Below are 72,089 nucleotides of genomic sequence, written 5' to 3' on the forward strand. Positions count from 1 at the left end.
GTAAGTTGTAACCGGAAAGTGAGAGTTGATTAAAGTGTGCATTTCACTGTCGTATTATTAATTTTTGTGTTTGTGAAAGTTATTCTATTCCTCATAAAGTAAAAAAAAAAATAAAAAAAATAGTGATAGCATACACAAAAAAGGAAAATAAATCTGAATAAAAAAAAAAAAAGTAAAAGGTAACAGCGATATCCCGATGGCGTGTGGCGCTTATGAGAGGAGTGTGCAGTTTGGGGGCTTCAGAGTTGAGAGCCCCTCCCACCCACGCACGCACGCTCGCACACAAAACAAAGGAAAGGGTTTCAAATCAAAATTCCCCCAATAGCATCGCATCATTCCTACACCGTCCGATTCAAACCCCACCCCTTTCCTTTCCTCTCCATTCCCCCCTCTCTATGCAGCCGTAACTGCAAACGGCGACGCCCCCAAACCCTAACCCTAACCCTAAGTAGCCTCCTCCTCCTCCTCTCCCCGCAAATCCCAAACCCATATTTATGTTCTCCCAAAACCTGATTCTGCCCCCCGAAAACCCTAGACCCGCGGCGTTCGCTTCCAAACCCATGAGCAATGAGATCGCAATCGCCGCGCAGAAGCCTCCTCCGTCGATTCTCGTTGGCCGCTTCAAGGCTCTCCTCAAGCAGCGCGACGACGAGCTCCGCCTCTCCACCGGCGTCCCCGTGCCGCCGCCCACCACCGACGAAATCGTCCAGATTTACGAGCTGCTCCTCTCCGAACTCACCTGCAATTTGAAACCTATCATCACCGATCTCACCATCATTGCCGAGCAGCAGAGGGAGCACGCCAAGGGCATCGCTGACGCAATTTGCGCTCGGATTCTCGAGGTCCGTCTCCGTTGCCGCCGAAACTTCTTCTCCTTCTACCTCTCGAGATTTGTAAAATGTCATGGAATCGTTTTATTTGTTCGGGTCAAAATTATCCCCCTCTTGTGTTGTTTCAATTTTTCGAATGTCACAATTCGGGTTCCACTTCTTCGGTTTTATTTTTTTTTTTATTTTTTTATTTTTAGTTCTGCGTTTTTTTTATGCTTTTGGCTTAATTAGAAAAATGAAGGTCACCAAAGAGTCAAAGACGGAGAGAACGATTGGATTATGCTCAAATTGACCTTGTATTATATTAAAGCGTAAAGCAAAAATAATTAGTTGGTACTGGTCGTTTAAAGAATGGGAAATAGTATACAATCTATAAGTGACTGGATCATATGGGGAGTTCCTCACGCATTGTGAAGATTAGGTGCGATTGTGTGCAACGTGTTTCAGTACTTTTTTCGATTTCAGGAAAGTCTAAGAAAGAAGGGTATACGAATTGATATTTGAAATACTACTTGTTCTGGAAAGCCTCAGGACTGCCATTAAAGGAAAGTTGTGCTTTCAGTTTTTGCTGAAATCAAGTAATTTCTGCAAAAATTAAAAAAGAAGTTGATGAATGAACAAGTGTTTAATTACGTTGGAAAATGTTTCTGTAATTTTTTAAAAAGTATCAGATCATGCAAAATGAGATAATTGTATACAACATGTAAAAAAATTAACGACTTGTTAAATGACCAAGTGCATTATGAGTTTTTTTTTTTTTTTTTTTAATGAACATTAGTTTTCCTACTTACTAGAATTAAAATCTCTCGTTGAATTATATATCTGGCTATGCCACTGTTCACATTGGAATTCAATTTTTTGGAGATATTCTTTTGCAGGTGCCAGCAGATCAAAAGCTTCCTTCACTCTATCTGTTAGACAGTATTGTAAAGAATTTTGGGCAGGAATACATTAGATACTTCTCTCTACGTCTGCCAGAAGTAGGTCAACTAGAGTTGCATTATTATTGTTTTAATTTTATCATTTTATTCTGCTATTGAAGTGTCTGCTTCGATTGTCTCCCCAGGTTTTCTGTGAGGCATACAGGCAGGTTCAGTCTAGTTTGCATCCTGCTATGCGCCATCTTTTTGGTACCTGGTCAAAAGTCTTTCCACCTGCTGTTCTACGCAAGATTGAAGCTGAGTTGCAATTTTCTCAATCATCCACCCTGAATTCTGTCAGGGCTTCTGAATCTCCTCGACCAAGTCATGGCATACATGTTAATCCGAAATACTTACGGCAGTTAGAGCGGTCGACTGTGGATAGTGTAAGCTTTTTTGTGTCATTTCTATCTTCCATACAAACTATACAGGGACTAGGCTGAGGCTTTATTAGCTGGTACCCTTATGTTGTATATCCCACTAATGGATTTTTTTATTGTTTACATGTAATCTTAACCAGATGTAATTTTTGTAGTAAATATCTTGTTTTATCTCCCATAGTAGGATTTCTCTGTATCCATCATTCCTTTCTTGCATGTCTGGCTGTGTCTGTCTTTCCAATAATGTTCCCCATTTCTTTTGCGGTAAATTATATTTTTCAAACCTTGTACATGCTGATGACTGGAATTTGATGTTAATTTTAGCTATTGTGGATGGAGACATCAATGTAGACGTGACTCATATGTTTTGATGGGTGGTAAGGGAGGCTTTGGAAAATGTATTGTTTTACCTTTCATGTCTGCTAATCCCTCTTCCCCTTCTTTCCTCTGAGTTTTTATGAATTATGACTAAGGGCCTGTATGTTTACCATCTAAAATCAATTTTACTCGGTGCAACATGTTCTAATGGAAAATCTTTGTTATCTGTTAAGATTAATTTGTACACACACATCCCATTGACGTTTAACTTTTCAAAATCAAAACTATCAACAATAAATTTTACCAAACTTTTAATCAAATGAACAACACCAAGACCTAGCACTACAGTCTTTTATTTATTTATTATGATTTATTGAGTTTCCTATCTCTAATAAGAATGGTTTATTTTTTCCTGATTCCTCTCCTCTATAAATTAATGGGCCTGTATGTTTCTTCTGTGTTGTCCTTTGAGAGCCTCCAATTTGCATGATGTTAATGACAATAAAATTCTGTTTGATCTATTAGTATGGCTTGCAACATGTCTGACAGACATAATTTATCTGTAATTTCTTATTATTTTTTACATCTTGGAAATTTTTTCACCCTGGTAAGTGATATTATTTTGCCTTTCCCTTCTCTAGACATATAGTTTTCTCTTATTATATGTTATGTCTGGGGGCCTTAGGAAGTATAATATTTATCCATTTGATTCTAGGAAGGGATTGCTGCTGAATATTTTAGTGTTCAATAGAGAAAATTTTCAATCCTTATTTGCGGAAAAATTCTTGCAAACACATGAAGAGTGGCATTGTGACAGTATTTGTTTTATCTTCACAGGTTGGTGGTGAAAAGTTGGATTCATCAGGAAATGCTAGTAATTTTGGCTTTGTAGCAAGTAAGACACAACAATTTTTATCTAGCAGTAGCAGGCTTGGAATATCCTCGTCCCCTTCAAGAATTGGACTTGATAGGCCTTTGTCTGCATCTATGGATGAATATGCAGTTGAGAATTCTGCTGGCAGGTTAATTGAGAGAGAGTCTCCTCATCCTGCCATTGATTATGGAGTAGCCAAAGCATTAGGTAGAGATGTGGAGTTGAGTGACTGGCAGCGAAAGCAGTATTCTGGTGATGGTCGTAATCGATTTCCAACTTCTATTTCATACAGCCTTAGTAATGGACACCAGCGTCAAAGTCCAAGAGCTTTAATTGATGCGTATGGTAGTGACAAAAGCCAAGAAACTTCAAGCAGTAAGCCTTCGGTAGTTGAACGTCTGGATAGAAATGGTATAGACAACAAGGTGTTGTCAACCTCATGGCAGAATACTGAAGAGGAGGAGTTTGATTGGGAAGATATGAGTCCAACATTAATGGACCATAGTAGGAATAACAGCTTATTGTCTTCAACTATTGGTTTCCCCAGGGAAAGGCCTGTCAGTGTAGCTAATACAACTTTGTCTGAGCAAGATACCAGGAAGAGTTGGTCTAGTGGATCTCAGCTTCCTCCACTAGATGATTCTTCTGCTGTAGCAGAAGATGCATTTGCCTCTTCGGCTGTATGTTTTCTCACTTCTATAATTTATTTTTTCTGCAATATATTATTTGTGTGGTTTATGATATTGCATTTCCCCGTTAACATATATACCTCTAGTCTGATGTCATTGATGCTTTGGGATCCAAATCCAATGATAATTTCTTGGTGATGAGGATCTTGTTATCTTAGTTTGGTAGGTTCATTCAAATGCCTGAAATTAATCCTACGTGTCTGGCAATTGGTCTCTAAATTAGTTTATAGATATTCATTAATGCCACATTTTTTACTGTAAACTACTGCCTTTATAATTTAGCCATTTTGGTAACAGCAAACAGACTTTATGTGGCAGCAGTCTTGATGTTTTCCTTTTAGTATTTTATGTTTGATTCTCAGCTTTTCGATGTCAACATGTATTTAATCTTTTTTGAGTTTCAATATAAAACCATTTCTTTTTATCTAATAAATAGCTTAAGGTTTCAAAATAGTTTGCCCATGATATGATTTTAGAACCTCTATAACCAAGTGTTATTGGGTTAATTGTTTAATCACGAGCAATAGTGATGATATTAGTGTTGTTGCAGAGCATCACATCCACCTGCTGCTCCTCTGCCCCTGTTGTGTCGTATATCACTGTTACAGCTAGAAAGATGCTAATTGTAGTTACTATTTTATGATTTCACTACTTTCTTGGTTGGGATTTTTCCATCAACCCTAATGCCTTCTTATCTCCTTGTTTGGTGCTGTTCAAAGGTGTTTTAGGGGGCAATCTTGGAATCTTGTCCTTGTTAAAATTTGACCTGTTTTGAGACCTTTTTTAGTCCTCATTTGTGTGCCTCCACTTGAAACTTTGCCTTTCACCATCTCTGATGAACCCCAACTCTCTTCGCCGAGATTCCTAGTGGCCTATGACCATTTCTGGCTAGAATTGGGTAGTTCACATTGTTTTCGGCCAGTTTTTGGTGGCACTCTCCATCTTTGGCGTAGATCTATCTTTGTTTTGGCTGTATTCCAGCATGCTCATCTTTGCTTTATTTTCTTCCTCCTTTAGTTAGCCCTTCAACTTCTCTAAAAGGTTGTAACAACAATGGTGTCATCCACTTAGCCACAAGGAGCATTGCCTCTACTTTTGTATCAATCTCCTTTTAGTGCATTTGTAAAGCCTACTGGTAATAAATTTGATATAGCTTGGCAGTGAAATAGCTTAATAGGCATCAATAGTAAAAAGCTTGTTACTTGTGACTTTTGTGGCAAAACCACCATATGTGGTACATAGTTATCAATAGCAATGGAGTAGAGCGGAGCGACTTAGTGCCGCTATAGAAAACTTGATGTAGAGCACTTTAAAGGAGTTGTCAAAGTGGTTGCAAAAGCAACGGAGATTGCAGGTTGGGCGGTGGGTTTCCCCTTGCTTCTTTCGATAAATCTCCTATAGATCTGTATTCTTCTCTAGTGGATCTCTGCATTTTTGTCTTCTTCGGTTGGCATTGGATCTGTCTTCTCGATGGCGGCGACGAGTCTATCTTCTCTGGTGGATTTGCATATCATCTTCTAAGAAGGGTGGGGGGCTATAGCTAATGTGTAGATGGTTATATTCAACTAATTAGGGTTGAAAAAGTTGGGCCAATGGGCCCATATTTATTTATTTATTTTCTCTTTTGGTTTGGTTGATGAGCCTAATTGAAGTAAAGTTTATTTTTACTTCTCTATTTTTTTAGACAATAAATTCTTTTTATTTTAAATTATAATTTAGACAATATTTTAAATAGTAAAAAATTTAATATAGGACTTTAAACATTTTGTTTTCTTAATTTTCTAATTTTTAATTTTATTTAACTACTGTAAATTTTTATTATAGAAAATAATTAATGTATAAATTGAGTTATTATTATTATTTTTTTGTTTTTATACGTATACTATTAATTATACATATTATAAATTAGAATAGTGGCATCTCGCTATCCGCTATTCGGGATTGACTACTGTGACGTTGTATTACTTGAGCAAAAAGAAATCAAATGAGAATGAGGTGAGAGTGAGACATTAGTAGTTGTACCAAGACTCCTTTTGAAGGGAAAATATACAAAAAGCCTTTATGAAGAAGTAAGTTGAGTTGGTAGGTATGCTTGATTGAGGTTCAAGAAAATGACGAGGACAAAGACTTACAACTTCCACTTAGCATCATGTGATCTACAATCTTAGAATGTCGGTTGAGTCTAACTCAACCCTACAAAATCGACTTGTATGGTGAGGGTTGTTCCTCACTTATAAATTATTTATTTGCATTGTTTGTATTCAATGTGGGACTTGACTTTTTTCTAATACACCCTCTCACATCTGATACCATTAGACTTTGTATGTGAATAAATGGTGAGTGACCCTTTTAAATGATCCAAGATAGGAAAGACTTGGATTTTTTCCAATACACCCCTTACTCCCAGTACTATTGGGTTTGGTGTGTGTATCAATGGGGGGTGGTTCTTTTAAAGTGGATTCATGATAACTCTGATACTATTTTAAGAAAGTGAGTTAAGAGACTTACTCAAACTTACAAAATCAGTTTGTAAGATGAAGATTACTCTCCACTTATATACACTATTATGGTTTCATCAATAGGTGATGTGAGATCTCCTATACACTCCCTCATGTTGAGGATTGGACATCTTGAGCGTGAAATTTGTAGGATTGGACATTTGTGGGTGGTCCGAGAACGAGTGACCTGATAAGCTTGATAATAATTGTCAGGATAGGATTTGATACCATCTTAGAATGAGTTATGCCCCTAACTCAACCTTACAAATTTAGCTTGTGAGATGCGAGTTGCCTTACTTGTAAACCATTTATTTGCCATATTTCTAGTTGATGTGAGACTTGGGTTTTTTTTCGGTACACTTCCTCATGTCTAATACTATTGGACTTGGTATGTAGATAAATGATCAATGGTCCTTTTAATGATCTAGGATAACGACTTGATAATGGATGGCCTAATAAGCCCAACAATATTATCAGAATAGGTTCCGATATCATCTTAAAATGTAGGTTATGGATTTAACTTAACTCTACAAAATCGACTTGTAACGCGAATATTGTTTTCTACTTATAAACTCTTTATTTGTCATATTTGTAGTCGATGTGAGATGTAAGTTTTTCTCAATACACTGCTACTGCCAATAAAGCCATAAAGACCTATGGATTTATCGTGGTTCTAAATCAAGAAACAACTATCACATTAGAAAAGACTTAGGGAAAAACATAAATTTTGAGACTTGTGACAATGAGGCAAGAGTAGGAACAATTTGGTACATAGGGTGATTCCTTTGTTGGAATAGGAATTGCTTTAAATGTCATGCTCAAGATGCTTAAAGTTAATGGTTGAAGCTTTTGGAAATTATGGCTCACATGTAAAGGTCCTAAGCTATCTTGATTGCAAGTGTCTCTCCTTAAAGAGGAGTTGGAATACATGACAAAACCAATGAATAATCATGAGGTTCACAAACATGTATAAATTGAGGATGGTTGCATATTTAAAAATACAACTTGAGGAAGATGTTCACTTCTATTGAGTGATTGAAGTCTAGAATAGCTAAATAAGATAAATGGAAAAGGGAAATCAACACTTGGGTTCTTGGTAAGTAGAAGAGATCCTTTTTTACCAATGTAGGTTGGGTCTAGATGAAGGGGCTATTCCTTGACAACTTGGCTAACCAAGATTCAAATCTTCACTAATAGAGATGTCCACATTTAGTTCCTAATCATATCTTTACCAGGATTGGCTTTGAAGGAGGATACTTGTTGGAAACTAGGGAAGAAAGGGATTATATGTGAGTAAATGTAAAATAATTTCATTTTAAGGAGTTTCATTTAATAATAGTGAAGTCAACTTTTTTAATTATAAAAAAGATTTATTCTAAAAGAAGCAAGATTCAACTTGGTTTTTTTAAATATGACCAAAGCTTTCCTAGATCCATTAAAAAGGATCACCTACTATTTATACACCCACTAAACTTATAGTACTAGGTGTGACTCAAGTCTCGCCTATCCTAAAATATTTAAAAAAAAGGGTCACCTATGGTTTACCTATGTACTAAGCCTAATAGTATTGGACGTAAGAGAATGTATTATTGAAAAAAATCCAAGCCTCTCATCAGCTATAGATAAGGTTAACATAAAGTATATAAGTGAAGGACAATTTCCACCTTATAAACCGATTTTGTATGGATGAGTTAAGCCGCTCTGAAAGAACATTTAAGTGTTGTGATATGATGGATCCTATTCTCCTAAATGATTTTGATGATAGTTATGAGTGGTTGATAGAGAAATGGGTGGGAGATGATGAAGAGGTGCTGAAGATGAGTTGGTGTTTGATGATAATACCTTGACTTAGGGAGCTGTTGCCAATGCGAATGGGCATGTTGATCCTTTAACATATACTAGATGACAAACAATATTAAGGAAGATAGTTGCAATTGCTTCAAGTTCTAGGCCATCTAGCTCTAAGGGAAAACGAAAGAGTTATATTGAAAGAAGAATGTGGTGATGAAGAAACTAAAGAGGAAGAAGTATGAAAGTTGTATTGAAAGCTAAAATAAGGAAGACATGACAGATCCTGGAGATAAAGATGTTGATACCTATTAAAAAGCTTTTATTTGAACTTGAAAAAAGTTGTTGCTTTAAGCCTTAGAAGCTTGTATGATTCCTTTATTATTTTTGTTATTGAGGTGTTTGCTCAGTTCTTAAACTAACATTTAATAGTTAATTATGATTGTCTTTCCTTCTAGGTATATTTTTTTAAAAATTTTATTTTCCAGTGCATATGTGTGGTATAATCTTATGTTAGTGTATCTTAAAACTTAAAAATAGTGGTCATCTTGCTACCCACTAAAGCGTGTCTGGGGTCGGACATTCTGTGTCACTATTTGGCATTGGCTACTAGTTACCACCCCTATTTTATAATAAAAAAGTTGAATGTAGTTCAAGATAAGTGGGCCTTATATTTTCCATGCTTTGATAAAAGTTCTTGCGTATGAGGGTTAGAGATGTATATAAAATAAAACCATTTGTTTTCATCTAACAGTTTAAACTTTAGTAGGGATAGTTTGTTCATGAAAATTTTAGTATAATTTGAAAGGGAACATGAATTACCAATAACTTGCTACTATAATTGAAAATTTATTTATTCTCTTTGCAGTTTCGCCGTGCACCCCTGGGTCATGTACCTGGATTCCAAAATCAAATCAACCATAATTTGGTCTCCTCTCAACCTCATGATGCTTGGAAGATTTCTCATCATCCGTCTAACTCGTCGCAACATATCTTTAGTAATAGGGGGCAAGCAAGGAGTCTTACGAGCCCTCCTATTGATAACATTCGGAATACAGATGTGAACTCCTATCGGATTCGACCTGCAGTGTCAAGGATGGTTTCTGGCCTTGTCTCTAATGTGGAAACCCGCCCATCGGTTTTGCCAGTGTCTTTTGATATAAGGCCTGCTGTAAATCTGAATGTCACTCGACCTCCTACTTTAAATCCAATATCTCCGTTGCAAAAACGTGTTAGGGGTCAGTTTGAAGCAATACATACTAGTAATGCTATTGTGCACCACGTTGTAAATAAATCTTCGTTTATGCCAGAACATTCATTTGATAGTGTTGAAAGCAAGGATTCTAGTATTTCAAAGATACATCAGTTGCCTAATCAGCTTCCTGGACTACTTTCGGCCAACCAGAAAAATCATGGGCAAGCACCACAACAGTTTTTTCCATCTCAGGATCCATCAACCTCACAATTTAATCATGGGAGTTCTTTGCAGGGGCATGGTGCTTCTATAAGTTCAGCCATATCAAATCCGTTACCTGTTATGCACTTCCCTTTACCAGTCCAAAGTATTGCAAACAACCCTTTACATTTACAGGGTGGAGCCCACCCACCTTTGCCTCCAGGTCGCCCTCCTGCTCCATCCCAAATGATTCCTCATTCAAATGCTAGTCCATTTATGGCAAGCCAACAGCCAGCTGTTGGATATACTAATTTAATTAGTTCTCTAATGTCTCAAGGCGTGATTTCATTGGCTAGCCAGCTGCCTGCACAGGTATCTAATATTAATATCTATCATATGTTCATTTCTTTTGTTTGTTCTCTCTGTTGATTTGACTGTCGCATCCAAGAGTTAATTAAGCATTTGTTTTTAGGATCCTGTTGGAACCGAGTTTAATCCAGATATTCTGAAGGTTCGTCATGAGTCTGCAGTAAATGCCTTATATGGTGATCTCCCTAGACAATGCACAACTTGTGGGCTCCGATTCAGATGCCAAGAGGAACACAGTAGTCATATGGATTGGCATGTGACCAAGAATCGGATGTCTAAAAGCCGTAAGCAGAAACCCTCTCGAAAGTGGTTTGTGAGTGACAGGATGTGGCTTAGTGGTGCAGAGGCATTGGGAACAGAATCAGTTCCAGGTTTTTTGCCAGCAGAAACCGTAGAAGAAAGGAAAGATGACGAAGAGTTGGCAGTGCCGGCAGAAGAGGACCAGAATACATGTGCATTATGCGGAGAGCCTTTCGATGAGTTTTACAGTGATGAAATGGAGGAATGGATGTATAGAGGAGCTGTATACCTCTATGCACCCACGGGAACAACAGCAGGCATGGACAGGTCACAGTTGGGCCCCATTATTCATGCTAAATGCAGATCAGAATCTAATATGGGCGCCTCTGAAGATCTTGGACTAGATGAAAAGGTATCTATTTCACTATATATTATTTATCCATGGCATTTGCCTCCTTTTTTTGTCACCCGTTCATCGCCAACCAGTTTCTTTGTTTCATTTTAATATTCCTTGGTCGTTAGTATTTTACCCATATGGTGATTATCTTGTCTGAATATACTTCAAGCAATCATCAGTAAATATTATTCGTTCTATTATTATTCTTTGTATGCAGGGTGCCGATGAAGAGGGTATCCAAAGGAAACGAATGCGGAGTTGACTAAAGTTGACCAGTTTTGTGCATTGTAACTTATGATTTTCCAATAGTGTATCTTAGAGTAGAGTTGATCTTGCAATACCATGGCCATTCTGCCAAAGTCATGTACATGTATAGTTGGACTGGTAACTCGCATATTTTCTTGCTGCCAAAGGTTACATTTCAATCGATAATTATCTCGTCCCTTGCATTTTTGTGTTCAAATAAAAAACTAGTACATTGTTATCTTTGGGATGGGGTGCAGAATATTGAACAAATGCATCTTTATGCTATCAGTTTGATCAGAAATTATTATACTTGCTACTATTTAGAGGGTAATTCACAGCATACTATCTGTATGCACTTTCTGTTTGTATTTTATCAAACTCGATCTTAAATGAGAGCAAACTGCAAAGACGATTTATATCAATTTCTTACTTCGAAAAAAATTTGCTAGCCATCTCTCCTTTGGCCTTATTCGTTTTTCATAATTGCTGTCATTTTAGGTTCTTGCTGACAGGGAATAAAAACACAGGCGGACGAAAAGGCAAATTCTTAATAACCTTCATTTTATTTGAAAGACTCAGATGTTCAAAAAATTTAAGATATCCTGTAAAATAAAAAAAGATATCAATTTTTTTTCGATCATTAGATATTAATATTGATGCTCTATAACTAGGGAAGCTTGACCTCAAGAGTGTTGTCCATATCAGTGCAACCAAGAATTATTATTGTTCACGCAAGTTTGTGCAAAAAAAATCAAATTGTGATTGATCTTATCAATGCAGCGACATTATTCAACGATTTTTCTATATTTACTAGGTACAAGGAGCAAAAGTGGGCATTTTAACCATTTCAATATTAGTGAGAAAATATATTATAGGAAAAACTATTTAAGATGGGTTAGATTATGTGACAAGGAAATAGTATCTGATGTCTATTTTTTGTGGAACTTTGTAAGGTGTGACATGAAGGATGAAAATCACCAGTTTCATATTTTTTGTCTTACTTTTTGTTCCATCATAGGTTTCTGTCATACCAATTAAAAATATACATAATTGTCAGATGCCTCTTTCCCTCATGTGAGAAAGGTGATTCCCCTTCTTTGCTGGCACTTTATTGCTGTCCAACAGCAAGTCGTGCAACATTGTCGACTTGTCATCTGGTGACTATGAGCACTTTAGTGCGTTGACGGGGACAATGGTGGGCTTTAGGGAGTCGAGCAATGACTGAAAGCAGTGGAGGGTGGCAACAACAGATTGGGCCTAGACGAGGTTAAAGTCGTTGACTTGTCTTGTGTTGATTCTTGATCATAAAGATTGTGTTTCTCTTGTAGTCTAATTGTGAGTGAAGGGCAGTGCGGTGGTGCTGGACATGCGAGTGAGTTGGAGAGGGAGAAGGCAGTGAAGAAAGGAGGGATGGGTAAGAAAGGGATACAATATTCAAATTAGGAAGGGAAAGAGGTACGTGACAATCATATGATGTGGAGCAGAAAGTGAGACAAATTATTTTCATCTTCACATGAACACGAACTAATTTCATCTTTTAACAAAGTGTGGCTATAATTTATATAGATAACTTAATTTTTTTATGCATATGCATTTGCAAAATGTAGAGATTCAATTTCGGAATTGTATGTTAAAAGTATTTGTTAGATGATCACATCTTTTAAATAAATTTTAATATTTGGATATATTAGTTCTTAGTTTTCGGTGAATAATCTGTTTTATATAATTAAATTTTTATATAAAATAAATAATATTCGCAACTACTATTTTCTTCCTTTTTTACAATATAGTTTAAATTATTATTAACACACACACATATATATATATATATATATATATATATATAATTTTTTTATAAATAATTTTATTCAAAAAGAATAAATGAATTTTTTTTATTTACTTATTTATTTATTACTATTATTGGAGTTTATTTTTTTTTTATAAATAAATTTATCTAAAAATAATAAATAAATTTTATTATTATTATTATATTTGTTTATAATTATTAAGAGTTTAATAATTTATAAATTTATTTAAAAAATATATAATTATTTTCATTATATATATATATATATATATTTATATAACACCTGTCCTTTCTTATTTTTATAAAATGTAATTTTTTTCAAAAATCTCCTTATTTTAGAAGGGAAGGTTTTTTTATTATTTATTTTTTATCCCACCCCATTTTCTTCACAATTCCTCATAATTCTTTTTTACCAAACAATATTAAAATTTTAATTTCTCTACACTTACCTTCTCATCCCTCCTCTTCTTCTCTATTTACCCTTTATCAAACAAGCCCTTAAACTCCTCCCTCAGATTAAATTCAACTCAATCGTGCAGATTCAGATATTCCGACTTTACAGCCCTAAATTTTAGGACCTCGTAAAATTATTGTTTTTCACGTGGAGTACCTCGTATTCTCTTACATTTGTCCCTACATTATATAATTACTTTTAGTTAAATATACATTATTTTTTATATATGAAATAAAAATAATATAATCATAATTTTAAACATCAATTCAACGAACTCAATAAAGAACTTAAATTCAATTCTAGCTAAAAATATAGATTCATTTTAAAGTTGACTCAAGTTTCTAGCTAAGTAAACCTTTTAAATCGAATCAGATTTGGTTTAACTTATTTCAAAAAGCCCTAATATGAGTGGACATACAAAAGAATGTAATCTTATAAAAAAAATTGTCTTGTAAAAATTATAAGTTTATTTGATACTTTATAAGAGAATGAGATATAAGAGACATAAATACAAGTATGATATATGGCATATGTGATAGAAAAAGATAAAAAAATTATGAGTTGACGATATGTTTAGAGTGGATGAGTGTTTATATATTATTCCTTAAAAAAATAACTCGTCTGATTTTAAGAATATATATATATATATATGTATATATATAGAAAGATTGTCGGTGTATTAATTTTTTTTTCAAATAAAATTACGTATTTTATAACAGCATATTTATTATATATAATACTATAATTACACATTATATATATATATATATATATATATATATATATTATGATTATATTAAATTGTACAAATTTAAATTATGGGTTATTAAACTTTTTTTTTTTTGAACGGCAAATATTAATTGTTAATTATTAGTTGTTAGTGGGGAGATTCGAACCTATACTCTCCTTGTCACTCAACCCATAATTTAACATAATTGAAATATGTTATACAACTTATACTGCAATCTTTATCTTTGTAGTGTAAAGTATAATTTTTGTAGTTTTTATTTTCGAAAGTTTGTTATTAGTGTGAAGTTGGTACCTGGTGGATACTTAGCAAAGTGGATGGAAAAGACAAACATTAATTAGAAGATAACATAACACGCAGATCACCAATTAGCCAAAGTGAGCAACAGTTTCATCATTTTTCTTAGATCCATTTGTATAGGTGGTCTTCGGCTTCCAACTCTCGTCAAACCATCAATGGATCATTAACTAACAATCCAAGTAAAAAGTATAAAGAACGACATAAAAATATATTTTTATTAAATTAAACTTAATTTCCAAAATATAGTATACACAATTATTTTAAAAAATCACACCATTTAACAACCAAATTAAGAGAGTTTATTATCTAAAAAAGTTATTTAAAATATGTGACAAATTGCTACTTACTACTTATCTTCAATATTAGTATATATACACTTACTTTCTCTTTTTATTTTATTTTTCTTTCCATTTTACATCTAGTTAATTTGTTTTGTACAGATTTATTTCTTTCTATAATATCGACCTTGCAGTGAAACGAAAAAGATGCAGAGCATATGTAAACTTAGCTAGTTATGACTCGTATTAATATCCACCAACGGCTTCTGCATATTCTGCACCTGCATCGCAACATCCATATTAATTTTTAACCTTGTTATTAATTATTTCTTTTCATCATTTTTTTGTTGCACGGTACGTACCACGCATTCTTTTATTTCGGTGAACTTTATCTACCACTCCTTTACGAGGGGTGAGATAATTAAGGAAAACAGAAAAAGAAAAAGAAAGTCACAAAATCTTAAATGTGATAGGTATAAAAAAAATGAAAAAAGATAAGGGGTTTACAAGGATTGATTTAACGAAAAAGAAAAAAAAAAGAGTGAGTGAGAAAATTAATTAAAACCCCTTTTCCTTTTCTTTTTATTCCATATATTTTAATTTTTTTCCTCCTCTATATCGTATTTGGTAGTGACGAAATAGCAGAGAAATAAGAGAGGAGGCGACGAAATAAGCGAAAAATAAAAAAATCTCGCTCATTTGGTAGAGAAGAGTTTTGTCAGTTCCACACTTTTTTTTTTTTTTTTTTACAAATCTGTACAAAAATAAACGGTAGACAATTTGAAACGTATTGTATTCAAATATATATTATTCGCATCCAAATAAGTATCACAATCAATTACAAAACTCTTATTTGAATAAATAAAACTTTTGTTTAAATACATTTATCTCATTCAATTAAATAATTTTTTTTATTCAATTACGTTTATTTTTAAAAAAATTATTCAATTACGAAAACTTTTTATTTAAATGATTAAAATAAAATAATATTATTTCAATAGAATCTTTTTCATTTTAATAGAATCCTATTTCATTCCAATAGAATTATGCTTGAATAGAATTTTATATACTTTTATTCAAATTATTACAAAATATTTATTTTTAGAAAAGATAAATATGCTAAGACATCACTATGTGAAAAATAAATCTTAATTAGGTTAGTATTTCAATTTACACCAATTATCTGCGACATATCAAAATTGATTAAAATATAAAAGAAAGTAAAAGTACAAGTTGGGAACAACCCAAACCCATCCAAAAAATACAAAAAAAAAAAAAGCAAAGAAAATTTGGAACAAGCTATAATAGTGTTAACAATACCAATCAAATGGCATAGTCCCCAAAATCACCAAAAACCATTAAGTTTAATGTGTTTGGATGAAGAATTTTACAAATTCAATGAATTTTAAATTCTTGGTATTTGAATTACTTTGATTTCAATTTCTATCATATTTTTAAAATATTTTGTTTGGTTAAGTCAATTCAAATTTTTCAAATTTTAAGTTGTTAGGTTAGATATGATAATTTGATTCCACCATGATAAAGTTGATTTTAAAAATATATTTATATGTTGAGATTTTTAAATTAAATTTTATAAAAATAAATATTAGCTATTTTTTAAATATTTAATAATTTTAAATTAATATTAGATAATAGTTAATAATTTTAAAAATATTTTTAAATATTCAATAATTAAAAACATGAAGAGATAAGAGATAAAATAAAATATATAAGTGAAATAAGAAGAAAAAAATATGAGAAATTTTAAATTCTTATTCTTTTGGGAGAATTTAAAATTCTACTATTTTAAATTTTTTAACAAATGTTTGAATTTAAATTCCTTATCAATTTTTCATCCAAACAAAATATTTCACCTCAAAAAATTTAAAATATTTTAAATAAATAAATTATTCTATTTAAGCATAATATAAATTCCTCATTCCTTGATATAGTTCTCGGCGGCTTACGGCGATAGGTACCATTCTGTTGGGCTTACAAAATATTTATTTGATTATGTAAATTTTCATTCGACTAGAATTCTGTTTATTTGAATGAATGTTTAAAATTTTATTTATTTGATTTAAATATATTATTTTAATTAATTTTTAATCTAAAAAAATATGATTTTAAAATGATTTATTTATTTCTAATTATTTATTTACTTATTTTATTATTTATTTATTCTTCCTTGTTTTTTATAAATTTTATTTTTTACTTATTTTTTTCTATCTTCATAAATATATATAATATTAATTTTCACTTATTTTTTAATTAAATAATTATATTTTATTTCTGTGCCTTCTTTTTTTGACGTATTTGTTTTCTTTATATCAAACACTGAAGCTAGGGCAATGAGAAAATGTGATGGCGGCGAAACTTTGTTGTAGGAGTAATTACTAATTAGTAGAGCTAACTAGTTGGGTTTGGTGGGTGTGGTACGATGATATTCTGACATCATTGTAAATTGTGCAGACTAGGCACGTACCCTCATCATGATTTATGAGAAAGAATATAATACTCTATTCATACGACAAGCTCATTAAGAAGAACTCAAGGGTAAGATATTGCACCAACTCCCCAATATTAAAATTAATTATACAAATGAAGTTGTTTGAAACTTTTTCCCACTTTCATGTAATTAATGTGAGTGCAGCTCAACAACACACCAAAATCTCACATAACTATTTTTTTAAATTCAATTCGAAGAAGACATGTGGTATCTAAATAATCATGTCGCAGTCACTATAGTGACATTTATTATTATTATTATTATTATTATTATTATTATTATTATTATTATTATTATTATTATTATTATTATTATTATTATTATTATTATTATTATTATTATTTATACATTTTATACAAGCATCCGATAAACATTATTTATTTTTATATTTTATTCAAGTGTAGTTATATCTGATATCATCAATTATTTTTATACAATTTATATAAGTGCAATTGAATCTTGGTAACATTATTTATTTTATATATTTTGTTCAAGTATAATCATATTCGATAACATCATTTATATATATATATATATATATATATATATATATATATATATATATATATATATATATATATATTGTACAAGTTTAGTTGTACTTTGATAACATTTTTTATACAAGTGTTATTGTTATTGTGCAATGGGTCGGTTACCATACATATATGCATGTCTCCATGTTGGTGAGTGTCCGCTTTGAATTTAAGTTCTCATGATTTTGTTTTTGGACATCACCCAAAAGGTCTCTCAACCAATAAAGATAATTATGTGTATATAAATCAATATCCATCATCTTGTCTAAATAATGTGAGATTTTGTTTGCATCTCAACAATTGTACCCGTGAACAAATGGTGTTATCGGATATTACTAACTTGAACAAAATATAAAAAATAAATAGTGTTATATTGGATACAACTCACTTATACAAAATATATAAAAAGCAAGTGTCAATGCAGTTGTCTGTGACAATATGATAATCTTTTTAGTGACGACTGTAACGAGACCTTTTGACATCACGTATTCTTTTTGAGCCAGATTTTTTTTTATAAGAAAATTACATAAAATTTTGCGTCGTTGTGTTGATCACTAACACTTATGTTGACTATCACAAGTGAATTTTTTTTTAAACAATCTCATTTATCTAATTAGTTTTAATATTAACCCTACTTAAGTCAAAAAGTCATATATATGTTATCTTTTTTTATTTTTTATTTTTATGGTTATGTTATCTCTCATGTGTGCTAAGCTATTCTTAGATTTTGTTTCCTTTGATATATGGGTTCAGAATTAGAGTTTATGGTAATGCATCACAATCTACCAAAATAAGTATATTTTGCAAAATAATGATCTTAGCTATTTAGGTTTGACTTATTTAAAAAAAACAAAAAAGAAAAAAAAATATAAACGTGTTCTATACAATAGAAAATCAATCAATAAAGATCGATTCTTTTGTACTCTTATTTAATTAACTTGTATAATTTAACAAAATAATTAATTAGTTTGATTAATAAATAAAGAAATATATTTTCTCTTATTGAAGTTGAAATTTATTCAAAATTACAAAATTTTTGGACTTCACATTTTATTTTATGAACCTCATGATTTTATAGTCCAACAGATTTTAAATCAATAAAAAAAATGTGTTGTTAAGTCTATTCTTATTTTAATGTGTTGTCCGTATTGTGTTATTGAGAGAGGTGAAAAATACTAAGGTCTCAATGTCGTCAGAATGATAGGAAAATAACTAAAAAAAAATATAAGTTCTCACATGCTTCCTTAATTGATAACATGGTGAACACTAGAGTTTTTGATAACCTTGTCGACACTAGAGTCTACTGACAAATTCATGTAGGAAATAAATATTATACAGTTCCACCAGGGATTTGCAAATAGTAGGAGATCGATGGAAACAAAATGGTAAATATTGTACTATCTAAAATCTACTTACAAAACAACGCAGCCCCTGTAGAACAAGCTGAAACATCTTTTACCGATACTTGTGGGGCATTCCTATTCCATTAAATGTTGTAATATTTGAGTGGAGGTGTCATTGGACAAAATACAAACCAAATTCAACCCTAGGAAGAGAAATATCACTCTACAGGAACATGACTACTCATGTCCTTTTTTCTACATTTGGAGGACGAAACTACAGCCCATATAATGTTTTTGCATATTTTCATTCATGGTTTGGACTTGGAGTTACTATTATAAGTGGATTAGAGTCCAACTAGATTTGCCGTTGGATCTCAAATGTCACTTTTTACAACATAATTGCATGCATGTTTTATCTGGTTTCCTTTCCTTTTGGTCACTTTAGCTACATAGGAATTGTGTCATTTTAAAAAATGAGGAGTCTAATAGTGAACAAATATTTTACTTGTTTAAATTTAGAGCTTCGTCTTGGCTACATATCCATCAAAATGAAAAAATTTTCTTTAATTTTATTTTTATGAATGATCAATTAATCCCATTAAGACAAAGTATGTCACTTATTATGAGGTAACTTGCCTAGTTATGTGGTTGAAGAGCTTGATTTTTTACTTCACACTATTAAGAGAAAATTGAATATATTATAATAATATTATTGTCGTGCATTTCTCATAAAATAATAAGAGTTGTTTTTATACAAAATCACTTTGATGAGGCATAAAAAAAAAAATCACTTTGATGTTTGTTAGAGAGAAATTTCCAATGTCTTGGACTTGAATTGAATACATTGTTGTAAAATGCATATTGGTAATCCGCTATAACCAAAGTGTTAATTATTGGAGTTTTTGAGAAATTTGTAGCTCATATTAGTTTAGTTAAACTTTCTAATGTTTAGGGTTAGTGGGAGTTTGAGATTGTGCATTTGCTTATTGATCTGTATAAGATATATAATTTGATAACATCATTTTTATCATCATATGTTTTATAACATTATTAAGATGCTCGAGCCATTTTGTATTGAAATTGTATATCATGTTTTCCTGTATGTATCCTTATTGTGTATGTATAGTTTTGATACGTGTGATCATTGGCCGGAGTCATAATTTTTTTTAGTGGGTACAAAAAAAAATCTATAATATTTTCACATAAAAAATATTCTTTCTACAAAATACATAATCTCAAGACAAAAGAGATCCAAAATAATTATAAAGCAACACTATTGTTTTATAAGCTTCTAAAATATTTTTAATTTTTTTATATAAAATTTTAAATTATTTCTTAAAAAAGCTTCTTATGAAAAAAAACACTTAATTTTTATGGGACAAATTCTTCTAATTATAAATATTAATAAAAAAAAGTCTTGTGGGGCCAACAACCCCCATTCATATATTTGTGGATCCCCACTAGTAATGTGTCTGATGTTTATCCCCATTGAATATAAAATTCTTCATAGTTAATAATTCACATATATATATATATATATAATTAATATTTTTATAATTATATTTTGTTTTCAATAATTAAACTAATGCCATTTAAGAAGGATATTATCGAAATTTTGTGAATCAATATTGTTTGGTTATTAGGTAGATTAAATTTTAGATTATTAATATTAAGTATGAAAATATAATTTATGATATTTCATTTTATATATAGATACTACTTTTGATCCTTATAGTATATATCAGCGTGTTTATGATGAGTTGGATCCTTGCTTGATATCTAAATGAAGGCTTTTTACTTTCATCTCTGGTTGTTACTTGTTATTGAAGTTGTGACTTCCGTAAGCAATTTTCTTTGATATAATAACATTGTGCGGAATATGAACAGCTAGGTTGGCCTATCACTAAATAGTGAAATATATAGTATACACAGTTTAGTTACTTTCATCTCTGGTTGTTACTTGTTATTAATATTAATTCTTCTGTTGGAATAAGTTTCTAGCAAAAACGTTCTCCCAAAACCATGAATACGCAATATGTAATTGGGACCAGAACCATTTGTCCTTTTTCAAATTATTACCTGAACTTTCTATGCAGTGTGCAGGGCATCTACATGTATTGACTGAAGAGCCATGCGACGACATTATTGAACATGTCAACCACAATTTGCCTTAAAAGGAATAGAAACACTGAAACAGCCAGCACTGCAATATCATTCGTGTGTTCTCCCAAAACGCCAACAGATGGACTAGCAAGTGACAAATTACCCAAACCTGTAACTAAATACAGCCTAGTTTCTTGTATGTATTCGTATGTATGGTAAATTACGATTTCATTATCTTTTGTAAAAGGGGTTCATATTCAATATTCTACCATGTTTTTGAGTAAAATTGCCTTTTGTAAAACTTATTTACGAGAAATATACAAAATAAAAAAGGATCATTTACTATTTATTACCATACCACACGTCCTTCCCACACTTTATAACCTAATAAACTAAGCGTTTGAGTTCATTAGTTTCTTTATCAGCAGACACCAGACAGCAGCTTTTCGAACCTTGTTTGGGTACCGCGGTTAAACATTTCATAAATGTTTGGAAAGAGAAAAGTCATTTGGGCAAGTAGCAGGAGGCCAGTGTAACTACTAACTACATTAATTTGTGTATCTTTTCTTGCAGTGGTAGGCCACATCTCAAATTAACACCACCCAACTTAAGGATGCTTTCTTTGCCTTTTATTTTTTATTATTTAAATTTATTTTGCATTGATTGGTGCACCAGCCCAAAGATATTACGTTTCAAAGTTTTTTTTTTTTTAAATCTCTCTCTTCATTTCATCAACCATCTTATCGGCCTTCTTTATTTTCTTCCTATTTCTTTAATGTATAAAAAAGTATATATAATTAAGAATAAATACATTAAATGCTCTTAAATTTAAAAAAGAAATTAGGTTGATTGTCGATATATTGTTACATGAGAATGAATATATTGAATATATAAGAGAACATCATGATCAAGAACGCAATTTGTTAAGATGTGGAATACAAGCTTTAACATTATAGAACTAATTTGAATAGTGTTTATAGATGTAATTGCTGGTGACTTCAAGTTAAACATAGATTCCACAAACTTACAAATATACATATTCAATAATGACAAGCATAATATAGATTGTCTCAAACCTTATCCCAACCAAAAAGTGGCCATTCTTAGTTTTCTAATAAACCCACCAAAGAGTGAATTATATAATCAAGTTTAAAATTTAAAAGATCTCATGCACGAAAGCGATTCTAACCCCCAAGCAACAATTATACCAATTTTTACTTTATTTATTTATGGGTTTTTGACTTGAAATAGAGTACAGGCCTATTGTACAGCCAACATGGCTGCTGAGGCAAATTCAAGAACTGTGGACCACAGTAAAAGCAATGCCATCCTAACATTTTCATTCCACAATTTCCCTTTTAAACAGTGTTTAAAACTAGACATTTCTTTTTACGAGTGTTTAAAACTAAATTACCTATTAACTATATTGAATTAAAAGTAGTTTATTTAAATTAAATTAAACTATAGAATAGATAAAAAAAATTAAACTAAACTAATTTTTAATTTAATGAACTATAGTTCTACAAGTTCAAATACATTATTTAAACTGAATTAACCTTTTTTTTACAATAAATTTAACTAAATTATATTATAAAAAATATTATTTTTATTTCAAATCCATTCTTATTCTCAAACTTATACTAATAAACTAAAATGTATCCAACATCAATTTCATTTGAAAAAACTAAAATCTTTCAAGTAATAAGTAAACTAAAATTTCTTGTCAAAAATTACTTACTAAAAATTAAAGTAAAATAGTTCAAATTCACATAAGTAATAATTTTGGAATCACTAATTGATGTTTTATCTATTGAACTATACTTTATAATAAATTAAAAAATTTTGTATTTTAAATCAATTTTTTTTCTTGTGATTTGAGTTGAATGGAATTAATTTTTGTAGTAATTTAGTTTTTAAATCAAACATAAATTTAATTTAATTTTTATAAAAAAAATAATTGAGTATTTTTTATAGTTTAGTTCAATTTACTTTTCTAGTAGTTTAGCTTGAAATAGTTTTTGAATAGTCCAATCAATTGGTAAGAAATTTATTTATACTCAATTAATTCTCTCGAGTTTGAGTTATATATAAATATGTAGTTGTATTAAATATTTAGAGGGAAAAACATGTGAACTCCAAAAAAATATTATTTTTCCTTTATATTTAACTAAAAATAGTAAAACAATAATAAAGATGAATCATACACAAACAAGAAAAATTAAAACAAAAAAACATAATTTAAAATTTTTGTAATAATTTTTTTAAAGTGTTAAATAATTTGATTTATAATCAATGTGTTTAAAAAATGTTTAATTTTAGTATATTATGTATAAAGTCAAATCAATAAAAAAATCATTGTAAATATAATTTTTCAAATAATTACTAAAAATAATATTTTAATTATTCATGTTAATATATAATTGGGTTACAGAATTTAAAAAAAAAAATATTTAAAATATGTAGTCTTATTTATAATAAAAATCATTATTTGTGTAGATTGAATACAACAATTATGCAAAAGTTATTGTAACTTTTAAAATTTTTTTATTTATAACTATAGTGCACCAAACTGCTTTCTTCATAGAAGTTTAGTTTTTTTTAACTGAACTTAAAATATAATTTAGTTTAACTTTTATAAAAAATAGTTAATTTTTTTTTATAATTTAGTTTAGTTTAGTTTTTAAAATATATTTTAGTTCAAAATAATTTTCTGAATATACCCTTATTCTTCGTTGACTTAAAACTGATTAATAATCTCCTTTTTCCACAAAGCGCGTATCTTGGCTTCCTCTAGGGTTTTTAGTTTTCACAATACCCCGCAGGAGTATCGCTAATAAACGCCTTAAGAGTAATGTTATATTTATGAGTGATATATATATAGGGATTTAGCAATCTGAGTAATATATTTTTCTACAATATTCTCTCATTAACTTTTTTTTTTTATATTTTTAATTTAGACTGCATACATCAAATATTGAATGAAAAAGTAATAAATATGTTTAATATCTTAGAATAATAAGCATTCAATGTATTTGTTCATTTAATAAAAAAGAGATTTAGTCATAAAATGAAGCTCTATCTATACACATGTGCAATTATGGTTAATTTGTAACGATTGTTTCAAAGACAAGAACGTTATAATGGAGAAGAAATTAGTTCAAGTCTAGAAGTCGACATTAGAAAAACTTGAAGAAAGTTTCTCCAAGTTACAGCACAATAATAAAAGGTATAGGCAAAGATTAAGATAGATATGGAGAGAAATCGAGAGTTTTATTATGTTTATATATATCAAGGACACAGATGGAACTACATTCGCATTCATTAGGGAAAGTCAATGCCCGAACCTAATATCATTCCTAGATGATGGATGAAGTAAGTTTCTGGTAGCTAAGGTGCCTAATAAGTTCTAACATTAGACCTAAGATACTTCAAGGTGCGATAATTGACTTGTTTCCCTTGAACTGAACACTTCAGTATGGACCACTTCCTTGCCTATCTGTCATCTTTCTCTATTTTTTTTATCTGCATGCAATACAAGAAAAATTAAAATTAGTGATGAAAAAAATTATATATACGTAACATTTAATTTAGTATAGATCGAAGGTCATCTATTTGCTTACTATTTGAGGGAACAGCACCTAATTAGGTGCTGCGGCACCCGTCACTGCAGCAGTGATTCGATCAACAGTGCACTTAATCAAATTGCTAACAGTGGTGACCGAACCAATAGACAGTTTTGCAGTTGGAGCCGAATCAACCAATATCTGAAATGCAACTGTCAGAAGACAGCCTCCAGACCCAGTCTCAATTATGGGCCCTGGCCCGTTTTTCATTCCAGACCCATCAGGGAGAACAGCAAAGCCCGAAGGGAGCAGGGCAACATAATCTGGATTGCCACCACCCAGCACAAGATTCATGGCAACTATATCAACAGGAGCATACACTACATATGATCCTGCAGCATCACTCCAACACTCTTGAAGTATGATCATGTTGCTTTGGGTGGTATTCGAACTCTACAATTTGCATTCACCAAACACCATTTTAATTAGGTTTTAATGATATATATACATAAACATGTGCCAATTGTACCTATTTAGCATGCTAACACAAACAACTTACATTCACACGAAGTAAAGAGACAGAGTTTCCAGGATCACGACCATTTCCTATGTGTGCTACTTCTTCAACAATAGCCCCATTCGAGAGAATGTCCCACTGTAAATTCAATAACATTATGCAAATTCGAAGAATGAGCAATAACTACCGATTAAGCTTCCATCCAAGGCCAAGCAAGGATCAATAATTATAATAAGGAAATGTTAATATATTCTTTAACACACTCTAAATCTAATTAAAATACCCCTCAATTTCTCAGAAAGAATTACCCGATTTCTCGCTTTTTCATCTCGAAGAAAATGAAAAACCCTCGTTGGAGGGACTGGGAGCCACAAAGAAGTTGCAGCACTGAGCACAATACCGGGAGGCCTGCCAGGATCATTCACACTCTTTCGGGTCATGACCCTCAAATCTTCACCACCAATTGTTAGTGGTGTCCAAACATGTGCGGTAGAAGCGCCAACACCATTACAAAAGCTCAACATCATCCTTTCAGCTAGATTCAGCATACTTTTCCTTCCTATAACGACTCAAAGTCATAATAATTAACTCACTTATTCTTGTAATTGAGTGTAATTAAGGATTTCTAGCTTTTTAACATAATCTTAAAAATGAATGGAACAACAATAGAAGAAATTAAGATCACGAAATGTGAAATATTTACCACAAAGATCCCCTGCTGGTATGTTGGTGGCGTTTACACTAGCAAAACGTTCGCATTGCCTATCTAATGATGCCACCCACCGAGTAGCTCCAAAGGCAAGGCAAGAATTAACAAAGTGTTTGTAAAGGTCATGCACTTCTCTACCATCTACTTCAACATGTTCAACCCAGATAACCTGAAGAAAACAATTGATAGGGGTTAGTTGCAATAAAGTTTTCTCGATTACAGAAGTTTATAAATGAAATATGACCTTAGAATATCCATTTGGCAATTCTTGAATTATGCAACCAGAAGGTCGCCTTTGGCATCCTCTGACAGCACCAGGTCGCAGATGATCCAATGATAAATCCACAACAACCCATGATTCATCCGAGTGCTTCTTACAGTACCTCACGAAATAGTGTTCGCGGGTAGGAACAAGAGGTGTAGGGACCTGGAACTCAGCTGCCATCTGAAACAACAAATTAAATTATAAATTTTAAGATATGACATTATTTTTCTCACGTTTAATCAAATTAATAAAACTTTGCATGCGTACCACTTGCAAGGCTCCATTGTAACTTCCGGCAATTCCAGTTGACAGAACTTCGAGTGTCACTGCTCTTGTAACGATGCCGCAAAACACGTTTGCCCATTGATCCTGAAAATCATATCATCAATATAGGTTAATGCATGTGCTTCTGAAAATTGTTCATTATATATGTATTTGTGGGTTCTATATATTTAAACTTCTTACCTTTGTGAAATCACTGTCATAACTTCAAAATAACATTTTTATTTTGACATAGTAATTGTATTATTTACTAATAAATACTATAAAAAAGTTAAAGGCTCACAATAAAGGTTAATTGTATTAAAACTTAAAAGACACTAAAAAATAAATTAGTAAAATATAAAAATAATTATACTTTATTTAATATATATGCTGTCATTTTCAATAATTAATCTTTGAAAAACATTGTAAAATTTACCTATAAATCTATTTTACTTAATATATTACATCAATAATGTCTTACCTTCCATATAAATGGATAAAATGAAGATAGATAAAAAACACAAACGAAAGTGAAAAACATAATAGATAGAGAGATATAAAATAAGTATGAATGAGTTTAGAAAATTAAAAACCATACTTTTACTGATGTTCCCATAATACAATTAGGAACGACAGTAACACTTACCACATCCATAAGCATCTCAACTATTCTAGCATGACTCATGATGACAACCGCGGATTGCCTTGAAGCTTCGGTTTTGAAGCCCAAATTTTGACCTATTGCCCTAGGGAAAGTCCTCTGGTATTCTTCTTCATTAAGAATCTCAGTGCCGTAGCTTCCAGCGACCCATAAAGGTTCTGCAGACAGAGCCAACCTTGTAACTTCATCCATAGCCATGAGAGCAAGCTCAACAATCATGAGTTTGTCAGCATCAGTAGGAAGTGGAAATGCCCTAAAAGGGTCATTGCCATCATACATTTCTCCCACCATGCCTGGCTGTGCTCCATAGTTACCACCAACTCCCAGATCAAGCGAGCGCGAAGGCATGTTATAGTAAGAACCCGGGGATTTTGGAGAAAACTTGGTCGCAATTGCAGAAACCCTATCGATCTGAAACATTAAAGTAAAGAAGAGAAAGAGATGGATCAAAAAATATGTTATAAATAATGAGATAAAGCTAATTGTTGTAATAAACAAACATGTTTAGTGGTTTAATTACTTCTTCTCTTAATCGCGCATTTTCGAGCCTCAATTCCTGCTCGTCAAAGGACATTTCACCAACAGCAGCTGGGCCTCCACAGGTAGGGCATGTAGCATTTCTTAGTAACTCCTTGTACCTAATGTTATCTGCTCGAAGCTTTTCATTCTCAGACTTCAGAAGATTGTTCTCATGGCGTTCATGTTGAGTCTGTATACATGATCAAAGAATATTATTAGATAATGATGCAACATGTATTCGATATGTTTAATTAAGACAAGCCAAGTTAGTGTTAGTGACATATCAAGGATTTCGTACGGGCAGATAGAGAAGGATAAATGCTCACTCTAAAATGGAGTCGAATTGGGGGTGAAAAGAAAAATGAAAAAAATTGAATACTCACAGTCAAATGCATGTTTTATGTCTGAGACAGATCTGAGTTAGTACCATCTTTAGGTAACCGTTTTGCTTAATTTGTTGACAGAAAATATGCTTAAAAAATTGCCTTTAAAAAACTAGATCATTCTCATTTGTGTTTTACTTAATTAAAAATAATACTTTATACTAAAGTATTGGTTTTTAATTGAATAATGTGTAACATCAATCCCATTTTGGGAGATGAGGTGGATCAAAGAGATAGAAAGAGAAAAGAAAAAAAATACTTTATTAAAAGAAATATAAAGTATTGTTGTTTTAATTGAAGACCGCGTAACATCTACCCGATTTTGGATAAATCCGGTGAATGCAAGAAAGAAAGGAAGGAAAAAAAAAAAAAACTTCATTAAAAAAAATACTTTTTTTGTTAAAGTATTGTTTTTTAATGGAATAATGATGAGAAAGCTCTACCCAATTTTGAAGTGAATAAAAGAGAAAGTGATACGTGTAATAAATTAATACGATGAAAGATAAAAAAGAAAGTGATACATGTAATAAATAAATTAATATGATAAAAGTATTAAAAAAAAAGTTTGAAGAAGGAGGAGAGAGAAAGTAAGTAAAGGATTTTTTATTTTTTATTTTTTTTAATTAGAAGAAGTAGGAAAGAGACGAATAAAGGTAATTATCCTTGGAAATGCAAAAGTCAAAGTGTTGTTTGTGTAACGTTGTCTCCTTTACCTTCACTTGAGTGCGTTTGTTTTGGAACCAGAACTTGATTTGCATAGGCTCCAGCCCAAGCTCTTGGCTCAGCTCTTTCCTCTGTTTGTCATCTGGGTGAGGGCATTCCTTGAAGAATCTGACAAGACCAAAGAGTTGGAGAAATTAATTAAGAAAATGAATTAATTAGATTAAAAAAAAAAAAGTGAATTGGAACATTGATCCTTACGATTCCATTTCTTGAATTTGATGTTGTGTGTGGCGATGATAACGCTTCCTCCTTGCTGCTTGGTCGAGATCTTGGTCGTCACCGGAAGGGGGAGCTTCCATTGTATCGATATCATTCGATATATCATCTCTGTTCCTTCCCAAAGGATCATTCTCCGAGGATGTCATGTTCAGCAACCCTTGCTGAGGATTGAAAGCATTCTGACTGTGATACATTGTCAAATCCTTGACCACGTTCTTATTCTTCAATCTGCATGCCAACATACAAAGTCAAAAATAGTCAACAATTATACAAGAGAGTAGGACCGACAAAAAAATGTTTATTTTTATTTTAACAATAAAAAACACACCATGCAGCCATGGTCTCTCATTCATGAGTGGTATCGGGAAAGACTAAAAAAAGAAAAAGTGGTTTGACAAAAAGCCTTTCTCACGAAAAAGCCAAGAAGCTTTCTTTTGGAAAACCATTTATTTTGCAAAATTGAGGTGAAAAAAAAAACCCTTTTATAATTGTCAACTAAATCATTGAGAACCAACCATTGATGTGTGTTCTCTGAGCAAAAATTTGGATAGAGAAATTAATAGAAAAATGTTCCAAATACAAAATGCTGTATTAAGGAAGAAATTAAAGGGCTTTGCCCAAAATCTTTTAAATAGTGTGAGGAATAATGTAAAAAATGTCAGTACAATAATGTACTTTATGTTATATTAAGAGAAAAAAAGGGTAAGAAATTAAAGAGAGGAAGAGGTCACCTAATCTTGATCAACCTTAGATGAGAGATAGAGGCATCTGTTTTCCGACCACACTTGAAAGCCTCTATCTGTGGTGAAGTTATGTGCTCTCTTCCTTCGTTTTATAGCTCTTGAGCTTTAGGTGTGGTTTCTAAATTGCCCTGAAATTCCTGCTGAAAGTGTGGCTTTGAAGAAAGAGTTGGTTTCAAAACCCTCTGTATCTGCCGAAGAACCATGAGCGAAGTTAATAAGGTTCTTTAAGGCTAGATAGTGGACATTGATGACTCTTGATTTGTGTTTATCGTGATACACTCTCTTATATGCAAAAAAACAATGTTTTAGAGGAGAGTTATGGAGAATTCAGAAAAGACAACCGAGAAAAGGGTGCAAGGTTGACAATGGCAAGAAAAACCAAAAAGGATTGAACGCACACTGAGATAGTGGGATGGAGGTGAGTGCATTGAACCGATGTCACACTCTCTCTCATACTCTGACGCCAAGTAACCGAAACATGGATTAATTATAATCAAGTCAAAAGCTGAGATATACATATACGTTAGCGAAGAAAAATAGGGAAAGCATAGAAAAAGGTAACTTGCAGGGTTCTAATGTTGTGGGGCTGCGGAGAAACCTATGCTATGGGTAAGACTTGTTTTAGGACACTAAGGGAGGAACTAAAGGGTGGGGCAAAAAATGAAAAAAAATAAAAATTTGGGGTGAAGATGATCAGATGAAGGAGAAGAGAGAAGAAGATGGTGTGTAGTTATTGCAGAGCGTAAAGAGCGGGTGTAACTGCATTAATGGAGAGACCAATGATATAAATGCTTAATGTAGAGGGAGAATAATGCAATTTCTTTTTTGTCTTCCTGACTTAATGACAATGTTTTCTCTCAAATTAATCTAATTTGATTTGAAAAAAAGTAAAGTCTGATAAAAATTATTTTAATTAAAAGTTAAATTTAAACATTGTCCGAATAATTTATCATTAAATTCATTAAAATTTAATTATACTTTTAGTATATCAAATTTGATGTATATATTATTATTATTTTGTTCTTAAAATTTAAATTTTTTATTTTTAGTTTTTAAAATATTAAAAATTTTATTTTAATCTTTTAAATTTTAAATTTATTATTTTGGTTTTCAATTTTAAAAAATATGATTTTAATCTTTATATTTTTGTTCTTCAAATTTAAAATGTGTATTTTTAATTTTTAAAATATAAAAATTATTATTTTCATCTCTATACTCAAATAGCGTTAGTAAATTTATCGCACAAAATTATTTTACTTATATTATTATCAGTAAAAATATCATAATAAACTTGTCTCAATTTTTCATTATCATTTATAATATTAGTAGTTATGAGAGATTAAAATAATATATTTTTTAAAAAAAATTATAGAGATTAAAAGGATAAACTTCAAATTTGAGATTAAAATAATAATTTTTATATTTTGGAGACTAAAAATATATTTTAAATTTGAGAGACAAAAAAAATACATACAAGTACTAAAACAATATTTTTTTAAAAAAATATAGAAATTAAAATATAAAATTTAAATTTAGAGGAAAAAAAATAATTATCCTAAAATTAAGGGACTAAATCATAATTAAACCTATAATAAAATAACATAAAAGAATATGTAAATATAATTTTAAATCTTTAATAAAAAAAATATTTTTAATTTCTTAAAAGTTATATCTAGACACTAGTACCTTTTTTTTCTTCTTTGATAACCAGTAACTGGAGTAAAAGTATCTCTCTTCTATATATATCAAACAATAAAGAAAATAAAGAAATTATATATAATAATTGGACTTTCAATTAAACATTTATTTTTTTTTTAAATATATACAATTTATCAATATATTCATACTGTAGATAAGACAAATCTTTTATGTAAAATCATGTGATAAATAAATAATGTACTTGAATTTATTAAATTGTGATTATACATGTAATGAATAATACCAAAGAACGATTCAAAAACTTATAAGTCATACTGTAGAGCCAAATTTCTAATGACTTAGGACAAATAAATTGGGATTTTAGGATATGAAGTACAGATGAAAATCAAATATAAAAATTAAATTGTTAGTTTATAAGAAAACTAATGTTGTTTAAATATAAATTCAAATGATTATTAAATTTAGTAAATAAACATATACTTTATATTTTGGAAAGTAAAACACCTATTTGTAAATGCATGTCTCACTTCTAATTTCACGCATATTTAAAAAATATATTTATTTAAAAAATCAAAGTTTTATACTTTAATCAACATAATTAATAGTTAAATTTCTCTAAGATTTTTAAGATTACAAAGAGAATGAGACATTCAAGCATATAAAATATATTTGATTATAATATCACATATTTTTGCAAATATATATTGTGAAATGATAAAATAACTATTTGTAAATAAAATAATTTTTATTAATTTTTTATATTTAAATTTTAATCTGTGACATCCATAAAACATATTTTTTTGTTATACAAATATAATTATTAATTAAAGAGACATTAAGTTTATATTTAAAAAATATCAATTTAAATAATTTTTCAAATTTAATATTAAAGAGATATTATGTAATTTAAAAAAATATATGATTTTAATATTTGTATATATGTTTCTTGTCCTTCAAATTTAAAATATGTATTTTTAGTTCTTCAAATATAAAATTATTGTTTTTATTTCTCTACTCAAATATTGTTAATAAATATGTCGCACAAAATTATTTTATCAATGTTATTATTAGTGAAAATATCATAATAAATCAATTGATATTATAAGATTGTCTTAATTTGTCATTGTTATTTATGATATTAATTTTTATTATGAAGGACTAAAACAACATATATATTTTTTAAATTATAGATACTAAAAAAGGTAAATTTAAATATGAGAGATTAAAATAATAATTTTTATATTTTAGAGATTAAAAATATATTTTAAATTTGAGAGACAAAAAAAATACATACAAATACTAAAATAATATTTTTTAAAAAAAAATTATAAGAATTAAAACACAAATTTTAAATTTAGAGGATAAAAAATAACTATCCTAAATTTAAAAGATTAAAACATAATTAAACCTACAATAAATAACATAAAAATATGTAAATATGTTTTTAAATATTTAATAAAACTTTCTATTTTTCATTTCTTAAAAACTATATGTAGATACTATTTAGTACCTTTTTTTTCCTTTAATATTATTTGTATGGTGTGGGTAACTCTACACGGTATTTGCATTGCTGGGGAGTGGGGTTTGCCAAGTAATTTCCTGATTTTTGTTTGTGTAAACGTTTTTCTTAAGTCAGATTATTTGTAAAATATGATATATAGTCAATAACTGGTTAACTTAGCTGTCAAAAAGGAAAAAAAATAACTGGTCAAATTAAATAATTAATGACAAGTAATTATTTTTATTTGATAATATTTTTTAATGAAAGGTTTTAAAAATAACCATTATTTAATATAAAGTTTTCTTTTTAAATTTTTTTTTTGGAAGAGAAATACCAATAATATATTTTTGATTAAATTGTACTTTTGGTCTCTCTATAATATTAAATCTACAAATTTTGTCTTCAATTTTTAAATTCACAAGTTCCAATTCCTTGATTTTTTAAAATATACAATTTTAATCCCCTTACTATATGTACATTCGTTAACGGTTAAAAGTATAACATTTGTTATGATCTAACGTTAGATAGATGACATGATAAGTAGTATTTAATAATATTCACATTAAAATATATTTTTAGTTCTCATTTTCATCATTTTACTATTTTTATGTAATAAAACTAAAAATAAAAGTTAAATTTAAGTTGAATATTATAAAATATTAATTGTCTTATTAATTATTTATACAACTATAGATGATGATTAATATTACAATTTTAATGATCAACGGATAAATATTTAACAAAAGAATCAAATTTTAAAATTTAATGAAATTTGAAAACTAAAATTATGAGAGAAAAATAAAGGATAAAAAAATTATAAATTTGATTTTATAAAAATATCAAAGTGTAATTTAATCCACTTTTTAACATTTTTTAACTCAAATTTATTAAAAATTATAATTTTTTTTTGTAAATATTACATTTTATTTAATGAATTTCCTTATAAATAATTTACAATAGTTTCTAATAAATTTTAACTAATAATTAACAAAAAATATATTATAAAATATTTTATTAACACTTCTTTTTTAACCATACATTTCATTTAAAATGCACTCTAATAATAATATTGGTTAAATTATAAAATTATAAAACGAGACTCAATAAATAAAAATTAAAATCTACTTTTTTATCAATTTTAATAAATTTAAATCAATAATTAGGAAAATATATTAAAAAAATTTGTGGCTAACATTTTTCTTGTTAATACGAAATTTCTCAAGAACATATATAACATGAAATTATTTTTTTTATTTATTGAAATTCTATGACAACAACATGTTTCAAACAAATAATCATACACATATTATATCAACTTTCATTGTTAGGTCAAATTTAGTGATTTTTATTAAATAAAATATATTTGGTAAAAACTTAAATCTATTTTTGATTTTTATAATTTTACGAATGAGAAAATTTATTTTTAAAATATTTTATTGTAAATTTAGTCATTTTAATTTTTAAAATTAAATAATGTTGATCTAATATTAATATTTCACCCAAAATTTATTATAATATAATGATGTATACCTTATAGTTACATATTATTAAAAAAATATTTTTACCCACATAATAAATATAATATTTATTAGTATATTATTAAAAAGTGTGTATATAAATTATAATGACATACAAAATATATTATTAAATCTTATTTAAAATTAACACTAAAATTATGTGTAGTTATATGTCAAATAGATATATACTAACATATATTGTATTTGTATATTTTTTTATATCACTATATATAATACTTTTTTATAATAATTAAATTAAAAAAATGATAACGTGTTTGCAAGTTATACTCTTTAACTGTTACTTAATCACGTTGACTTTTGATGTAAAGAACAATATTGATTTTTACAACCTATATGTTATGTTTCTTTTTTATTTTAATTAAAATTTATAATCATTTAAATAATTTTATTTCAGTTTTAATTTTAATTTTTAACAATATTTTTTTTTGTATAATTAATTGTTATGAAGTATCACTTAGAAACATATCAATTTTTTTAATTTGGAATAATATGTTAATAAAGGATCAATATTATTTAATTTTGAAAATTTAAGGAAAAAAATTTGTAATAAACTTTTTGGAAGAAAATAATTATATTTGTAGCACTAGACCAAAAGTAAATTTAAGTCCAAAAATAATTAAAATGAAAGAGTGTGAGTATGTGTGTCTGTGCGCAGGGACGATGGATGCATGCTTATAAGAGTGGGGGCACTCCACTAAAATTTTACTCTTTTACAAAAAAAATTGTTAAGTAATGACACATTTTATAGAGATATGATACTTATTATTAAAAATTATATATATATTATAGATACAATATATGTTGATATATTATTAAAAGATGTAAATATAAACTATAATAATACTTTTGGAAAGTGACTATATGTAATATTTTTTGTAATAATTTTTTTTATATATAATATGTTAAAATATATTAATATTTCATTTATATATTATTTTATTGTGTAATTTCTTTCACTTTATGACAAAATTGTCTTAATTTTTTATTTTTATTATTATAATATATTTTATTTTTTGACTGAAAGATTTATTACTTTATTTATTAAAGATGTCATAATTTAGTTTACAAATATATGTTATTTTTCAATTTTTATTTTAGTTATTAACCCTTTTAATCTTGTATATATATGTACATTATGTATTGGTAAGAGAAATCTAAATTAAGAGAAATGATAGTAATTGTCACACAAATTTTTTATTTATTTTTACTTAAATATATTTACTAAAAAAAATTACTCTTATAAAGGCATCGTTCTCATAAAATATTCTTGTTTTGATTGAACATAAAAATTTAGAAGAGATACAAGAGAAAACAGATAGTAATTATATGATCTTTATCTTAATAACTTATACCATTTTGTTCCTCTAAAATTAAACAAGTCACTAAAAATTACAATATCATACTTAAATATAATATCAAACAAAATTGAAAAAGAAGAGTTTGTCACTTTATTGATGAGAATATTTTAATTTATAAAAAATAGGTATATTAAATTTTTTATCACAAAAATATTTTTTTTATAAAAAATTAGATTTTTAATTATAAAATATTTTATTGTCCATACTTAACAAATTTTCTAGATCCGTTAGTGAGTAAGAGAAAAATATTAATGCATATTAATTTATAATAAAAAAAATTTAAAGAAAATATATAAAATATAATTATTTTATCTTACAACTATAAAATAAAGTTCAAAGCAAATTAAAAAATTAAATAGGCGTATTAATTTTTTTTAAGACGTATTAATTTGTTTCCTTTAAAAAAAGGTAAAAGTAATTCTTTATAATAAAAAAGTTGTAACAGATCGAGATAACTATACATGTACATACTTGTTATTAAAACATTATCCTAAGAAAAGAATAGCATTCAATAAATTAGTCAGAATATTATCTAAAGAAATATATTTCTATATTTGTTTTGAAAAAGTATTATCAAAAAAGGAATAAAATGGTTATTTATTCCGAAACTCAAATTGTGTAGTTCAATTAACTTGCTAGTGTGGTGGGGGTGGGAGTCACACCACAACCCTGTATTTATTACGTTTATTAATGTAATATATAAATGAAAATACATTATAAGTAAAAAAAAACTATTTATTAAATGAAGATATTAGTTTATAAGTTAGTGTAAATATGCCTACTAGGGTTAGTTGTATTGTAACTGTCTAATTTTTTTTTATAATTATTAAAAGGATGTTTTAATTAATTAAATGAAATTTAGAAAATAATTGAAAGATTTTTGAAATAATTATAAGTATTTTTAATTAATAAAGAAATATTTATGAAATTATTTTATTAAATAAGTATTTAAAAAAGATATGTGCTTTTATTATAATTATTTTTTATGTATTTTATTTTATTTATAATTGTTCTTTTTTTATTTGACATGAATTATGCTTGGATTGGATTACTTATAGAGTAGGTTGAAGATTGATGTTAATTGATAATCTTTGTGAAATTGTTGGATTTGAATAGTTGATAGTATAATAGAGTAGTTTTAGGTGTTAATAATGATTTTAATTGATTGGATTGGAGTTTTTGGTTTTGGTGTGAGTTGTGTTTGTTATATGAAATTTTTGTACGAATATATCTTAGTATTTTCATGATTTCTCTCCATGTGATTAATCAAATTAAGTTTCGTTTATTAAGTTGGAAAGTAGATATTTGAAACTATAGTTTAGACTTAAAAATCACATAAAAATGTTAAATGATTGGATTATGTAAGCTAGAAGATGAGTCTCATGTTTTACGCGTGAAAATTAGCGCTTTTACCTAGTAAGGCTTACGAGGATATTTAAATGACCAAATTATGTTTCTATAATATTCATTAGAGTTGTAACCTTGGGTTTTAGATTTTCAATAGCATTAGAATCACCTTAAAAGGATGTTTAGAACTAGATATATGATTAAATTAATGAGCGAAGGTTAAACTATCCAATTTAGGCTTAAATGGTACGATTTTATAATTTTTTTAAAAATAGTAGACTGCAAGACTAAATCTTAAGGTCAACATAAGAGTTATAGATAATTGTCTTATATTTTTAAAAAAATCAAGATCAACTTGATCGCATGTATATAACTCTAGATATCATGTTTAAACCACGTGAGGTCATAAAAAATTAAGGTATGAAAAGATTGTTTGTGAGTAGTGATAGTGAATTGTCTTACACTTTAAGTGTTTAACCTTAGAAATGATTTTAGATACTTATAGGTTAAGAAAGAGAAAGTATAAGATGAGATATTTGTAAATAAGTTGTGAGTGGGTTATGATGAAGGTATTAAACTATGTTTAATTATAAGACCTTATGCTTGAGTCTTTGTGTTTGTGTGAGATATGACATGTTTATGCATGACATGAGAACTTTATATGTGATATGAGATGACTATGTGTAATGTAATATGAAATATTGATGTTTAACTTGAGAATGCTTTATGCAATGTTTTAAGTATTGATGAATGATGACATGTGAGATGGTGATAATGTGTGATATGAGAATCAAATTATGATATGGTATGTGAGTGACTTGAGCTTATGATAAAGCTATTTGAAGTGTACTTATGATGATGATATGATGAGAGTTGTGTAGAGTCTTATTTGTGAAACATGCATCACGAACACGATTCACTTTTGGGCCATGAGATTTTGCCTTCAAGCCATGAGTAATCGCCTGAGTCATGATAATTCGTCTTTGGGGCATGAGTATTAGCCTTCAGGCCACATGTTATGAGTCCTTTGGTGCCACATGAATATAGTATAATGAAGTTTGTGTCCATTACAATTGTGTGATCTTTAGTATCGTGGCTATGTTGATGTTCGTCATGTTACTTCTTTAAGGTATAATTGTGATGAATATTGTATTAAACTGTTATATGAATACTTATATATATTATGTTGTAGTTTGTGTGTGGCTATGAATATATCTCACATTGGTAGTTAAAGTGAAACATTTCTCACTCCCTTGTTATTTGTTGTGTTCTATAGACGAGGATCATCATTATAATGATGTTGGTGATGAGGCATGAGAGCCTTGTGATATGTTATAGGTTGAGTTATGATAGAATGTGACATTAGAGTTCTTAGATTAGGATCTTTATTTCTTAAGGTTCTTCATTATGTTTATGGATCATGTAGTTACTTTGGAACTATAGTAGTTTCTTATTAATCATAGAGTTATTTTGTTAAATTTTGTATTTCTTTTGTTAAAGCATTTGTCTAAAAGATTTGTTATTAAAGTATTTTTCTTTTATGTTAAAGTTTCTTCAAATCCATCAAAGATTTGTTAGTATTTATTTATGAGTATTGGTGTATAGGATAAAGGGTGTCACACATGTGGTTAGAGAGAAAGGATTGATATAGTAGAAACATGAAGACCTAAGCTCGATATCCATTGTGATCATCTTGTAATTTTTATTATCCTTACCAAAAGAAAATAAAAATATGTTGGTGTAACCATGGAAGAAGTTATTGCTTAACCCATTTTCACAAAAAAAATTTAGTTTAATCCATAATCATAATATATATATATATATAGGAGGGTTCAAACGACATTAGTGTAACTTTTACCAATTATTATATCGTTTAATAATTTTCAATTAAATGTGAATTTTTTTAAAACTTACCTTTATTGAAACTTCTTTACTCCTAGATCATATATACAAAATTTTATATTTATACAAGATAATTTGATACTTCATCCTTATAAACATAATTGACATAGTATATAAATTTCAAAATATACCAAAATATAAACATTTTCATTACCTTCAAATTGTTATTTAGTTTTAACAAAATTTAATATAAATATACAAGTTAATATAAAGTTATAATTTAATAGTTAGATCGATAAAATTCTCATTTAATTCCAAGTTATTGAACAATATAATAATTAGTAAAAATTACACTGGTATCATTTGAACCTTCTTTATCTCCCTCTCTCTATCATTTGAATTTAAAATTCTTAATACATAGATTAAGCATGCAAATTTTAAAAAAATTTAAAAATTATTTGATATTTCGTTTCATTAATTCAAATCAATGTAAAATAATTTTATGATTATTCGTCAATTTAAATTAATGAAATGAAGTATCAAATGAATTAGACGTACTTTGAAAATAAACAAATCTCTCCTCATATATATATATATAAACAAAAATTATTTGATTATCTTCTTATTCTTATTATTCAAAATTTACAACATGTTATGAATAATTTGGATAATATGTTTTTTAGGTCATAATCTTATTAATGTAAAATATTTATCAATTTTATTAATAATTAATTTTTATTAAATAATTTGACTAATTGTCATTAATAGTGTCTCTCATTCTCAACTACATTTTTTTTTCATATAAATATAAAACTTTACTTAAAGATAGGAGATCAACTCCACTCAAACCAATAACATAGTAGTTAGATAACTATTATTCAATGGTTAGTTTACGAAAATTGTATTTTATATAAGGTAATTCATGATCATGTGACTTAATATAAACTATTCATTCCTTGATTTATTATTTTTATCATAATTAAATTGCTTTATTATTCTTTACACACACAAAAAACAAGTGTTTTTTTTTTTTTGTTATGAGAGAAAAAAATTACGAAAGAAAGCAAAACAAAGAAAGGATTAAGAACGCGAGAACGAAACCCCACGGCGTTAGCCAACAATAAAGAATATATCCATACCCTTTGGAGCTTTCACAAGCACAATCAACATCTCATCTTTGATTTGTAGTTTGAACAATGATTTCCTTCCTTGATAATTGCTATTTTGTTTTCATATTGATGATGATGGACAGGTAGGTCTTCCCTAATCTAGCTTCATGTTCATGGAGTAAGAGTAATAAACTACTTGTCTAAAGTTTTATTAATTCACAACATATCTACATGCCATAAAATAAGGCCATGACTTTAGCATGTAGAATGTGTTTGAAATACATACATGAAGCAGTAACCTTGTTGAAACTCTCTTGTTCCTACCTTTGTACCAAATAAATTGTTTAAATAACTCAGCCTATATTTCAAAGATTATTAATTGGGGCCAATGCTTCCTTCACAGGGGGGAGAAATAAACTATGAACTTTATTACGCTTCTCTTTAACAACTATTTGAGCATGGGAAAGTTATATTCCTTCTTCCTAGTGAATCCATTCCTCTCAAGATATTCAGAACTAAAGGGTCTCCTTCTAAAAAAGAATATGCCATCTTACTCCTCAAGCAAATTATTCTGAAGAGTTAAAAGCGCCAACAAATCAATAGTCTTTAGTGTTCTTTGAATCCCCCGTAGTGCTTCAAGTTTTCTTTTCAAGAAAAGATCCTGAAGATATTTATTAAAAGAAAAATTAAGTCTTGCATTACATATTGAAGGGCATGGGACACATTATTACTTGAATATTCCTAAATGATATTCTTGGTGTACATACAATGTGGCTCGAAATCTAAATGGTATCACTTTCATAGAGAACATAAAGTTATATTGTACCTCAAGAAAAGTAAGTTATTATAATTATTTGCAAACTAGGTGTTCTGTAGCTTATAGGAAACTCATTATCCAACACTATATGATAACAAACTCACTAGACTTTCCCCTTTGCACTTCTATTGCGAGTGAATTCGCTCCCCGAAAATTCCATGTCCATTAGGTTATTGCGACAGTTAAGTCACCATATAAACATATCAACTTTTTCCTTTAAGAAGACTCTATCATGCTATTGAAAAGAAGGGAGAATATCATTAAAGTCACCAATATAAACGCTTGACTAAAGATGTCATGTGAATGGAAATGCAATTATTTATAAGCTTTAAAATACCATACAGATTATAAAAAAAGACTATTAAAAAGAAAAATAAATTTTACTCAAATATTTTGTCAAAAAAGTAGAAATAATTATCTCCACAATAAATACTAATTTTTTTAAAGGAAGAAAAGCGTTATTATATTCGCAATTAAGACTATAAAGGGGAATAAAATATTTATAAAAAAAAATAGAACATAAATATCATTATATCCACAATCAAACCCTCAAATAAAAACAATTGTCCTAATATTAAAAAAAAATCAAACAGTAAAAAATGAACTAAAAGTGGTTAATTAGTGGGTCAAGGTTGAAGTATATATACATTCATCCCTACTCGTGACAACTTTGTTACGCACCATTTTAGGCTTAAGACTTAATTCTTTGGCCAATAAGAATATATTTTTACCTATTATTATACGACGTTTGTTCAATAATGGAAAGATAAGCAACATTAGGGGTGGGCAAAACGAACTGAACTGAACTGAACTTATAAAAACTATACTGAACTTAAAAGTAGTTCATATGAACTGAACTAAACTAAATATTAGTTCAGACGAACTGAACTGAACTATTCTTTTGTGTCATTGAACTGAACTGAACTATACTATAAAAACTTGAACTGAACTGCAATTTAAACTGCACTAAATTGTTATGATATTTTGAATTGAACAATTTTGACTCATTAATCTATCAAAATAGGACACATTTGTCAACTTTACTTTATTTTCTATTTTATTTAAATTTTTCAAAGGAAAAAAATATAAAATTAAGTCAAACAAACTCAGTGAATTTTAAGCCTAAAAATAAGTAGTTCAACATAGCTCAATTGATCCGTTAAGTTCAACAAAATTGATATAATTTTTTTTCAAATCACTTTTTTTTCTAAAATTTTGGTTATTAGACTATCGAGCTAATCTGTTAAGACATAACATGTTAAACATATTTAATTTTTATTCTTTTATAAAAATAGTCCAATTTTTATAATTCTGTTCAGTTTTTATAGTTCAGTACAGTTCAACTTTACAACAGTTCAGTTCAGTTCAGTTTTTTTTAAACAGTTCAGTTCAGTTTTTTTTACAAACAGTTCAGTTTTTATAGTACAGTTCACCACCAGTTCAGTTCAGTTCAGCTTAGTTTAGTTTTTTTTGCCCACCCCTAAGCAACATGCTTTATCAAATCCTATAAAAGTGGTAGTGAAAGTACTAAAGGCAATGTTCAAAATCAAGGACAATCAAAGAGAATCCTTCAACGGTCCTTAGTGAATATTCTTACAGTACTTATAGTAATTATAGAGTTTTGAAGATGGGCAATGTTTATGTGTCTAAGGTGATTGGTATACATATTGACACTATTGATTAAAAACCAGTACATGGACAAAATTAATTTTGAAAAATCCCATCCATGTACAAGACATTCGTTTGAATTTGATTTTTACTAATGCACTTGATAATGATGGTTAGCTGGTTAAGTAAATAGTTTTGGAGGTAGACATTATATTGGAAACTCATGTTGTAGCACATAGACCGAATAATTTTGGTTTATGTTGGACTGAAGTTTCAATTTCTATTGACTCTATTAATGTAGGTGTGTATGATAGTTTGTCAGGATTATGACATAAGAGGCTTAAGACTTAATTCTTTGGCCAATAAAAATCTTATTTCAAGAGTTTTAATGGTGCAAATTGGGAGCAGTGTTCTCATTGCTTGGTTGGGAAAAGGATGAAGTCTTTTTTAAGGGGCATCCTCCTTCTAGAAAAGCAGGAGAGAAATGGGATTGTCTTTGTTATACCCTTTGTTGGCATTTATTATTGATTGTTTCTCTTGGTTGTGAATGAAGACGTGACAGTTTGTCGTATCCTTGTTGTTTAAAGGGATTTTGCTCCCCTTATCATTTTGTTTTACCTTAAAAAAATGATGTTTTATTTTTAACAAATTTATCTATTTATTTATTTGGCCTACTTATTTTTTTTTTGTGAGATTGTTTATTACACTTAAGACCGAAAATGAGTCAAATTAAACTAAGCTTAATTTATCTTAGATCAACTCGATAACATTTGACTTAATTCATAACTTGACTCGATTTTAACATAATTTTTTTTTCCTATTGTAATTTGACTCGATTTAAGCTCATTAGCAGCATAGTTGAAACTCGTTAGCAACTTGGTTAAAGCTTGTTAGTAGTTCAGTTGAAGCTCGTTAGCACATTGATTCAGTTTATTAGCTTGAATCACATAAACTAAGACTCAATTTTTTTGAATTTTATCATACATTTCAAATTTTCAATTTAATAATAGATTTTATATAAAAAAATATTTTTTTAAAGTCAAAACATAATTTATTCTATTAGTTAAGATTATAAGGTACATCTCTAAAAACACATAATTACAACTAATTAAAGTCTGTATAAATTAAATCTACCCCACCATACATAAAATAATAAAAAATTTAATCTATAACCATGAAATTATAAAATATTCACTTCTTTTATTATTGTTATTATTAACTTATAACTTTTAATAAGATAAAATTAAATAGAAAGTTTATTATATAAATTATATATTTATATGTCAAGTCAATGTATGAATTAAAAAAATTGAATTACATATAATTCAAGTTTGACTTATTTATTTATCAAAGCTGAATTTTTAGCTCAAATTCAACTCATTTGATTCATGAATCAAATTCAATAAATTAATTATCAAATCAAGTTTCAAATTATTTTCGAATTAGTTCGATTCATTATCACCTCTATTTACACTCCTCTCATTGGATTTTTCAAGAAAAAATATTAATCTTCTCATTTAATATTTTTATACTTTCCACAACATGATACATATTATCTCAACTTTTTACAACTAAATCAATAATAATTATCTAAAATTTTAAAGTATTGAATATATGGGTCACATCTTTTATATATCTTTCCATTAAGTGTTTTTACCGGTTAAATAATATGAATTTTTTTTTTCTATGCCAAGTTAATATGAGATTAGCTACTCACTTTAATTTTCAAATAACTTACTCCAATGTCAAAGGCACCGAGAAAGATAGTAAAACTAATAAAGAAAATACGAAGAAAAAAAAAGTTTGGTGTTTGAGTTCTATCAATATTAAAATAATGTTTGTTCAATCATAATCATATTTCATAAAAATAAACTAGTCTTTGATTATTAATTTTGAGATACCCGATGAATTATGATAAAAAAATAATTAAAAAAAAACTTACACCTTAATTATAAAAAAAGTCTGGTTTATTAAATCCCAAAGAGTATTTCCATTGCCAACATCCTTTTCGATAATCATGTTCTTACAGCTACGAGTACTTGCTCAGGTATCTTGTTTCCCAATCATCACTACTACAATATGCGGTCGAGACACTCCTATTTTGGACATAAAGTCTTGTAATATAAACTGGGAAAAAGCATTCATGTATTAAGATCAGAATCAGATCCATGTTAATGAGTAATGTCGTCCCTACTCAGCTACTGAGTCGCTGGCTGCTTAGTAATGGATGTGGAAATGACCTAATAATCATTTATTGCATGTTTCGTGGGCCCACTAAATCTTTCTTTAAGAATAAGATGCACGAAGCTTGAGGGAACTGATTAATGTCGTGCAACATCCAAAAGAAATTATTCAGTTGAGCAATTTAATTAATGTTCTCCATTTGTGTTTTTCATATTTTAGGTATGTTTCCTGTTAATTGGCATGATCAGGTAACCTACACATGCTATGGCCATGTGAGCTATATATCTGGTATGACAATATATAGCACCTAGTCCATATTGGAAGGCACTTTACCTAATGATGGTTATCTATTCTCTGTGAATTCAATGTTAGAAGATGGAGTATATTCTTGAAATCTGCCCCCAACTCATGCATGTGTCCAATTCCCTTTGAATTATGTATTTCTGCAACTGAATCAATGAGGTTCACCCACATCAACAATAAATAGTATCTAATACGTGTTTAATATGGTTGGCCCTCAAGTCGAATGTTGTAGCCAGATGAGCCAGCATTAAACAACCATTAATGTGAACACAAGTTGTCGCAACAAAATTTGTTCAGCAATTTCTTCTTAGTATATGGCTGCTCCACATGGTAGCTTTGATTTAGTTTTACAAATATTGTCGCCACAATTCCATGCATTAATCTACCTATGCTCCAATTTATTCGATGCACTTATGAGAGGAAAATCCTTGGAAGAATCTCTAGGGATAGAATATACTACTATATATATTTGCTTGACTTCAATAGTGTAGTTATGCATTTATATTTCAATGAACCATATTCTGGTACTCAACTTCAATGCTTTGTAATTGCATAGCATAGTATGGAAATCAAAGGGTCCACCTTGTAAATTGAGTAGGTGCTGCAACATAAATTTTAAACCTATATCATTTTTCATCATTAATTTGATGCACAGTTCCATCAGAAATTGAAAGTAACTAAAACGAGCTTCATAATTTTTTTAGTTAAATCGTATAAATTAATCATATCGAAAAGTCAGAAACACCACATGCAGAATAAATACAAGTTGCCCACAACCAAAAGAAAATTTCATAATTTGGTTTTTGACTTGTAGATAGATACAAAGGAATTGTCCAATGGAATTGTTTCTTGACAATGGACTCTAATAGAGCACTATTCATTGTAAAAGGTAAAACAGTTACCAGCATTTCTATATACGTAGTATTTCGGTGTCTGTTTCTTTATCAAGAACTCAAGGAAATAACTGATTGTTGATTTCCGTGCACCTTCAGGTCTGTTACATTAGCTTCACCAATCAAAATATCAAAATGTTTATTCCTAGAAAGAAATGTTTGCGTGACAGATTGACAGTGGTTCATATTCATGATTGCAGTGCATCATCAATGATCAAACCAATTCTCAAATTAATTTGCCTCAAATTGAACAGTAGTTCTAGCCCCCTCCCAACTCTGTACTCCGAGGTGACGTGTCAATATACAATTACAAAACTTAAATACAGTTTATAATTTTTTTTCATTGGACTAAAGTTTCACCTCAATAATTTACATAATAAAGATTGTGTTAAAAATTTACATAGATTACCAAGGTAAAACTTATTCCGATCCTAAAAGAATATCAAAACTAAAGCACCTATAAAATTATATCTGAGTTTCCATCATGATAACTAATAGCTACACAGTTGCGGGGCAGTGTAGGGTAATTATGTGGGGACACAAAAGTGCTTTAATTTGTGCCAGGGAACATAAAGAGATTCTGGAAGGAGAAACATTTCTGTAGAACCCATGTTTACTGTTATTTGTTTTATATCACAACCAATGGCTCCCTATAACATAAGCATAGAAAGTGACACTTCAACTAGCGTCCCTCTTCTTCCTAAAGTGTTTGATTGTGAAAGGTTCCACGCTCAAAAGCTGGCCCACTATGTATGCATTGGAAATGGACTTGGTTCTCTAATAGTAAAATGGTAGTGATGAAATTAGGATATCTGGGAATGGATTTGGCAGGTCTACTACTAACGACCATTTAAATTCTCTGTAGCTGAATACTTTTCCATGCTACACCCTTCTGTGGGCCTTTATTTGCACGTGCTTTTTTGTTTTTGAGTAAACATCTAGTACAACAAGAGCGTACATTAACCTTTCTTCATTAATAATTGGATTGGCTAGATGAATCAAATCATGTAATAATGTTTTATTGTGTTTTTACTTTTTTTTTCTCTCGTCTTCTTCAAAATTGGCGTTGACCTAATTTTTTTGCCCCCAAGACAATAACTTGTATTTCTCTTGTCTTATTTGTCTACTTATCTATTGTAATATTATCATTTTGGCAGCATTGAGTTTTTCTGTCGTTTATTTACAGAACAGTGTTCTGCTTTTTATTTTCAATTTTTCTTTGTAACATTATATTCTGCCTTCTGTTCCTTTTGGGGAGGCAAAGAGGCTATATATTTATATATATACACACACCTTCTTTTTTTTGCGAAGGGAAGGGGGGGAGGGAACTTTACCTGAGAAATTTCAAGGTTCTTCACCGTTTCATGCATCACGCTTGCTGCAGCTGTGCAACACATGATCTCGTATCATTTTACTTACCGTTTTACATTGGTTGCAAGGACCAACGAAAGAAAGAAAACTCATGCTACTTGCAATTTTTATTAAAAAAATAATTGCAATGGCAAAATGAAAAAATAAAAATAAAAAAAATCAAGCGTTTAACTGTTAATAAAAAGCAATATTCAAAATGAATTAATGAAGGAATAATGCATGAGAAGTTGGTGATCATATGGATATGTTCTTATCCTGCTTTAAAAAAATATCTATGCTATCAACATAATAAATAAAGCAGCAGGTGAATTTTTCTGTATCTTTCGAAGATTTGATATGACAAATTATTGACTAATCATTTTGCGTCACAAACACGACATAATGCATACATAAAATCTAACAACTCGTCCTTTACTTTAGGGGTTATATTTTTTTTTTTAATTTTGTAGGTATCCTTTATTGGAAAGAATCTGAATCTTGCTCCAAACACGGTTAGTCACTAAAAACTGACACTTCTTTGGTGGAGGTGCAAATATTAATACTAGCCCAGGTTCTTGGACTCAACTTTGTTGAGCTATGATTTGTATGTAGCAAAAACCAAAACATTTCTATATTTTGGTGACCTCTATTCATGCTCAAAGAATCGTAGAAGTTCTATGAATGGACTACTACAAAGAAAAAACAAGATAAAGTACGACAGAATGCACATTCAAGTTCTAATCACGACCAATTGAGTCATGAATATCACTCAGCAATGAGGATACCGAGGGTCGTTGCAAATTTTTTGCTAACATGTTAAAGCAAAACCAACAACTTTAAATCCCCCTCACTAGCATTTAAAGCCGCAGGTATATACATAAGTGCGCTGAATATATTCATTCTACTTCAAGAATCATCAACTACTAGCATAGTAATCTTGTTAAATAGGCATCTATTGGTACTATATCATTTTCCTTGTCCATTCATTTTAATCTGCAAAACTGACAAAACACCTAACGAATTTAAGGATGCATATGATTTAGAGAAAACCAAACACTCATCACATATTCTATCATCCAAGAAAAACCTTTTGGCTTTTCTCTTACAATCTCAGCCTGTAGACAGCAATTTGGTTTTCCTCTCTCTGGACTATGATTTACTAAACAGCAGGAAAACTTTTACAGCCACCTTTATTTTCTTTCTTCCCCTAATGAATTACCAGATGAAAGCACTGTCTTGCTATCCACAAAGACTTTTTTTCTCTCCCACTAATTCCATATTATTGGACCTGCTACTTTTGAGAAATTGGTGTTGCTTCTCTCTCACTATATGTAGCCTTTGACTTTGTTGCTCGTGATTGTCTTGATGAAGATAGCGACTCAGAAGAGGAAGCTGACTTGTTCTTTTTCTGCTTGGATTTCTTAGAAACATGAGGAAACCCTGTAGATGAGATGCCTTTGTAAATGTTTGATGTTGGTTGGCTTCCTGTGGACTCTTCAAAATCTGTTCAAAGGGTTCAAGTACGGAATGATTATCATAGAGAAAAACAATATCCAAACCAAACAAATAAATCCATGGCATCAGGTAAACACAGATCTGATTTACATTCATACAGTTCCTACACCCAGCAGACAGTTTAAAAGAATATAAAAAGATGATTCTCACCTAGAACTAGCAGAAAATTTAATCACAATTTACAAACAATGGAAATAAAATAAGTTCTAGTACTAGTAGTATGTAACTGCGTAATTGCATTTATGATGATCATGAGTGTGGAATCAGTAATGTACAGTGAGTGAATACAGTTAAAGGTAACATGCGGAGAAAACATATGTAGACAGACTATTTTAAACACACAATTGTGTGGTTAAACTAATTTCTTAGCATCTGAAACTAGTACTTCCGAGTTCTGAGCACAGAGTGCATGCTTTCAAACAGAGATTATCACTACCTCCTTTTCAATTAACTTCTTAATTGTCAGGAGTCAGATACTCCAAATGCATTGGACCCACACTCGAACATATTGCTTATACAATGAGTCTAGACCAATAACCGCCTTCAAACATACCAATATGATTCCCAAAATACAATTCCAAGAACTACCCATTTAAGTAACACATTCATAAGGCTTTTTAAAGGGTGAGATCAGGTGTATACCTTGGCCAAAAACTAAGATTGTTTAGGTTGGCTGCTGTTACAGTCTAGGAAGCAGAAATACAATACGGGATATAGATACAATGCAAACATAGATACGAGAATATGGAAAATTTAAAAAAATTATAGGCTATGCCACGGCTATAGTAAAATAAATTAAAATTAACCTAAGTTAACATAAAATAAAATAAAAAATTAAACCACAAGAGAGAATTCATGTTTTAAGAATGAGTATAAGTCCTTATAAATATAATAAAATACAAAAAAACCATCTAATATTGTGTTATTCTACCCAGTATTGGTATAAAAGTTTGAGAAATAAGAGTTAAAAATTATAAAAATGCAATCAAAAGTATTTGAAATATCCATGTAGCATCCAACATGGATACGTATTTGATACCGTAACAAGACAACACACTATTTACAAGTGTTTGTGCTTGTTAGGTTACAATTAGCTATTAGCACATATTTGATATGAATGATAGCAAGAAATTCATGGAGAACATATTAGAAGGTCACATAATGGTGGTTCCATCTTAATCACACACCAATAAAGAACAATTCTTATGGTCTCAACTAATAGGACTCTTCATACAGTTTTGCAGCTTTCATTGAATTAGGTTGTTCAGTTTTTTAGTGTGTTTAACTTGATCACGTTGAGGAAACTTACCACGTGGAAAACCTATAGACAAAAAAAAATGTTCATATCAATATCAATATTGAATACTAAATTTAATACAACCAAACTACTCCGTTTAAGAAATTCTGGTGTGGACCACTTGAAACAGTGTTAATTTGTAAAGCCAAGAGTCATTAGATTCCCCACGTTGAAGCTGAGTTTGCTCGTGACAGAACAGCCAAACTCTGTCTATGGAGGCAAAGAATCTAGATAGCTTTTGCAAGCCTCACAATTTATCTAGAAGATAATAAAGAGACACGATAATAATCAAATCCCCGTTTCCCTTTTTACTAGCTAACCCGTGAAGCGCCATCTATTTGTATTATTTAAATTAATTAATGAGACTGCACGGTTCCACATGAATACAGGATCTCAATATTTAACGGCACCACATTCGGAAGCGAAAATCAACACTCCACTCAGATGATATTTTGCTGCATGAGAAGTGAGAAGCAAAGCATACCTTGGGAGGACCATGATGTTGTCACAGCCATAGCGTTGGGGTCACTTAGTTCACCTAAGTTGCCTAGTGACGTCGAGAAATCAGGCACTGTCTTAAAATCATTCATCTGCATAAAAGAACAAAATAATAATCATAATAATAATAAGATTAATTTCTATGCATTGTCATCATAAAAAAAATTACAATCTCAACCGATCAGTAATCATCACTTGTGCCACTTGTATGCGGTTATTGTAAAAGTAAACAAACTTTAGCGTGGAATAATCATAATGAAAGTGTATACAATATTTACTAATAATGATAACAAAAGAAAAGAGAAAATGACAAAAATAAAATGTGAGAGGTAAAGTGCGCATCAGCTTCGTACCCAACTGGGTCCAGTTCCTGAGGGGCCATCCCATCCAATGTGAGCCACATGCTTAACATCTGTCGGGTACCCAATTTCCATCTCCCGCTCCTTCACAACTGGAACAGTACCCACTTCCCAACTTAGCCCCAACAACAACAAAACCCAGAAAATCAAATTTTCATTGGAGGATGCATAAAATATTACCAAAAATCTGGGTGATGAATTTGAAACTCTTGTAGATTCCCTTTAATGTGGTTGCCATGGTGGAGATCACGACCCCAACAAGATGACAAAATTGGAAGCAGAGACCAAAATTTTTTGAGCTGGAAATACTTTTACCTGTCACAAAAATGGAGTTTTTTTTATATATGATGCTCAGTTCAAAAAACAATGTGGAGTATCAGCTAAGGTTTCACTGCATGTGACTTAGGACCTCTTGTTTTTTGTTTTCCTAGGAATGGAGATTGGCATCTGAATACTGAATACAGAGAAGATGCTATTGCTCATTAATGTGAAAACTGAAGACTTCACTTTCAAACGGTTTTTAGTACAAAAAAATCTAAGAGAAAAACTAAAATAAATACAAACAAACAAAAAATACAGTACCCCAATAGGACTATGATGCAGGTACTGATCGAAATCCAACTATGTTTTCTGTGCTCCATTTGCCATCATTCTGAAACTCATGTGGTGAGTGCTGACAGATGCAAAGTCTCCCCTTTTGTATTATTCTCAGGCAGAACTCAGCATATCTCAAATAGAACAAAGAAAAAATCAAATGGGTCTAAAAAAGTTGAGATTTTGATTGATGGGGCATGAAATGAAGGTTGAATAGAAACAAGGAGAGAGAAGAAAGAGGAGAAAGAGAGTTGCCTCTAGGAGGAGAAGAAGAGAAGGTGGGCATCCATGAATGAAAAATTGAAAACTGGAATAGGGAGACAGAGAGAGAAGGGTTGGTTTAAGGTGAATAAAAATTGGGACATAGATTCGAAAATGGAAGGCAATTTAATAATAAGGTTTAATAGATTTATTTATTTAGATTTTAGAGTGTCCATTATGGTATGTCTGTTTATTTTGCCATGCTTGGTGATGGTTGGTGAGCCAAGATACAGTAAAGTATGGTCCTTTTTCCATTTAAAATCATGATCATAGAAGATTAACTCCTGAGTAATGAATTCTAACTACGGTAAGTTGCATTTTTTTTTTGTTTTGCTTAGCTGTAAAATATTCATTATTTGGGGAAAAAAATTGACACCAATTATTTGGAAAATTTTGTTTATCCTAACTCAGGACAAACAATGTCATAATGAAAAATAGTTGACTCGGGACAAATAATTAGATCAATACAGAATGTTATTTATTTGAGTTTTTTTTTTAAGTAAAAATAAGAAATATTACAAAAATGGCCGCAATGAAAATTAAATATAGGTCTTCTGCTTCTAATTTAATTTTTAAATATATTTTATTACTTTTTTATGAACATTTTTTTTGTTATTAAAAAATAAAAATAAATTAATATCTAACAAAAATTGTACTCGTAATATCAGTTAAAATAGTGTTAAAACAATAAAACTTAACTTTGAAGGATAAAACATCAATTTTCTTTTATAACTATGATGTATCAAGTATTCATCCACTTTATTGGTTATTAATTTTTATCAGAGAATCTGACTTATTAACTTTTCTTCTCAAACAATTTTTTTTCATATATAATATATATAAATCTGAAATCTTATTTAAAGAAATTAAGTTCAATACCACTCAAACTAATGATTAGTAATATCTTTTATTTTTTAATTTAAATTAAGTTTGTTTTTTTAATTTCTTATATTTAAAATTAATATTTTAATTTGAACTAAAAAAAATTATTTTTAAATTTGAGATTTCAAAAAATAAATTTGACCTGAATTTTAAAGATTGAAATGAACTAAATCTTAATTTAAAATAGAATTTATCTTTCATCCTTTAAATTAATTTAAATCACTACAATTAATTCAATTTTATTATAATTAATAAATAATTTAAATCATTTTAAGTTTTTATTTTTGGTGGGCATTCAATTTAATCTATATGAACAGTAAGTAAATTAATTAAATTTAATTATAATTAATAAACATTTTAAAATTAATAAAGTCTTTATTAAAAAAGACAAGTTATTAAAAGCTTCATACTTAAGAGGAAGAATTTATGGTTATAACAAAAAAAAAGGGGAAATTTGTACGCTCCATTAATGCTTAGTTACTATAGGGCTTACATTTTATAAAATGTTTTTGAGAAACAATCGATAAAAAAAATTATATAAGCCTTTTAAAATATAAATATTTATAATATATAAAATGAACAAAGAACATAATGTTAATAAAATACAAAAAAAAATGTATTAATATTTTTTATTTAATTTATTTTTATATTATCGTCTTTCATAAAAAAATATATTATTGTCTTAAATTAAATCTTACATATTTTTTATTTATTTTTTCGGAAATTTTTTATCGGAAATTTCTGACGGATTTATTTTTTCGTCAAATTTTTTTTAGGAATTTATATTTTTGTCAGAAATTTTCGATGAAAAATTTTTGACGAAAAATTCCATTAAAATTTTTTGACAGAAATATAAATCCGTCAGAAATTTCTGACGCTCTGCCGAAAAATATAAAATTTTTGACGGATCCATGTTCGTCGAAAATTTTTGTTTTTCCTTATAGTGTTAGTATTTCACTGTGTATATTGTACAAGTTAAATCTTGATTTTTATATGATTACTATTATAATTAATGATAAATTAATATTTTTATGAATATAAATTATATTTTTATTTATAATAAATAATTTGAATTGTGTTATATTTAAAAAAATTAAAACAAATCAGCGGTTAAGAAAATAATATATATATATATATATTTTAATGAAAAGTAATTTGAAATGTTTGAGAAATATATTTTTGTTTAATTGTGAATGTCCACAAAGTATGATGTCAAAATAATTGGTATTCATGAATATTTGCAAATAAAAACTGTTATGAATAGAAAATAGATATTGTAAATGGATATATGTAAATAAAGAACGCAGGTACTTTTTAAACTTGCATGTTAATAAAGTGAATATATGTATTATATAGTATCAATATTTGTGAGTATTCATTAAATTCAATCACATAATTATATATTAAATTTGTTACATAAATATATATTAAATTTGTTTAAACTTATATAAATAAAATATTTTAACAATTAAATTTAGTTTTAAAATTGAAAGTTCTTGATCAATAAAATTATGTATAATATTTGAATAATTTAAGTTCTAACTTTTAAACTACTATTTTTTTAAAAAAAATATTAGAATAAATAAAAATTATTAGTAAAATATTTTGGAAATTTTATTTATTTATCTATAAATAAATATCCGCAAATATTTAGGAATATTTGTAAATATTAAAAAAAAAAAAATATATATATATATATATATATATATATATATATATATGTGAATACACATATAAAAATAATGAGAACTACTATCCGTATTTGTCTTGCATCTTGCATGAATTGGATGTGCTTTTTAACGTTTATAGTGAATTACATTTCAACGCCCACTAACTTTTAAGCTATCATCCAATAAATGTTTTGATCAAAAGGGACCAACTCAAATCAATTATTCTACAAAAATGTTTAGTATTGAAATCAAAACTATTTAAAAGTGGGCTAATGTGTCCAAATACAGTTACTAAGAGCGATAATGATTTCTGCATGAACAAAATCCATAATAAAGAACTGAGATGAGGAATCAGACACAAAACAATTGACTAGTAAATTGTTTAATATGGTGGTGATTTTAATTAGGTCAACTGTCTCTTTTTATTTTTTATTTTATGTCAATTTAGGTCTATGTAGCAGATTTGTGGAGCAATTTGGGGACGTCAATAGTGAGTTTGACGGTGTTTTGATGCTGGATTTTGGCATAGTTTCAGAGTTTGAACAGTATTGAATGGTCAATTTTTGCAAGGTTTAGTGATGGTTGGGAAATGTGTTTTCGAAAGACACGTGTAATTGCTTTGTTTAGGTCACGGGTATTATAAAATGAACTCTAAGAGAGAAGCATCTATTATTTATATCACTTTTTAAAGTAATTATTATAAAAAATAATAATTTAGATTATATATAATAAGAAAATAGGTGATACATTAACAAGTAGTTTAACAATATCATTATCTAGTCAAACTATCATTCTTTTACGAGCAAGAATTATATTAACAGAAATGAGATTCCAATCTATTTATTCATACATATTATCTAAATTCTTCATTACTATATTGAACTTTATGATAAATTATTAACTTTTATAATTCATAAATAAAAAATTATACCAACATTAATAGATGATTAATTGATAATGTATAATTATTTTACACTATTGGTATATCTATTATATGGGGCATTTAATACTTGACAATAAATGGATAATACTTGACATTGGCGTCAATAACATAGTGTGACTCACAATTATTTTCCTTTAAGTTGCAATATTTATCAAAGATGCCGTCCATGTAACTAAATAAGTAATTAAATATAATGGAGTAACATTACCTTTATACCTTAGCATGTCAGAAAAGCATTCTAATATTGAAAAAATACAAAGGTAAAGAAAAATACATATATAGTACCCTTTTGTGAAGGACACCCTAACCCTAAGTAATAAGTATGTTGACATTTCTGTCCATATGTCATTGTTAATACAGTTTTCATTTAAAAACAACAAAATAGTGAAATACCTCTGAATGCTACGTAGCTACTCAAATTTCGTTGCTTAGTTGGCATATATCTCAGAATCATTGGAGGCACGTTGCAGCGCCAGTTATTTCTTCTTATGAGGCAAAGCCCTTGTATCTTTCTTCATACCCAAACAAAATATTCTTGTGGATCTCATACTCACACAACAAACTATTTTCTTATTTTTCCTAATACCTACGACAGCTATATATCTTCCACATATTATTATCAGTCATGAAATCATTTTTCAGATTATTTAACACATATGTATAAATAATATACGAACTCAAATTCAACTTATTAAACTGAAATAATCTTTATCACTTTTTTCTATTCATTAATGGTAGTTCAGATATTTCCCCTTTAGACTTGCTAAATTTAGAGTAGATTGAAAATTAAATAAAGGGATTTTATTAACGCAATCTGTATGATTCCTGCATGTAAGCAACAAAGATACAAAAAGGTTTTCACATCATTGATGATTTAATTGAAGTTTGTTGTTAACAAACTTTATTAATTAATTTTCTCATATCCATTGCACATTGGGTACGCTGATTTCGTAGGTTCGTTTGAGAGGTGCACAGCAGCACAGGATCCCCTATATTTTTCAATGAAGAAATATTTTTCAAAAAATGATTGTTTCATCATATATATTGAGGCAAATACATTTATTAGAGTTGACAAAAAGTTTGAAGTTCAAAGATTTCAAAACCTGAAATCTAAGGCGAGACAATCAGACAATTATATATACACAATATTTTTTCTAACATTCTTTTCATTGTTGGATGAAATTTATTAAAAATCTCAAATTTTATAAATTTTGCATCTTAATTAATTAGTTTTTTTTTTGTGTGTAAGTTTAGTTATAAAACTCGTCAAAATTTATGATTTTTAATCAACAATAAAAGAGTTTTAGCAAAATGACGAGAGTATTAATAACATTTAGTAGTTTTTAATTCTACTGACTATAGTTAATTGTTGTTTCGTAATATTCTTCATATAAATTTTTATATCACATTTTTTTCATAATTACTGATAAATTGTTAATATCCTAACCACATTTATTTTATCTATACGATTTATTTTCCCTGATCAATTCTTTAATAGAATAATAAGTTTTAGACATTTTATTTTTTTTAAACACTTTTATTAATATTTATCATTTTTCTCTGTTTATGCCTTTTTATTACATTATATTAATCATGTGAGGAGAGGCTTGAGACAAAAAAAATTTCACCATATTATTGGAGTCATGTATACACAAATTGATTAATTATTTTATTAGTCTTTTTTCTATAAAAATAAAAAATAAAAAGCTTTTTTTTCATTACATAACTTAGCAACGAGACTGATTAAAAAAATTTAATAGACTTTTGCTCAAACCAACATGTTTCATAAAATTCTATGAGAAATTACTTTTATATAATTATTTACAAATCATAAAAAATGTGGCATGGATATAATTGCTATTATATGAACTTGAACAAAAAAATTCCACAAATACAGCAATGTGTTTATAACCAAAAAGGATGCGAGGTTTTCAATTGATTTTAGATTTCAGTAGAAATATTAGTTTGCTTTAAAAATTAAAAATATAGAAAAATTAAGAGGGAATGGGTGTGTATTCAAGGAAGAAGAGAGAACGGGGGAGGTGTGAACAAAGGGATTGAGTAAAAAATTAAAATAAAACAAAAACAATTGGGAGTGGGAAGATGAAAAATTAATTGTTAAAATTAAAGCCCAGCTATCTTTTGAATGCACGTCAAGAAGGCCTCGCACAGAGCCCACCCGAACAACCATTGTTTGGTGCTTCTCTGGGCCTCTTTTCGTCTTGGAGTATAAACAAGACCCCAGAAGAAGAGTTTAGGAATGTGTCTTATCTTTTATTTCACGTTTGCAAAACATTATATTTAATTAATAATTATCTTTAACTTTTTCGTTGGCATAAAATGTTTTATCATTTTAAAAATATAATACTTTATCAAATTATTTCAAGATATTCAAAGTTTTTTTTTTTTTTCATTACCAGTATTCCCTCGTCGAATATAAAGACTAATCTTTTTCGAAAAAATTGACAACACTGTGTAGGTGGAAATTACCTCCCAATTTGAGTTTTCTATATTCCTAAAAGTTAAGATTCAATTTCTAATCACTTGATATCATAAAACGAGTGCAGGGTTTTAACTTGCTCCATTATATGTCTTGTCAACATATTAAAATAACAAAATAATTAATAAGCAACCCCAAAACCCATTTTGATAGCTAACTATGAATGGGATATTTTTGTGTGATTTCTGCATGCAAAGAAAGACAAAATCGATGTGCATATTTTCATCCTTCTTTGTTCTAATACGTTTGTGTCTGGATTCTTCAATTCACCATAGACTTTTCAATAATTAGAATACAATTTATCTGTTTATAAATTTTTTTGAAGTCTATTTATAATTCAATATGTACATTCCAAAAATATATAATATATCAAGCATAATAAGTAGAGTCACATTATAATTTAGGATAGCTAAAATAAATATAATTGACTACCTCAAAACTATTTGTGAATGTGAAACATTTAATAAATCATGCTATGACTTTTCTTTTTAATATTACTATATTTTAATTTTTGTAAAACTTTCATTGATCTTATAATTTGTGACGCTAATAAATTAGATTAAGTTTTTTTCTGTTCTTCCATTTCATGTAAACTTTGTAAGCATATGCACCCCTACCTGCCCCTTCTGCTTATTTATGAACCTTAAAACCCCACTAATTAAAATAATAGGACCATCTTGACAAATTGTTGCACAACCATTTTATACTAATACAATGAGGTTTTTCCTCTCAAACTTACGGTCGTTCTCCAAAGCCCCAAGTCGCAAATGATGGTCACTCTTCTCGTAGTGGCATGGACCTTTAAGGTGCATGTAATAATTATTAAGATTGTTAAAATAAGACGAGCCTAATTGAATATTGTCGGAAATAAAACAAAAATGGTGGATGTTAAGAAACACGTACTTCGGTACTTGTTACCTGGTCGGAAAATAAACATTGTAGAGGAAGAGCATCGTTAAAGAAGAGTCAAAAAATCAAATTAAGAGGAAAGGAAAATGAATATTGTCGCCAAACAACGAGACAGGAAAAAACGGTGAGAAGTGAAAAGAGCGAAGAGAATAATATTTGAAGGAGTAGTGAAAAGAAGGGGGAAAAAACATGTGTAAGTGAAGTTATTTTTAAAAAAATATATATTAGAGATGCATTTAGAAATAAGGGAGTTACGTTTAGTAATTGCACTTATTTAAACGTGACTTTATTTTACATAGTATTAAATGTCTCCTTTCTCACATTTTTTCCTAGAGAAACTTTAAAGCAAGCAAGAGAGAGGGATTGACAATGTCATGCATTTTATGTGCTATTCGACTGCTTGAGAGGGTATTGTTCGAGATAGTAATATGATTCAATACATCGGTGGGTCTAAAAACTATTTGAAAGTTTTTAATTAAATATCTAAACTAAAAATAAATTATAACTAAGTCCTTAAATTTTTTACAATTTTTATAATTAAATCCCTGAAATTAGTAAACCACCAAAAAGAAAATTACGGGATCAAAGTATCATAAACTAGTACCCTACTAAAAAATTATAAAAGATTAATGACTCAATTACATTTCTTTTTAATTTAAGAACCTCGTTAAAATTTCTCAAAAAAAAAACTCAAAGACATACTGGTGTGTTAAACATGATAATATTCCACTTCATGGAATTATGGGAAAATGCAAGACAAGAAAGAAATAGAATGAATAAGTAATAGCTAAACCAGAGGTAAAAGACAAATGAGCTCTTAGAGTCTATTTAGATAACAATGAATCATATGATCTGCGGTGCAGAAATAGGTGGGTCTTCCAGCACTGGAGATCCTATTACAGTCTGAAATACATTATTAAGAGACAAGACACGTTCATATTTTTGGATAAAATATAGATATAGTACCTTAAGTGTTTTTGGTATTATCTCTAATCAATATTCTACTGTTATCTTCGATCAACACAGTCGGCATCAAAATTCTGTACAAGTTATCAAGGTGAAGCTCAAAGATGAACAATACAAAAGGATACAAGACATTGCACCCATGTTTTGTCCTATAGTTTATGTTCCATTGACTATCATGAGAATCAATTACACAAAGCAAGTTGGGTAATTTACCGTTTCACAAGGAAAATCAAACCACTTTCTATAAACTGGCTGATTTGAATTTGAATGTACCATTTTCCATTTTCAGATTTAACTTACGTTCCCACATTAAGACAACGTAGTAAAATGCAGCGTAAATATAACTTTGCATGTTAAAAGGGGGAGGTTCAATCACTAGTAAAATGCAGCGTAAATACAACATAACTGTTAAAAGGAGAAGGTTCAATCAGCAACCGTAAACATGAAAATGCTCAAAAACTTTTATTTATAAGTCCAAACTTAAAATATTCCATGATTTCCATCGTTGTTGAATATTACACCTTACACTAACATCAGGTTGACCATTCAACACAAAAGCATGGGCAGATAATCGGAAGACTCAAAACAGAATATATTTTCAAACCCAAGAATCAAATAAGTCTAAAATTTAAATGAATATCAATTGAGAACAGCTTTGCTGCAGTCACTGTAGTCAGCAATCAGAGCTGTTGGATTCACATCGAATGATTCCAATTTCAACAAAACAGATTTAAACCATACTCAAAATATGAGCAATTTGCTTTAAACCCTAAACATTACAAATCAGATTCCAATTTCATCTACCAACTCTGTTTTGCTGACTGCAGTTAATATATGGATTTGTTTCTGCGGCAAATTTGAATTCAATATTTAATATCTATCCATATCGCTTTAAATATTGATTGAGATCAAAGTAGAGCTCACGAATATCCCAGTAGATCTAACCACCGAAATTTTACTACCCAGTCTTTCTTTCCCTCAGCCAAGTTGCACGTGCAGAAACCTTGCAGTTATTGAAATTGAACAAAAAAAAATGTATACATCTACCTTGTTATTAAGGGTTTGCTTGTCTGAGAGTTTGAAAGTGGGGAAGTGAAAATCTTGGAATGAAAATCATTTTACACATGCTTGGTATAACAAAAAAATGAAAAGGCATGAAAAAGAAATCTAACTATTTTACTCTGATTGGAAGTAATTCCTACCTGTTTGTTATTTTTCCCTTTCCCATTTTCTACCCACTAAGCCAGACAGACTCAAGTGTGAAAATATTAAACCGACTGGCAAAAATCAGAGTACCAAACATTAGACTTTAAAACACAATACAGCAGAGGAATGAAGATAAAATTCTATCTGACACTAAACACAACCGTCCTTTCAAGAAACATCACAAAATAATGAAAAAATTCAATAGTAATTGAATTTTCAGATTAGAAGAAGGGGAAAATGTGTATTCCTTGTTCAATACAATCTGTTATCAAAAAGGATGCAAGCATGACCGCGGAAATTATCGCTATCTACTATATTAGGCCTAAAACAGTAAAAAGTGGACAGAAACTTTGAATATAGAACCAAAAATATTACAAAGGTTTTTGGAAGATGACCATATTTAACTCATGCTGTAGGAGTATCTCAATAACAATAAATAAATAAATAAATAAATAAAACTACAAACTTCGTGATAAAGCACAGGGAATCGGGGCTTCTATTTTATAATCACTCAAAGACCTTATCAAATAACAAACCAACCAATTATAACGCACGATGATACTAACAAAGACAAATCTTGTAAACCAGGACATGACCTTAGTTTTACTTAAACACCTGGTTCTGTCAAATCTACATCAGGTAAAATAGAATTAAGATCTCCAAAGTGCAAGTTGTAAATTCTGAACTGAAGTGTTAAGAAGATCAAATTTTACTGAAGTTAAGCAACCTGATAGAAATCTATGGATTCATGAAAACCACTCCTTTGATTCTCTCATCCACGGATAAAACCTGTACTTCAGACCAGCCAAATCCTAAAGACTAATCTCTATATCTGTCATGCACTTGCAGCACAACAGCATAAGTCTACATATTCAGTTTGAAGATCATAATTAGGAATTGCGCAACTTAAGACATGGTCTTGTTTAGATAATCTTCTTCATAAACACTTTTAAGTGAAGAAAATAAGAAGATAAAATGAATTAAATTTCTCCCGTAAATTAAAATTAACTTGTGCACTTCAACTTGAGCAGAAGTTCACTCATCTAACTTCTCTTTATATTCTGCATCAACATGTACTTATGGAGAAGTTTATCTAAACAAGAGAGATACAACAACGAATTTAGCAGCATAAATTTAGAAAGATGTCATGCAGCATCATGCAATCAACACTTATCGTATCAAGTCGAAACAAAACGTCCTCCGCAGATTATAAAAACTTTTTAATACTCAAATTCCAGCAAAGGCACAAAAGGGCAGTGACAAGAAGTTACACTTACATATAATATCCGGCAAAGTTCTAACACAAGAAGAGATTATCGCTAATGTTTAGATTTTAAAATGGGAATGATACCCAAAATTATGAAGTGAGAGTGTCATCAAACCTCAATTCCAGCTAGAGGGCCAAAACCCATGGATCCCGTAACCGGTCTTCCAGTTATCCAAGTAAACAACCTGCTTCACAGCCAAGAACGAAACTAAAAGCGCGAAAATCATAACCACCCTCTGCACTCTCACATTACTAATTCTAACGAGCCCGTGGCTCAGAAACGCCAGGAGCAGGCCCACGACGGTGTACAAGAAGCCCACAGCAAAGCCCTCAGCACCGAGCTGCATACCGGAGCCCTGGTAGAAAAACACGAGTCTGGAAGGGTCGTTGCGATCCACGAGAAACATGGGCATCTTCCTGATGATATTGTGCATGGCCCCGGAGACGCTGAAGAAATAAACGAAAACCGAACCGGCCAACCAGACCTTAGGGTCGTGGAGCAGGGTCTGGCCGGCGAGAACCTTCTTGACGAAAAAGGGGATCCAAACTAGGATGACGACGGCGATGAGGATCAACTGGTTGCGCGAGAAGAGCGGGGGGCGGTGGATTGGGCCGACGGAGAGTTTGGTCCTGGATTCGACGAATTCGGCCATGGACTCGGCGAGGCGGGAGAAGTCGCCCTGGTCCATGGGCTCGGAGTCCTTGAGGCCCATGTTGGGCCCAATTAGGCGGATGTGGGGGAGGGCGTTGACGCCGAATTGGGAGAAGCTGAGCTGGGACTCCTTGAACTCGATGTCGCAGAAGAAGAGCTTGGCGTTGGAGGGGTTGTTGGCGAGGAATGAGGATGCGACGATGGAGAATTCGTTGCGGAGTTCAGTGAGGCGGAGCTCCGACTTGTCGTGGAGCTGTGCGGCGTCGAAGAAGAGGAGGACGGAGTAGGGTCTGGGGGTTTTGACGGAGGTGACGAAGCGGGCCAGGGATTGGTCGTTGAGGCGGATAACACCCGATTTGGATCTGGATTGAAGGGCTAGCAATTCGCTCACTCTTTCGTCGCTGTCGGAGGCCTTCGCGGAGGAGACGGCCACCATGAGTATCAACAATGAGAGCTTCGAGAAGGGAGACATTGCGATGGGAAGGGTTTCAAAGCAGAGAAGAGAAGAGAAGACTTTCAGTCTTTCACAAACCACTCCTCCAATAAACCCCAATTTCCACGGGACAAATGTTTCGTTAGATTTATATTTCTCGAAGTTTATTCACCCTCCTATAATACAAATAAATAATTACCGAAATATATAAATAAATGATTCACTAAAAAAAAACCCGATGTTGATTAGAAAAAGTGATTGCATTATGTTCATTATCATAATAAATTAAACATAAAATATTGTACATAATTATAAATTTGTTAAAACTTAAATTTAATCTTTTACTTTTTATTAATGTATGTGAGTCTTAATTTGTTGTTATTTTCGATTTATTACATGCTGATGCGTTAAAAATTTATGGAATCCAAATTTTTTTTTTTTTTTTTGCAAGTTTTAATAGTTTGAGCTTTTTCTCGGATAGAGATTCAATTTGATTTTAAAAAAAATTCATATTTTTTTTAATTTAGTTTTACAAGTTCAAGCCTTTAGAAATCTATAGAGATTAACAATAGAGATAGTTTTGGAATCGGAAGCTCTCTTCATCTCCAACTTTCCTCTTATAAGAGTAATCCTTCCCCCGAAAGCCTCATTTATGTTGTATTGTTGTTGATTCGAGTCACTAGGAACTTGAATTGTATTGTTGTGGATCCGTGCAGGTGTTTCGAAATTGTTTAGAGTTCTTCTTTCTCTCTTCCCTATTTCACTTTGATTACGAGGTAGGGGAAACTATTGATTTTGTTGTTTGTGTTGTTACCACTTGGATTTGGCCTTTGAATTTAACTTCTGAATGGTTGCTATGAATTGTTGAAAATGAGAAATGATAGATGAAAGGTTTTGAGATTGTGAAGCATGTCGGAGGGAATTAGATGATTCATATCAAATTGCTGTTGTTTGTTATTTTTGTAACTATAAAAAAGTTATGTATTATGTGTAAATGTTGTTTTTGCTATTACATGTTGGATTTGCTGAATTTCAAGTGAAGGAGTGGTTGATTCGTATTCTGCATTTGGCTGGCACATATATGCTACTTCTTTCTTCATACTAAACCACTAGCAGAAAATGTTTTTAAAGTCTTGGTACATCTTAGTTATGTCTGGATGTATGTTAGATATATTTTTGTGACCTTCCTCCAAAATCGTTATTCTCAACTCAGAATCTTGAAGTACACAAATATTGTCTTTAAACCTCAAAATCTCAACACTATCCAACTTAAAGTCAACTGCTTTCTCTGTAGCCAACAAATCCAAGATCTTGAACAACTTCAAATCTTGCAATTGTTTTGCTTCCACCTATTTCAAAAACCCACTAGATATGACAACATTCTACAACTAATGTGATACTAAGTCAACTCTACACACATATTCATATTTTTAAACTTTTCCACTAACTTTAGCTCTTTCACTATAGCAGACATATGAATAAAATTCTAACTTAGGGCATCCACCATTGCATTGGCCTTTCATAGGCAATACATTAGTTGAAAATCATAATCCTTCAAAAAAAAATTATTCATCGCCTTTATCTCTTGTTAAGCTTCTTTTGATCAAACAAATACTTCAAACTTTTGTGATAACTAAAGACATTGAACTTAGCACTATACAAATAACGTCTCTGTATCTTTAAGGCAAAAACCACTTATGCCAACTCTAAGTCATGAGTGAGGTAATTTCTCTCACGAATCTTCAATTGCCTTGAAGCATATATCACCACTCTCCTATTTTGCATCAACACACAACTTAGTCCTTAGTGAGAAACATCATAATACACCTCAAATGGTTCACCAAGATTGGGCAATACCATCACAAGAGAAGTGGTCAACCTCTTCTTCAACTTTGCAAAGTATTGCTCACATGCGTCCATCCAGATAAAAGATTGATCTTTTATAGTCAATTGGATTAAGGGCATCACTATCTTGAAGAATCTCTTAATGAACCACCTATAGTAGCTCGTTAAACCCATAAAGCTCTGAATATCTATTACAGTTCATTGGTGTTCCCACTGTAACACTAACTCCACCATAGCTAAATCCAATGCAACCCCCCTCTATTGAAATAACACAACTCAATAACTCCACCTCCTAAAGCCAAAAGTCACACTTAAACAATTTGACATACAACTATTTTTCCTTCAACACTTCCAACACCACTTTCAAGTGCTCTCCATGTTTCTCCAAAGATTGTGAATAATAAGGATGTCATTTATAAACACCACCACAAATTTATCTAATAATGGTCTGAGATCTTGTTCATATAATTCATGAAACGTTGTAGGGGCATTGGTCACTCTTAAAGACATCACAATATACTCGTAGTGACCATGTCTCGTCCTAAAAGTGGTCTTTAGTATGTCACTCTCTTTTGCCCTAATTTGGTGATATATTGACCTCAAATTAATCTAGAAAACACCAATATTCCTTTAAGTTGGTCCATCAAGTCATTTATCTTAGGGGATGAATATTTGTTCTTAATAGTCAACTTGTTCAATTGTTTATAATCAACACACAATCGAATTCCTCTATCTTTCTTTTTCACTAATAAAGTAGGAGCACCCTATAGTGACACACTTGATCTTACCATTTGTTTATCCAATAGTTTATCTATTTGCTTCTTCAATTCCATAAACTTAGTTAGAGCCATTATGTATAAAGCTTATATGACTTGTTTTGGTTCAGTTGTATATATATTTGTATGTATTATTTGTTGGGTATTATTAATTACTTGATGTTATCTATAGGTTATTCTTTATTTTATTTTTGTTATTAATAGTCATGTCATTAAGTGTATGGACCATTGACAAGTTGTTATAATTAATTGCTAAAATATTTTTATTTTTATTTTAATGTAAATTATTTGTTTTAATTAAAACAAATTGATAAAAAAAAGTTGAGTTTTATTTTTCTAGAGTAAAATAATTAGAAGTTAATTTCCTTGACGATGGAAATGATAAATAATTTGATTTTATTTTATTAATGTCTTGAAATTAAATTTTATAAATAACAAATATTAAGAGAGATTGACTTCTTCAAATGTGTTTTTTTTTACATCTTTGAGAATTGTTTTTTTACACTCCTTTAAGTAAGTTTAAGTGACTTAACTCGTTTAATTAAATTTAAATATATATTTTAAATATTAAATATTTGTCTTAAAAAATTTGTTAAAGAATTTGATTTTTTTTAACTATTTGACACAAGTGTGTATATTTTATTGTAGTTTAAACTATTAATTTTTATTTTGTATTTTATTATCAAATTGTAAGTTTTTTTTTATCATTTTTAAATATTTTTCATTTATTTGAATTTTCCTCATAATTTAATGTATTTTTATTAAAAAAATCTTAAATTACCAATTATTTTAAGTTGTTTTTTCCCTAATGCATGTTTCCCTTCCGGGTTCTAAATTATTTTGAAAACTACCACTTTCATTTTTTCTATATATATTTTTCTTAAATATTATGTTCATATATTTTTAATTTAATTTTTAAATTAAAGCTTATTCTTTGCTAGCTTACAAATATAATTAATTTCACACATATATAATAAATTAAAATACACTATTTCAAAAGTTTCACATATTTCTTAACTTCATTTTCGGAAAATTTTAAATTATTAATGTTATATATATTTTAATAATGTTAGATTTTTTTCGCTCATAAATAAAATTCACCACTTGTCAACAAAGACACAAAAAAAAAATGACTTAGATCTATTTTCACGACATTAATAATTCTTCATTTGGATGTCTTTATAATTTTTCATTTGAATGAGATATTATTCTCTATTATATGAAAAAATTAAATATATTTTTAATTTCTTAAATTTAAGGTAAATTAATTTTTTTTTTAGTTTCTCTAATTTTTAAAAATTTATTTTAATCCTTCATGTTACTAATAACATATCTAAAAATAACATATTGAAATATACATGTAGTATCAGTTGGATTTAATGTGATGTTTTCATTAACATGTATATTAATAGAAAAAATTTATGTAACAATATTTGACATATTTTTTAATAAAATTTGAGTATAAAGACTAAAATATTTTTCAAAAGAATTACAAGAACTAAAAAAACTAATTTTAAATTTTGGTAATTAAAAATATATTTATGTTAAAATTTAAAAATTAAAAACATATTTTAAAAAAATATTGTACCGATTGTGTGATACCGTATACAAGAAAGTATACTAGTCACTTTTTTTTATACCATATATATAAAAGAAAATGTACTAATCACTTTTCATAGATACAAAAGATAAAAAAGTACATCAAATTTATTTAGTAATTAAAATTTTATATAACATAATTTTTAATACATAAAAGAATTAAAGGTGAAACATTTTACATTTACACACCGTGAAAATAATTTAATGTAAAATTTTCTGTTTGATTTCTCCATGCCACCAAGACTAGTTTATGATTCAATGGGTTGCAAAATGCTCGGCGTAATAAAAAAAATGAATTCAAGGTTTATTGTATAATTTTATTAAAAAAATCTTTTAGATATAAAATTTAAAAATATATTAATATTTATAGATTAAGTTAATTTTTTAGTTATTATATTTTTAGTTATATGCAATTTTAATCTCTCTATTTTATTTGAAATATTTAGATTTTTAATTCTAAAAATATATAATTTTAATCTTTTATTAGTTTAATGTTAAGTTGACTACTAAAGATTAATATGCACTCACAAGTGACTTCTACTAATCAACATAATATTTAATGATGTAAAATGTAAAACTAAAAGTTAAAAATAACATACAAAAAAATTTTATTTATAAAATATCTTACTTATATGTTTCTTTAGTTTTTTTTTTTAATTTTTAAATATTATGCTATTAAATATCACACGACTCACATCTTTTAAAATATGAGTAAATGTTAATACTCATTGATTAATAGATGTTAAATTGATGATAAAATCAATATTATATATTTTAAAAATAGAAAATTAAATGTCTTTTAATTTTAAAAATATAAAATTTTAATCTTTCCTCAATTTGATATTCATTTAAAGTTAAATTTTGATGTTGTTCAATAATTTGTCACCATTTTTTCTATTCATGGACATGATTTATACAATGTCCTAAAATTAACAACCAAAGATTAATTTATGTTCATCAAGTGTGGCTATAAAATTTAATTATGCAACACGTAGAATTAAAAATTAAAAAATAACATACAAACATATATTTATTTATAAAATATCTTACTTATATATATTTTTTTAGTTTTTTTTAATCTCCAACTAATTATTTATATGTCTTTATTTAAGTATGAGCAAGTTAATACTCAATGATTAATAGATATGTTAAATTGATGATAGAACCAAAATTTTGTATTTTAAAAATAAAAAATTAAATATCTTTATATTTTAAAATAATGAACTAAAAAATAAAAAATATATAAATAGCAAAAAGTACAATTTAACCATATTTATATTTTAAATATGATTCTACTTTTTATCTAATCAAAATTATTTATTTTAAATTCTTTTTTAATATATCTCTTAAAAATATATTTTTTAATAATAGAATTAGTGCAAAATATTTACGTTTTATAGAAATATAAATCCATCTTTTCTCATAAACATGTTAGTTGTAACAAAACAAAATTCTTATTTGTAATATAAATTAACTTTTAATCTTAATTAGCTTATTTTAAAATTTTTGCCCTATTTGTCTAGATAGCTTGATTTCGTGTTAAATTCACTTGCCATTGGTATATATTTTTCATTGAAGTATTTTCTAGTGGAGAGCTTTTTTACACCTTGGAAAGTTAAAGACTAATAAAAGTATCTCCTAAATCAAATTAATTATAATCATATCCTTGATAACTTATTTCCTCTAATATTAATAGGTGGCACCTGTTCCATTTGTTCCTGTAAACACAAAGATTTAACAACAGGTGTTGTCTCTTGATCACTTCATCATTCACATGTTTGTTTTGTTTATTCATTCCAAAATTCAAATCATAATAGCCAAGGCAAAACAGAGAAAAGAAAAGCTATATATCTAATAGTAGTAACGTTCAAGCGTCGACAATTTCCTCAGTATCCGCAGAGGCGAAAATAAGCTCTGGTTCTTCCCTTGCAGCTCCACACGTGCCATCAATGGCATTGTTCCTCCCCAACGCCTTCAACGCCAAATGAGCCGCCTTCTGCCCCGATATCATCATCGCCCCAAACGTGGGTCCCTGCAGAAATCACCCACAAAATCATCAACACCGATCCATATAACATTATAACCAAACACAAACATACAGCACTTAATTTAAGAATAAGAATAAGAATGAAATAGTTATATTAATTATATATACCATCCTAGGGGCACCATCAATTTCTGCAACCTCCATGCCGGTGACAATCATGCCGGGCACAATCTCTCTAGTGAGTCTGACAATAGCGTCCTCAGCAGTGTTCATATCGAGGGCCTTCATTCCGGGAACGCTATCAATCATGCCAATACTCTTGAGCCTCTTAACCCCGGTGGCGCCAAAAGGCCCGTCGTGTCCGCAAGAGCTTACCACAACCTTAGCCTCCATGACGTTGGGGTCCATGCAGGACTGGGTGTCGTGGTTCAAGGACACCAGGGCCCAGTTCGTGACCACTCCGGCGACCCTCCCCTCCTTCACGATCAAGTCCTCCGCCGCCACGGCGTTGAAGAGCTTCACGTTGGGCCTGGCCAGGACCCTGCTCATGATGGTGGAGGTGAAGAGCGCCGCGTGCTTGATCACCACGTAGTCCTCTTGCTCGTCGTAGGCCACGCCCAGCTCGTCCAGGAAGAGGTGCGCCGGCTTCCGCACCACCATGGCGGAGAAGAGCTGCCCGCCCAGCCAGGCGCCGCCGCCGGGGCTCACCGACTGCTCGATTATGGCCACGCGGACGGCCGGGTTCTTGCTCAGCTCGTAGGCGCAGGAGAGGCCGGCGGAGCCCGCCCCCACGATCACCACGTCCGTGTCGGCGTAGGTTATCATGTCCGTCATGTAGCGGCGCGTCATTTCGCGGGAGACGATGGACTCCTTGATGGGTTGGAAGTTGAAGGATTGCAGGTCGTAGGAGGGTTGTGTTAGGGACATGGATATTGTTGCCTGTGGGAAGGTGCTGGCCATGGGTTTGGTGGCTGCGACGCGCGGAGTCATGGGCCTTCCCTGGAAGAATGAGAGCTTGAGGGTTGTGGTTGCCATGGCTGCCATTGTTGGAGAGAGAAAGGGAAGTAGTGATATATGTTAGGACTTGATATTTGTCAGTGTAGTGTTGTAGGTTTTATAAGCGAGAAAGGGAGTGATGGGAGGGAAATATCTTACTGAAAAATCTACAAACTCTATGCTTTTTGCGGTTGGAGATAGAATTTGAACGGCTCTCGAGGGCTTCCATTTCGGATATTTTCCTCTGAACTCTGAAGTGACTACTCTCCTCACTCATATGTTTTTCATATCCAAATCATTGCTTTATTTATTTATGATAACGATAACCAAGCAACTTCATTACTTTGCCTTTCGTTCATCAAATAGCCAGACATTTTTTAACACTTATGTAGTGTGTATCAAAATTTATTTTCATGCCAAAAAAACCATTTTACTTAATTATTAATTATTTGTTAATTTGATTGAAATATTCTACTGTATTACGCTTCTTGAATTGTACTGTACTGAAAGCATAGTATAATAATACTTTATATGAAACATATATGGTGTACTATCCGTGCTCTGAAGCCGAGTTCCGAGCTTGACATCACAACGCAAGATGACCTCGAGCACGCGCTACGCGACGTCAGCTCGGTATTTAAGTAGATCATAACTGATCTCAAGGGATCTCGCTCCAGACGAGATCCCTTATCTAATCTTATCATATCTTATCTCAAGGTCTTATCATATCTTATCTCAAGATCTTATCATATCTTATCTCAAGATCTTATCATATTTTATCTCAGGCCCAAGACCCAAAGCAACCCTAATTCACACTAAGGTACGTGTATTACTTATACGAGATTCATACTCCCACAAACACTAACTTTGACATCAGAGTCTCTTTTGCAGGTACCACCCCCATCTTGGAGCACCAGCGTACCCGCGAAGGAGGCTCACCAATCTTGCTCGGAAGACCGTCTCTACGACAAATTTCCGGTAAGAACATTTGGCGCCCACCGTGGGGCCGATCAAGACCAGCTCTTATCGGCCATTCTTATGGTTTTCACTAGAAGCCATAACAGACGCGCAACAGACGACCTAGATCGCTCAACTACCATGGATAGTGATGCAGCAACATTGAGGAGGCTGATCGACCAGGTCGAACAGATGCGGAAACAACATGCCGCCGACCTACAAAGCATGCGTGCCAAGCACGAAACTGATCTAGCGGCAATGCGTACCGCTAATGAAGCCGACCTAGCGACACTACGCGCCAAGAACGAGCGCATTCGCACCCAACTCCCTCGGCGTCCCACAGATCAACCCCCTTCGCAGAGTAACCTGAATAAGGACGAAAGGCACTCAGTTTCACAACCGCCAACAGTGGCTAGGGCACCGACTCCCAAGCCTCCCACACATCGGTCTCACGCGCCGACGAACAGGTCGACGCACGACGTCAGCAAAGCCCCCGCCCACGGCACGGGGAATCAGACGACCTTCCGCCGCCATCCTTTCGTGGACGGTATCATGGAGACACCTCTCCCCTTTGGGTGGAAGCCTTTCCACCTCGACCGCTACGACGGCACAACCGACTCGGACGAGCATATCGATCTATACACCACCCAGGGTTTTTCCAACCTCGCTCAAGGGGGCTGCACTCAATTGGTATACCCAGCTACCCGCCGAGTCAATTGACAGCTTCGGCACCCTGGTCAGATGGTTCACAGCGCAGTATGCGACAATTCGGCCTCATCACATAACGTCAGCTGCTCTGGCCAGCCTCAGACAGAGCGATGACGAATCACTGAGGGCGTTCATGGAACGCTTTAGCAATATCTCGGTCAAGATTCGAAACTT

The 72,089-nt window shown here is 30.1% G+C and overlaps 5 protein-coding genes across 7 annotated transcripts; 1 reads left to right on the top strand and 4 right to left on the bottom strand.

The window, feature by feature from the left end:
- The first annotated feature begins 201 nt into the window (after positions 1–201).
- On the top strand, positions 202–11,264 carry PCFS4 (PCF11P-similar protein 4). The gene is made up of 7 exons (XM_020369890.3): positions 202–842; positions 1,709–1,810; positions 1,897–2,136; positions 3,286–4,002; positions 9,166–10,065; positions 10,166–10,714; positions 10,917–11,264. Exons 1-7 carry the CDS (start codon positions 495–497, stop codon positions 10,959–10,961), a joined length of 2,901 nt encoding a protein of 966 aa, XP_020225479.1. The 5' UTR covers positions 202–494; the 3' UTR covers positions 10,962–11,264.
- A 13,007-nt stretch (positions 11,265–24,271) lies between these two features.
- Positions 24,272–30,330, bottom strand: LOC109795526 (homeobox-leucine zipper protein MERISTEM L1). 3 transcript variants are annotated; one of them, XM_029270655.2, is made up of 12 exons: positions 29,590–30,330; positions 28,823–29,071; positions 28,615–28,732; positions 27,520–27,708; positions 26,985–27,410; positions 26,342–26,443; positions 26,054–26,254; positions 25,804–25,978; positions 25,409–25,659; positions 25,143–25,238; positions 24,641–25,036; positions 24,272–24,542 (listed from the first exon to the last, which is right to left on the bottom strand). In XM_029270655.2, exons 2-11 carry the CDS (start codon positions 29,035–29,037, stop codon positions 24,659–24,661), a joined length of 2,151 nt encoding a protein of 716 aa, XP_029126488.1. In that variant the 5' UTR covers positions 29,038–29,071; positions 29,590–30,330; the 3' UTR covers positions 24,272–24,542; positions 24,641–24,658. The 3 variants fall into 3 exon arrangements, with proteins under 3 accessions (XP_029126488.1, XP_020210648.1, XP_082916283.1); XM_020355059.3 differs by having other exon boundaries at positions 29,575–30,329; XM_083060157.1 differs by lacking the exons at positions 28,615–28,732; positions 28,823–29,071; positions 29,590–30,330 and adding an exon at positions 27,902–28,041.
- A 17,702-nt stretch (positions 30,331–48,032) lies between these two features.
- On the bottom strand, positions 48,033–51,751 carry LOC109794530 (PAK-box/P21-Rho-binding family protein). The gene is made up of 5 exons (XM_020353979.3): positions 51,347–51,751; positions 50,945–51,079; positions 50,759–50,856; positions 50,392–50,497; positions 48,033–48,598 (listed from the first exon to the last, which is right to left on the bottom strand). Exons 2-5 carry the CDS (start codon positions 51,000–51,002, stop codon positions 48,387–48,389), a joined length of 474 nt encoding a protein of 157 aa, XP_020209568.1. The 5' UTR covers positions 51,003–51,079; positions 51,347–51,751; the 3' UTR covers positions 48,033–48,386.
- Positions 51,752–61,902: 10,151 nt separating this feature from the next.
- On the bottom strand, positions 61,903–63,184 carry LOC109788424 (Oligosaccharyltransferase complex/magnesium transporter family protein). The gene has a single exon (XM_020347150.3). It carries the CDS (start codon positions 63,084–63,086, stop codon positions 62,079–62,081), a length of 1,008 nt encoding a protein of 335 aa, XP_020202739.1. The 5' UTR covers positions 63,087–63,184; the 3' UTR covers positions 61,903–62,078.
- A 5,845-nt stretch (positions 63,185–69,029) lies between these two features.
- Positions 69,030–70,355, bottom strand: LOC109795024 (thiamine thiazole synthase 2, chloroplastic). The gene is made up of 2 exons (XM_020354432.3): positions 69,423–70,355; positions 69,030–69,299 (listed from the first exon to the last, which is right to left on the bottom strand). The coding sequence occupies exons 1-2, from the start codon at positions 70,296–70,298 to the stop codon at positions 69,135–69,137; spliced, it is 1,041 nt and encodes a 346-aa protein (XP_020210021.1). The 5' UTR covers positions 70,299–70,355; the 3' UTR covers positions 69,030–69,134.
- Positions 70,356–72,089: the final 1,734 nt, after the last annotated feature.

Source organism: Cajanus cajan, chromosome 7 (genome assembly GCF_000230855.2).
Source record: "Cajanus cajan strain Asha chromosome 7, NIPB_CcT2T_4, whole genome shotgun sequence".
Taxonomy (NCBI): Eukaryota; Viridiplantae; Streptophyta; class Magnoliopsida; order Fabales; family Fabaceae; genus Cajanus; species Cajanus cajan.

Bases quoted from the DNA above. Each gene is read 5' to 3' on its own strand.
- LOC109788424 (XM_020347150.3), bottom strand. From the start codon at position 63,086: ATGTCTCCCTTCTCGAAGCTCTCATTGTTGATACTCATGGTGGCCGTC.
- PCFS4 (XM_020369890.3), top strand. From the start codon at position 495: ATGTTCTCCCAAAACCTGATTCTGCCCCCCGAAAACCCTAGACCCGCG. The intron at 1,811-1,896 runs GTAGGTCAACTA...TTGTCTCCCCAG, and splicing joins TCTCTCTACGTCTGCCAGAA to GTTTTCTGTGAGGCATACAG. The intron at 10,066-10,165 runs GTATCTAATATT...ATTTGTTTTTAG, and splicing joins CTAGCCAGCTGCCTGCACAG to GATCCTGTTGGAACCGAGTT.
- LOC109795024 (XM_020354432.3), bottom strand. From the start codon at position 70,298: ATGGCAGCCATGGCAACCACAACCCTCAAGCTCTCATTCTTCCAGGGA. The intron at 69,300-69,422 runs GTATATATAATT...TGATTTCTGCAG, and splicing joins TTGATGGTGCCCCTAGGATG to GGACCCACGTTTGGGGCGAT.
- LOC109794530 (XM_020353979.3), bottom strand. From the start codon at position 51,002: ATGGCAACCACATTAAAGGGAATCTACAAGAGTTTCAAATTCATCACC. The intron at 50,498-50,758 runs GTACGAAGCTGA...TCTTTTATGCAG, and splicing joins CAGGAACTGGACCCAGTTGG to ATGAATGATTTTAAGACAGT. The intron at 48,599-50,391 runs GTATGCTTTGCT...CCCTTTGAACAG, and splicing joins AACATCATGGTCCTCCCAAG to ATTTTGAAGAGTCCACAGGA.
- LOC109795526 (XM_029270655.2), bottom strand. From the start codon at position 29,037: ATGTATCACAGTCAGAATGCTTTCAATCCTCAGCAAGGGTTGCTGAAC. The intron at 27,411-27,519 runs GTAATTAAACCA...TTAATGTTTCAG, and splicing joins ATGCGCGATTAAGAGAAGAA to ATCGATAGGGTTTCTGCAAT. The intron at 25,660-25,803 runs GTAAATATTTCA...GAGTCGTTATAG, and splicing joins ACCAGCAGGGGATCTTTGTG to GAAGGAAAAGTATGCTGAAT.